The 72,089-nt window shown below is 37.4% G+C and overlaps 2 protein-coding genes and 2 non-coding genes across 5 annotated transcripts in view; 2 read left to right on the plus strand and 2 right to left on the minus strand.

Moving 5' to 3' along the window:
- The window catches only part of LOC113289252, a 9,185-nt gene extending 1,184 nt beyond the window's left edge, over nucleotides 1-8,001 (plus strand). The window contains exons 2-11 of one of the 2 annotated variants that reach the window (XM_026538457.1): nucleotides 103-182; nucleotides 329-1,237; nucleotides 1,314-1,434; nucleotides 1,545-1,721; nucleotides 1,909-2,715; nucleotides 2,899-4,155; nucleotides 4,249-5,554; nucleotides 6,306-6,487; nucleotides 6,899-6,958; nucleotides 7,320-8,001. In XM_026538457.1, the coding sequence (XP_026394242.1) occupies nucleotides 103-182; nucleotides 329-1,237; nucleotides 1,314-1,434; nucleotides 1,545-1,721; nucleotides 1,909-2,715; nucleotides 2,899-4,155; nucleotides 4,249-5,554; nucleotides 6,306-6,487; nucleotides 6,899-6,958; nucleotides 7,320-7,723 (5,303 nt within the window). In that variant the 3' untranslated portion in view covers nucleotides 7,724-8,001. The other variant, XM_026538458.1, reaches the window with a different exon arrangement.
- Nucleotides 8,002-8,773: 772 nt separating this feature from the next.
- On the plus strand, nucleotides 8,774-11,012 carry LOC113286163. The gene is made up of 3 exons (XM_026534860.1): nucleotides 8,774-8,804; nucleotides 9,791-10,411; nucleotides 10,490-11,012. The coding sequence occupies exons 2-3, from the start codon at nucleotides 9,807-9,809 to the stop codon at nucleotides 10,860-10,862; spliced, it is 978 nt and encodes a 325-aa protein (XP_026390645.1). The 5' UTR covers nucleotides 8,774-8,804; nucleotides 9,791-9,806; the 3' UTR covers nucleotides 10,863-11,012.
- A 6,798-nt stretch (nucleotides 11,013-17,810) lies between these two features.
- TRNAP-AGG lies at nucleotides 17,811-17,882 on the minus strand. Its single transcript has one exon. It is a non-coding gene; the product is annotated as a tRNA-Pro (tRNA).
- A 285-nt stretch (nucleotides 17,883-18,167) lies between these two features.
- TRNAH-AUG lies at nucleotides 18,168-18,240 on the minus strand. Its single transcript has one exon. It is a non-coding gene; the product is annotated as a tRNA-His (tRNA).
- Nucleotides 18,241-72,089: the final 53,849 nt, after the last annotated feature.

A 72,089-nucleotide genomic window follows, 5' to 3' on the forward strand; every position in this document is an offset into this window, starting at 1 on the left:
TCTGAAATTTTAGCTTCTTCCTTTACATATCAGTTCCTTTGAACTGGAAGGTATCCAATTGATGAGAACTATGATATGAAGGTTCCTTTTTTCTGTCTTCAGATATGCAAGGATCTGATAATCCTATTCCTCTTTCACCACAGTGGCTTCTGGCGAAGCCCGGGGAGAGCAAATCTGGAATGGTAAGCTTATCTCTGGATGGTTTTATGATGGCCAACTCATATGTAATGGTATTTTCAGATATTGAATGCAGGTTTGACATGGTTATTATTCTTCTGGAAAGAAGTAACTAACTGTTATCATATTTTTTCTGATACGTGCTACACAGGATTCCCATCTCAGCCCGTATCCAGGTTATGGTGGTCGCTCAGATATATCAAAATCATCTGGTGACGAAATTTTTGAGGCAGATAAGAAAAGGGATGTTTTCAGACCAACAGTGCATGATCTGGAATCTGGTCGTCGTGACCGCTGGCGCGATGAAGAAAGAGACACCGGTTCTGCTATTCGCAGGGATCGGTGGAGGGAGGGGGACAAGGAGCTTACGGATCCCCGCAAGACTGACCGGTGGGTGGACAATTCCTCTAACAGGAGTGTTGGAGAAGTTCGCCGACCCCCATCCGAACGCTGGGCTGATTCGAGTAATCGAGATACCAACTATGATCAGCGTCGTGAGAACAAATGGAACACACGTTGGGGGCCAGATGAGAAGGAATCAGAAAGTTGGCGTGAGAAGCTCGATGTTGGTCGAGATGGTGAGGTCCCTCGTGACAAAGGATTACCCTATCTATCTCCTCACGGAAAGGACGAAAGGGAGGGGGATCACTACCGGCCATGGCGATCTACTGCTTCTCAAAGCCGGGGAAAAGGAGAGTCTCCTCATCCAGTAACCCAAATTCCAACCAAACAGACTTCATTTGGTTATGGTAGGAGCCGAGGGGAAAATGCTCCTCCAACCTTTTCTATTGGTCGTGGAAGGGGTGGGTCCGCTGGGAATTCTATGCAGAGCGTTTCTTCTCAGTCCTATTCATCAGGTTCTGTCTTGGAGAGGGGTGAAAGTGGGCATGGCGATCCTTCTCCTTTAAAATATAGTAGGACAAAATTGCTTGATCTTTTCAGGACAACTGATTTGAGATCCCATAAGAAGCCGTTGGATGGGTTTGCAGAGATTCCTTCTCTGACACAGGAAGATTCATTAGAGCCTCTTGCTCTATCTGAACCCACTCCAGAAGAATCGGTAATCTATCTTCCAGAGAATCTTGTGATGCTATTTTACTCAAAGGAGTGTTCTAACAGCAGTATTGGTTGTGTAGGTTATTCTGAACGGAATTTTAAAAGGAGACATAGTAAGTAGTGGCCTGCCCCAGAGTTCGAAAGATGGATCTGTTGGTAGGAATACTTCAGATGGGGTGCAATCAAGGCGAAACAAGTTTGGTATGGCCTTTCGTGATACCTTTTGAGTACCCAAATGAGTGTGTACATGCATAAAGTTAGAAAGTCTGGAGAGTTTTATTTGCTCAACTAGGGTTTATCTGATTGTGCAGATGATTTGCCACCTCACTCTGACGATTATAAGGATGAAAGTGCTGACAATTCTAAAGGTGGTCTCTTTTCTCGGAGCCCTTCAAAAGAGAAGTACGTGCATCCTCATGGTTCTGACATGAAGTTTGAAGCATCTCAAAACCCCCACAGCCACCGTGATAGCAAATATGTCGCAGAAGGTACTGATCACATGATCTCCATTTCTTGTACAAACACAGTAGTGTAGACGATAAACACGTTCAAGGCTTATGAATTTGTTGATCAATAAGCTGAATCTGATTTTTGAAACTTTTCGACTTTCAGACTTTTTTGGTGAAGCATACATTTTTTGTCCTGATTTGCTAATTTAAGGTTCTCTTTGGGCAGCTGTGAGGTCAGATGGCTTTCTCCGGAAGAAAGCTGATGAAGCGGGAGTCATCAGGGAAGTGGGTGCACAAGGTTCTGCCCATCCTGTTACTCCTTGGAGATCTCAGTCTCACGGGGAGCACTCACATGGTCAATTGCATGAGTGGAGAGGTCTTCCAAATGAGAGTAGGTCAAGAACAGATATGGACAGGTCGCGCTCGCAGAAAGACCGGGATCCTGAAAGGGAGAGTAGTGCTGCAGTTTCGTCATACTACAGAGCTGAGCCAAATTGGCGAAGTACTGAGGGGTTCCACTCAGAAACATCTCGTGATCCTATTATTAGAAGACAACCGTCCGGGGTGTTGGATAGGGAGCAGGAAGCCAGAAAGTTCTTACCGCAGACTTCGCCGGAAGATCTATCTCTGTTTTACAAAGACCCACAAGGTCAAATTCAAGGTCCTTTCTCCGGCAGTGATCTTATTGGGTGGTTTGAAGCTGGCTTTTTTGGCATAGACTTGGAGGTTCGTGTAGCAGGTGCTCCACCTGATACACCCTTCTCATCACTTGGGGATGTGATGCCCCATTTAAGGGCAAAAGCCAGGCCACCACCTGGTTTTGCCGCTCCTAAACAAAGTGACATATCAGAGCCATTAAATGTGTCTAAGTTTAGTAGCATGGGAATGCATCATGCAGCTCCAAGCGAGATTGACATCCTAAAGACTGACCCAAGAAGTAGACAAGGTTCCATGGCTGAAGCTGATAATAGATACTTGGAATCACTTATGTCTGGAAATACAAGCAGTTCCGCACTAGATAAGTTTTCTGAAGGTTGGTTGTTTCAGGCACATAAGTGCTCTCTGGTTTATATTACATTGTCCTTAGCTGTAAAACTTTCCGTCTCATGATTTACAGCTCCTGTTACAGTCTTCTGCTACTTTTCTGATGATGTTTCCAAATGATCATTCCTTAATAACTTGTATCTTACTATAGACTTTTTTTCTGGAACTGTAGGTTTGCAAGGGTATATTGGTAATAATTCTGGTGGGATGCCTTCAATGGGAGGGGATAGTGGACGTGATCTCAATTATCTCCTGGCCCAGAAAATGGCATTGGAACGACAGAGGTCAATTCCAAGTCCTCACTCCTATTGGCCAGGGAGAGATGCTGCGCCCATGGTTCCAAACGCAGATATTGTCCCTGAAACTCCTCCACATGCAAAACTCTTACAATCAGTTGACAGTCCGCGCCAGATTCCCCTTCCTCAAAATATGGACTTGATGTCTTTGCTACAAGGCGTGGCTGACAAGTCCCCTGTTGCCAATAATGGAGTTAGTGGTTGGTCAAACTTTCCTGTTCAAGGTGGCATACACCATGAGAAAACAGACTTGCATCAGAATCAGCATTTCCCTCCACTGTCTCCTTATGGACATCAACAGCAACAGAGGCTGCAGCCTCAGAATCTACCCTCATCAACTAGTATGGTTGGTCAAAATGTAGATCATCCTTCAGGCGTTGCAACCAAGGAGAACCTGCTGTCTTCTGTTCTTTCTCAAGACCCTCAAATGTTATCTATGTTGCAAGATCAGTACCTATTATCTCAACTTCAATTGCATTCCCAGGCATCCGTTCCCCAACAACTTTCAGTACTTGACAAACTCTTGCTGCTCAAGCAGCAGCAGCAAAAACAGGAGCAGCAGCAGCAGTTATTACGGCAGCAACAGTTGCTTTCACAGGTTCTCTCTGAGCGGCAATCTCACCAGCACTTCGGTGATCCATCTTATGCGCATATTCAGGCTGCTGCTGTAGCAGCAGGGAGTGGTCCTCTTGATCACCATGTGCTTCGTCCCCCGCATGAATTTATGATGAATTCACAGGCATCTATTCCGAATTCGCAAGGTGGCCTTACTAGTAACAGTTTGACCGGGCCTCCTCAAATTTCTAATGATGTTGGACTTAGCGTCAGTTCTGGAGTCTCTCCATTATCAAACCTGCCACATCATATCTTTGAAGGCCAAATTCCTAGAAATGGTTGGGTTACTGCTCAGCCTGAACACATTGGTCACAATCAAAACAAAGATGTGTTACCAGCAGTGGCACATGGTACACCTTCGCAGGAGGCAACAGAGAAATCTCTGGATGATTTCCATGTTCTGCAGAAGAACGGTCTTGTTTCGAGTAACTATGATGCTGTAGTTCCGGGCCACATATCACAAGATATTTCCAAGGGTGGTGATTCAGTTTCAAGTTTATCTTCAGCATGTCCAGAAGGTGATGTTGCTTCTGCATTTTCTTTGGTGTCCGTGTTAAGTAGAATATTTATACATGAAAAACTGAATCACGTAGGTTCTTCACTTTTTGCAGGTGTTGAGCCATCTGAAGTTGAGCCCCACACTGTGAGAGAAGAAAAAAGTGTGGAAGTACGTGAGGTGAAGAAAACATCAGACAAGAAGTCCAGGAAGCAAAAGAATTCTAAGGCGCAACAATCTGCGGACCAGGCTAAAGGCGGCGCATCTGCGGCATCTTCGCAGCAACAACCTAAGCTTTCTGAAGGTGGTAATCTGGATTCGTATGCAGGTGATGCAGCAGAAGCAGCACTTCATGGGGAATCTTACGGGAAGACAGAGGATATCAAATCTGGAAGCTCATTTCAGAGAAGCAGTTTGGGTAATGAAATAGAAACTGTTGAAGGTTGGGGTGGTTCAGAGTCATTGCAAAATGCAGAAACACATTCAGTTCAACGAGCTTGGAAACCTGCACCTGGTTTTAAACCAAAGTCGCTCTTGGAAATTCAACAAGAGGAGCAATGGAGGGCACAAAAAGAAATTGCTACTTCTGAGCCTGTATCCTCCTCCGTTAATTCAAATTTCTCGAGTCCTTGGGGTGTGGTTGTACCTACTTTGGAGCCAAACCCTACCAGAGATAACTATCATGATGCAGGGAATGAGATGTTTATGCCAGGTAAATCTTCTGGAAGTTTTCCACCGCAAAAGAACAAGAAGAGCCAGTTACATGATTTATTGGCAGAAGAAGTTCTTGCCAAGTCCTATGAGAGAGTTGTAGAAGAGCCTCCGCTACCAGTTATGACCAATCAAGTGGATTCATCGGTTGACGATTCCAATTTTATTGAAGCAAAAGACACCAAAAAGAGTCGTAAAAAGTCCGCAAAGGGAAAGGGTACTGGGAGTAAGGCTACACCTGCAGTTGTTTCATCTGATGTTCATGTTGCATCAAGCCCCGTGGAGAAAGGAAAGAACACTCGTCAAGTGCAGCAGGAGAAGGAGGTTTTACCTGCACCCCCATCAGGTCCTTCTTTAGGAGATTTCGTTTTATGGAAAGGGGAACCAGCAAACCCTTCGCCTGCTCCAGCTTGGTCTACTGAGCCAGGGAAGCTGTCAAAACCAACATCCTTAAGGGACATCCAAAAGGAGCAAGAGAAAAGAGGGCCTTCTGTCCAGCAGCATCAGGTGCAGGTTCCAACCCCCCAAAAAGTCCAAGCTACCAAGAACACTCGTGGAAGTGGTGCTTCATGGCCTATTGCCGGAACCTCCCCATCTAAATCAACGTCTTCTATCCACATCAATTCTGCTGCTAATGCTCAGTCAAAATCTATGGCAGATGATGATTTATTCTGGGGCCCTCTTGATCAACCAAAACAAGAATTGAATCAGTACGTTCAAAATCTACCTCATACTTTCTTTTTGTTACTGTTACGTGTTAAATTTCCATATAATTGTTTTTAAATTTCATAATCCACATCACACTAGTTTTCCCTTTTGAATTGTTAGAACCTTCTCAACTAGAAATGCCCGTTTTTCGACTACATTAATTGTTGCATCTAGTGATTCTTTTGACGAAGACAACCATTGAGGACTCTATATATACTGTTCGATAATCTTCTTATACTTGCATCATTCTTCTTGGGTTCGTACTTCAAATTTTGAGTCTCGAGATGATTATCTCGGCAGCCTATGTCAGCATTGCTCTAGATATTTGTGTATGTATTTTTTGTGTTTTGTAATATGTATTCTGTTGGTTCCAACTTTATCACGGTTTAAATGCAGTAGTCATAGCAAATTAGCAATGTCCTTTGAGAAACAAATATAGCAGCCATATACTTGGGATATGAAAGGGAAAAGTGAAGTGAAGAATACAAATGCATTGTTTGGTCATACAGGCTAGTTGATTACTACAGGAAAACTTAGCTCTTATCAACTATGGTTGCGTTAGCCTGAAGAACTTATCTAGTAGCATCTCGCACAATGTGGTTTTAGTACTCCCCAAAAGTCCCCGAAGGAGTATAATGAAAAGAAACACTGGAGATGCATGAGAAGGAACATTGTGAAACTGAATGTTTGGTGTTCTGTCTTACACTTCAATTTATCCTCAGGATTTAAATCAAGTTCTTGGCTTCTGTGCAGGTTTGATTTTCCAGCTGTAAACACAAGCAACTGGGGATCCAAAAGCAGCACAGTGAAGGGTACACAAGGAGGAGTGGCAAGTCGGCAGAAGTCCACAGGCAACAAGCCTGTTGATTATACTCTTTCATCCTCCCCAGCTGCCCAGTCCTCACTGAAAGAGAGGAGGGATGCCAAGCATTCGGGTATGGCTATTGCAATCTTTTGGGATCTTTGCGTTTTTCACGTTTTGGTGCCCATTTGATTTCATGTGTTGTTGGTTTTTTCTTTTTGGATGCAACGTATGAATAGGTAGTTTTGGTGTTCGAAGCAGCAATCCTAAAAGTACTCAATTCAGTTGCATTTTTGGTCCTTTGTATTTCTGGAAAGAGGACTGAATCCAGGAGAGTAACCAAAATTCAAGTGGATGAAGGAGTTTTTAAATGTTGGGCTTGAAAGTGAATTTAAATCAAATGACCGCAGTACCCACCACGTGTCCAACAATATCTATCTCTAGTTGACACCACAATTATTTTGTTAAAAAGAAATGCAGTCATCTTTTAATGTCTATTTTCGCATAGCATCTCATCTCTCCGTTTTGGTTCTATTTTTCCCAGAGGCTATGGACTTCAGAGATTGGTGTGAGAACGAGGCGTTTAGGCTTATCGGCTCTACAGGTACATTTGATATTTTAACACCACAAGAACGAAGACATGAAATTTCTTGTATTACCAGTAATGTTATTATGAGTAATTTATTAACCTTGCTTTTGAAAATGAATTTGTTTGAAGTGGAACTCTTTTGAAAAAATGAAATAATTGCAGTACCCCTTTCTGACGACTAATGGTATCAGCTGGGGCATAAACTGTCAATTATAGTTTACTTGTAATACTTCTGCATCTAAAGACTAAACATTATGTGTCTCATGGCCATTAAATATTTATTTGCTGTAATAATTTTTGACTTCTATATGAATTATTGTTCCTCACCGTTGCCCACTTTCTCTAATTTAATTTGGATGACTCCTTGTTTCCCCAGACACAAGCTTCCTGGAATTTTGTCTGAAGCAATCAACTTCAGAGGCTGTGACACTTTTGATAGAGAATCTTGGATCGTATGATCCTGATCATAAGTTCATCGACAAGTTCCTAAACTACAAGGAAATGCTGTCAGCTGACGTACTTGAGATTGCCTTTCAAGCTCGCAGTGACCGCAAGTCTGCTGGGACTTTTGTAGGAGAAGTAAAAAATAAGAACAATATAGGCCGCAACGGGGACTTGGGCCTCGCAGGTACCGTTGGAGCAGCTTCAGAAGGATTAACACAGGGAGGAGGCAAGAAGAAAGGAAAGAAAGGGAAAAAGGTCAGCGCAGCATCACTTTTGGCATTCAACGTAAAGAGTAACCGTATCATGATGGGTGAGATTCAAACCATCGATGATTGATGTGTGAGAGAGATTGATAGATAGAGAGGAACAGTTGTAAATACAATTTCTGGAGAACTGACCATCTGTACATGTTCTTTTTTTCTCTTAGGATTTAATTTCAATTTTGACTCACCATCTAAAGTAGTAGATTATCAGCTCAAAAGCAGTTTTGTGGAGTTATACTGGAAAAGTAGATTACTTTGCCTTCCTTGTCAGATGTTGGTTACTTAGTTGAAAAACGTAGCATGTTATATTTTAATCCTAAATGAAGGTAAACAGATAAATTTTTGAGGTAATTTCTTGTTTCTTTTGGGTGCTTTATCTGCATATCATTTTTTCTCCATAATAAAAAATTTTGGTTGGACGAAGCTCATTAGAATAAGTTCTGTATACGAGTGTACAAGGACAAAGAAATTGAATATTCATGCTTCTCCTTCCTTGAGGACTACAGGAATCTGCTGTCTTAGATTGCGGGTTGAATTCCATGGACTAGAAGGGGCTGGTCTTTTTGGTCATGTCCATCCCGCTTGACAGACGAACATATTTTTGATCCGTGCAAGTGCGGGATTCGTCGTAGCTAATAGCTAGTGTGGCTAAATAACTTGCACCTTCTAGTGCACCTATTGGCCAATGTTCACGACTAGCTTATGTATGCATTTGGTATATGGGCAATGGATTTGTTTTTTCTATTAGTGAGAAGCATTTATTCGTTGGATTTCTTTCCATGTGTGGAGACAGCAAAGCAAATCCTCGAGTCTAGGGGTTTAGATTTCAGTATTTATGTTCTTGTTTCTTTGTACCATTTCTTTAGTAAATTTCATTTACTACTCCACGCCCAAACTCTTAATGACAGTTTCTGATGATTTACTTTTACTTTTTCCGTTTCGTAAACATACATTCTTATTGGTCTCACTAAGTCAATAGAAACCCTATCAAGTGATTTGAACAACCCACATTGGTAATTTCGACATTGATTAGTATCCCTCTTGGTCTCAGTATTTGTGCTTCACTTCTCTATAAATACTTCAACGCTACTGTGTGTCTCTACCACTTATCTGGAGGATACAAAGAGTAGAGAGTTTAGAGTACCAAAACTAAGGTACCAATAGCAACATCTGCTAGTATAGCGGTAGCTCCATTTTATTTGATTGTAGTATGAAAGGCTTGAACTCAATAGAAGTATCCATATATTCTTTTGTTTTAGCTGTTGCTTTTCTTCTGTTCCATTTGCCATTTGTGGTTGTTTTCTAGCGGCTTAGCTTATTTGTTGGTAGAGTTCAGTTTCTACTTTCTAGTTCGATTGTGGATGCTTTATATGTCTGAACGAACTGATTATGTTTCTGCTACCTCCATGGTACATGACCTATATTATGTTATGTTTACCATGGAGGATAATCAGATAAATCTAACGGTAAGTCGGTAATACCGTTGAGCGCCTCAGTCTTCGAGTATCTCATACTTTAATTTGCATTTATAAGCTCTTTCAATCCTTAATCTGTATACCTTTATACGAAATCATCCAGCACAATCTTTTTCTCCGAAAGGCTCTCGGGCTTTAATTTGATTTTATGAGCATTACTGAACCTTTTTGTATTGCATCATTGAGACAGCTACACTTTTCTTATTAGTCTGTTACTTCCACAACTCATTTTGTGCTTTTAGCTGCAGATGCTCTCTAGTTATGGTCATTAGAGATCTCACGCCAATAGCAGAAATACGATGTTTTACATTTTTTCCCCTCTTTTATTTTTATTTTTATTTGGGGATAGTTCTTTGGGCATCTAGTATTTTAGATTAAAATTTAAAATGGTAGTTATTGTAACATGTCCCTCCCCCATTACAAGTTACAAGTGGTAATTGCCCTCCCTGCATGTTGTGATTTATTTTTCTCCTGCATTTGATTGTCAGATTGTCGATGTTCTATTTTAGGAAATTTCAATTGTATACAGACAGACCTTTCACCTACCCCCAGCAGGGTAGTATATATGTACTAACATTTAATTTTGTCCGATATTTTCTATGTTAGAAGAATAAATACTACCTTTTCGAGTATTCGTTATTCTCACTCGAATGTTCAAAATGCAGATCCCCCAATTTAACCATGGCAAGTCGTAATGGAGAACAGCCTGCTTTCTCTGTGTTTTCTCAAAACTTGGTACCATTGAGATTTTTCTTGCAAAGCAACGATGGGCATGTGATAGAGATTGAGGAGAGCATTGGTATGCAGTTTGACGCTATAAAGCGGCTAGTACAAGGAGGTCAGATCACATTAACTTATGACTGTCGACGGGTGGTAGCTCTGAATTCAAGTAGATTCATTCTGGATATCGTCATCCAGTACACCAGAAACTATGCCCAGTTACAGGATAGGATTAAAAGGATTGGCTGTGGCTATATCACCCTTATAAGGGCTAGGAATGAACGCGATTTAGATTTCATAAAATGGGTGACTGACAAAAGAACCTTTGGTCTCAATAAGCCCCAATCTGTCCAGATGCTTGGGGAAGTTGCAGCTGCAGCAGGCGATTTGGGAATGCAGCGTTTACTGGATGTGAGTTGCGGAGCTCTGTCTATGCTCATACAAGACTACACCGAGGAAGATATCTATGCTCTGCTGGGAGTCAGAATAAAGAAAACTGGTCCCAAGATGGAAGCTGATACCATTGCTGAACATATTGGCCATGCTCGTGATCTCCAACGCATGAGGTAAATATTTTTTTATCAAACTTTTGGGTAGAATTTTTCGATTAATATTCTTATTAATCTTCATCTTTGTATACACAGTTACGGTAGCCATCCAAATTACATGGGGGGAGCTACACATCCTGCAACTCCTTTAATGCCTCATATGGGAACAAATGTTATGCAAAGCCAACCAAATCACATGGGAGGAGTTGCACATCCTCAGATGGGGACGAACAGTTTGCAAAATCCTGGAGGGTCGTTTTACTGGGTGGGTGATCAGGGAGTCGTCATGGAAGGAGTGAATCTTCAACGGAGGATTCCAGAAAATGGCACCAAGAATGTCAATTTCAGTAAAACTCCAGAATATTTTTCGAATGTTAACCAACTTTCGCTGACTTTTGGTCAGCTCAATCTTGGGCGTGATGGGGATCCTCTTTTCACAGACATGGAAATGCTCAGGATGATCAGCTGATCCATGGGCGGAAGAATTATTACCCTCATAATAATTAGGAGTTGTTTGAATGGATTTGTTATTGTTGGCTCTTGTCGACAGAATTTATCAAATAAATTTCAGTGTCAACTTTTATTTCCTTTGTCCAACTGAGTTGATATTTTATGAAAATGAGCATTCCTATTAAACATCAAAATCTATTCAAATATGATGACTTGGATCCAGCTTTACTCATTCAACATGAATTGCGCGTGGCTCACATTAATGGCCAATTAGTTAATGTTAAAGATTTCATTTATGGTAAGCAAAGGTAATATATAGTCATTCTCGAACTGACGTCACACACGCTTGTGTGCGTTCAGGCGATTTTGGCAAAATAATGAAGGAGTTATGGGGAAAATGTGCGTTTGATACAAATACGATCAACATGAGTCACTTCCACAAAGATAAAACGCCAAAAAAAACATGGATTTAGTATTGTCATTTCCCATTACCGGATACCTATCAATCTAAACCTCCTTCAAAATATCAGTATTTTTTTTTAATTAGTTGATATAATATTTTTCTTAATTATAATCATAGACAACAGAAGAAGATGGTAAGAAACTAGTTGGAATCCTAGCAACAAGCTGGGTTCCAACACCTTTCTAAATAACTATCCCTAATCTACGAAAAAAGAATTACATTTCCTTGCATTAACATCAAATCTAGACAAATAATTGTGCAAATCAAAAAAATAAACAGAAAAATCCCGAAATTATGAAAAGTATCCGAAACAAAGACTTAAAACTAAGTAATTCCTAACCCGAATCCCGTAATCTGAATCTTGTAATCAGAATCCCGTAACCAGAGTCTCTATCGGTCCATCCAAACGTAACAGTAGAACAATAACATTCGCCTTTACGGGAGAACTTGAATCGTTGAAGCTTGATTCACAGCTCTTCAAAATATTTTTTTAAATATTAACCACCTAATGGAAATCTCTTCCCATAGAAAAGATCCCATAAGTTACATTATAATTCTCATCCTCATTAGCTGGTAGAAATAAATCTCTCCGGAGAACACGACACAACTTCATTTCCCACCGGAAAGGACAAAGATCAACGCTACTCATACGGATAATTATTCCGCCCATGGATCAACTGATCATCCTCAGCATTTCCATATCTGTGAATAAAGGATCACCATCACACCCAAGATTGAGCTGACCAAAAGTTAGCGAAAGTTGGTTAACATCCGAAACATATTCCAGAGTTTTACTGACATTGAAATTTTTGGTGCCATTTTCTGGAATCCTTCGTTGAGAATTCATTCCTCCCATGTTATTTGGTTGGCTTTGCATAACATTTGTTCCCATATGAGGAATTAAAGGAGTTGCACATCCTCAGATGGGAGCGAACATTTTGCAAGATCCTGGAGGGGGTTTTACTGGGTGGTGATCAGGGAGTCGTCATGGAAGGAGTGAATCTTCAACGGAGGATTCCGGAAAATGGCACCTAGAATGTCGATGTCAGTAAAACTCCGGAATATGTTTCGAATGTTAACCAACTTTCGCTGATTTTCGGTCAGCTCAATCTTGGGCGTGACGGAGATCCCTTGTTTACTGATATGGAGATGCTGAGGATGATCAACTGATCTATTGGCGGAGTAATTTTTACCCTAATAATTAGGATTTGTTTGATTGGATTTGTTCTTGTTAGCTCTTGTCGACAGAATTTATCAAGTAAATGTCAGTGTGAGCTTTTATTTCCTTTATATAAGTGAGTTGATATTTTGTGAAAATGAACGTTCCTATTAAACATCAAAATGTATTTAAATACGATGACTTGGATCCATTCATTTAACATGAATTGCGCATGGCTCACATTAATGGCCGATTAGTTAATGTTAAAGATTTCATTTATGGTAAACAAAGATAAGATTATCTAGTTATTGTCAAACTGACGTCACACACGCACACGCTTGTGTGCGTTCATGAGATTTTGGCAAAATAATGGAGTTATGGGGAAAATGTACGTATGATACAAATCCGATCAAAATGAGTCAAATCCACGGAGATGCTATTGTGGATTATAAAATCCTGGATCCGACTTATTGAAAAACTATTTGTTATTAGTACTTTTGAAGTGGCGTTAAAAAAGAGCGCGTGATTGGGATATGGAAACTAATCGAGGGATATATCTATATGAAAAAATAGGGATCCTAATATCAAATTTGGGTCACCCTTCATGTAATTAGTTTTTTAATTCCTAATCTAGTCCTCACTAATCACGTTTAATGGTTAATAATAATTAGTAAAATCTTAAGTATTTCGGGGATAGATTAGTGTGTACTTTTATTTGAATTTGTGTGAGGGAGGTGAGAGTAGAAGGAGGGAAAAATATTTTTGGGTGGAAATTTTTTTGTGAAAATGGAAGATGATTGTGAGGAGAGAATTGCAGCTGCTGAATCTTTAACTCAACTACAACAACAATCATATCTTCAATCTTCGGTTAATGATAACAACTCACAATTGGAGTTATATGATGAACCAACACCTTTGGATCATGATTTTCGTGAGCATGAAGTGTTTTATGAAGAACCAACCCAAGAAAATAAACATGTTCAACATACAAGCAACCCCAACACACAGGTAATGCTTCAAAGAGGTCGAAAATTTGATTTTTTTTTTGAAACCGTCATTTTTCTCTGAAAAAGCTTGGTGCCGGCATACACGTAGTATGAATACCACGCTAGAACACCCATATCCGGCATGGTATTCATACTATTTGCATGCCGGCACCAAATATCCCCCATTTTGAATCAACTGCCGGCGTGGTCTTCAACCAAAAATACATGCCGGCACGCAGTAAACTTTTTACCTACCACCGAATATTCCCTGGAATATTCAAACCGACATGGTTCTCTCCTAACTTTCCATGCCGGTACCACAAGAAAAACATCCAGGAGTTGAATATTTTTGAACTTAAGTACCGGCGTGGTATAAAAGTTATCGAGAACGCCGACACAAAATCCCGGCATGGTTTGAAAATTAAGTACCATGCCGGAAACGTCTACCGGCTTGGGACCTTACCTATTCAAGAATTCCGGTACCACTAAAAAGACATCCAGAAATTAGTCACTTTAGTAGTAGTTTTCCGGCTTGGTGTTAAATTTATCGACCATGCCGGCGCCATGTTCCGGCTTTAATCCTTGTGGATCGTGCATGCCGGTATTATCTTTTCCGGCATTAGTATTCATGAAAGTACAATGCTGGTAGTTTTTAAAATTAGGTCCTCTTTTTCAAGTTTATTTACGAAATGCCGGAACATTATTCTTGAAGGCCGGCACTTGTTTCCGACTTTGGTTAGTTTGGCGGAAGTGTCGTCGAGCATGCCGGAACTAGTATAGTAATTTATTTTTTTTGTGAACTAATTCAATTTTCTTTTCATTCATTCCTTATATTGTTCCCTACATTGATCCAACAAATTCCAAATCGCTTGGTCCGGATACGTCCGAATACTATAAAATACCTCAGGTATGTTACTAAACAATACTTTTTCACCTAGTCTTTAAAACTTTATGTGGGGATTGCTTGTAATGAACCTTATAATCTTCCATTGTTTTCCTCATGTAGGGAACAAAATCTCCAGAGGAAGCAATTTCTTGTGCAAAAGAGGCGGCACTTAAACACATGTGTGTGTTGGTGAGGAATACTCAACGTTCAGATTATCGTTTTGAGTTGGTTTGCGAGAGAAGTGGGAAATACAATAAGAAGGATAGCCATAAGAGAAAGGGTTATGTATATCCAAAGAAGACTAATAGGGTATACGAGACTCGTACGAGGAAGGATGATTGTGCCTCTAGAATGTTCCGAGCATCATCATGGATCAAGGTCATCTCACCAAAGGGGAAGTGCATGGTATCTGATTCACCGTGATACCTTTCGACGAAGCAATTGACTGTCACAATATCCGGGTTCACATAATTTTCAACCAAAGGATATAGATCAGAATCCTTAACTATTTCTTGAACCTCTTCATTCTCCTTAGACAAATCCCAATTAGCCGCGGCTTGGTTTCGGCAAACACGCACATCTTTTGTATGATCCTACAATTAGGAGATAATACGATTAAGAGATTTTGTATAAATACAAAACAATACATATGCACGAGATAGAAATTCTTACATAGGTTTGACATATAGTACGATCCCACGAGTCCTTGTAGCCAAATAGATACCCCGGATCAAGAGAAGCTGCGCCCCAAATTTTACCACGATCAAGGTCGGGTATCATGTCGTCAACATGAGGAAGGTACGAACCTTTAACTTTAACTTTTCCTTTGCCTTGTGTGGGTTGTTGACTTGGAACACCTTCTTCCACTACTCCTTGGATTTGGTTTTCTAATTGAGTTGGATCAATCTCATTATCTTCCTCCTCACTTTCCTCTTTATCTTGCTCATCTTCCTTCTCAACTGCTCCGGTAGATTCACGGATTACGAGTTTACTATGGTCACAACCACTCTCCCAAACTTCACCTCTTGTATCATCCCACAATCGGATTTGCGACGTTGGTCTTTCCCTCGAGGAGGAAGAGACTGAGGAGTATCAAGACCATCCTTCCTTCTTTTCTTAGTGACAGCATCTTTAGCTTTTCCTTTGTTAGCCTCCTTTGCTTTAGCTTCCTTTGCTTTAGATCTATTTCAAAAGAAGCAAAAAATAAATATAAGACAACTAACTTTCATTTATAATACCGGAATAGATACACCACCTTACGGTATAGAATCATCACTATCGGCATCCTGAAAAAATATCGAACGTGTCGGGAGCTAATACCGGAATTGTAAATTCAAACGATTACATGCCGGGAGTAACTACCGGCATTGACAAATAAATTTTTAGAATGCCGGTACACCATAGGAAATTCCTAGATAAGAAAATACCAGTACCGACAACTACGTAAAATAAAAACAAATGCCGGAACACAGTACCGGCATTGAATTTTTTTTGTCGAGGACGCCGGTAGTAGTTCTAAAGTTTCTGGATACCAAAACTCAAGTACCGGCATGGAATCCAACCTAAAATGTACGCCGGTACAAATAACAAAATCCTAGGGTTTTCTGTTTATTAGAAGCTTACTACCGGTGTACTCGTAAAAGTTAAAATCAATGGCGGTACTAGGTTCAAAAGTGGTGTTCATCCTAAATACAATGCTGAAACTAAGTTCCGGTGCGGTCTTCAACCTAAATTAGATGTCGTAACTGACTACCGGTGTGGTCTTCATCTTAGATTGAATGCCGGTATCCTATTTCCGGTGTGGTATTCATACCAAATTGAGTGCCGGAACTACTGAAACTCAACTGTTTCAGTTAGGGTTTCGCGATTTTGACCTAAACCCATAGCTACAAATCGACTGAAACACTAATTAAACAGTTTTAAATGACTTACCTTCTCACAGAAGCCATATTTCTGAGTAGTTGATCGTCCGATAACTCTTCTTCTTCGTGTTCTTGCTCTTGAGCAATCAAAGCAAGCCTTTTCTTTAATTTCTGTTGAGCAATCGATTTTGATTTCGATTGGGCATATGATTTATTTCTTGGAGGCATTCTTATTGGTTGGTTTTAATCAACGAAGAAATTTTTGAATTAACGATTAATCGACGATGAAGAAGATGAAGAAATTTTTTTTCCTTCGAAACCTAACCCTAACTGAGAATGCCGGAACTGATAGAGAAATGGGGGATATTTGATTTTAAGTTTTAGTTGAAAGGGTATAACAGTCTTTTCATAATATTTTTTTAATTAATCTAAGGGTGTTTTAGTATTTTCGGCTCAAAAAACACCCCTTAGCAGACACCTTTGGTTGGGGGAAGTAATTCATATCCCCAAATTAGTTTCCATATCCTCCAATTGCGCGTTCTTAAAAAACCAAAAAAACATGGATTTAGTATAGTCATTTTTCTTTTCGTCGAAGCATAGTAATGACGCAATACTATTAGTGTCCTTGTTGACAGGAGCCTGGGAGGGAAAGAATGATCGATATTCGAGAGGAGGGAACTGAAATCACAAAGGAGAAATTTACTCTTTTAAAGGGTGCTTAATATGTGTATCGTGATAATTAAACATAATTAAAAATTAAACAATCTATCCTGGTTTTGTATAGATAATTTGTTAGGGGAAAAACACTTTTTACCGGAGGGGGAACCAATTTTCCAGGCGGATTTTTTAAGGCTTCTCTTAAATATAATCCGTATATTTATTAACCATAACCCAAAAAGTTTAAGACAAAATGAAAAGCGAGAAGTTAAAATGAAAAACCAAACAAATTTTAATTTTTCATTTGTTAAACTTAAATCTTACTCTTACTCAAAATCAAAATAAATCTAACTTTTTTCTTAATCATACTTAAAATTAATTATCATTGTTCTTTTAGTATTCACACAAATTGAACAATTTTATATAAACCCTAATCCTTATTTTCCCTCAAAAAAAAATAAACTCTAATTTTAATTTTCTCTACAATATTTTTTTCTTAATCATGATTACTCTAAAATTGATCGGGGTGTATATTCTAATTGTTCTCTTTAAAAAATTCCACAACAACATCAATACTGAGGTTTTGTTCTTTTCCTATGATCATTCTCCTGAAACTCCATAAACATCTAGAATACAAACACAAGGTTTGGACAAGTTAGGCATGACAAAAAGTGGCCAAGATTTGTCTAAGGAGAAGATAAATCTATGTTCATGGTATATTCAAATTATAAATCTATGGTCATGGTTTATTCAAATTAAACATTATAAGTGTTACAATTAATTCCTCATAACGAATGATTTATTAATTTTTCATTTCATCATAAATATTTCATTTATTAACATATTTCCATCAATAAATTAAAGTAACAAGTATTAATTATTTCTAAAACAAAGAAAATTATGGTTTGTAAATTAAAGTGTTTGTCTTTGGTTTGTACAAAGACAAACACTTATGGGGCAATCCGAGAATTGAACTCGTGACCTCTCGCACCCTAAGCGAGAATCATACCACTAGACCAATTGCCCGTTGGTAAAAATTATTTCAATATACAAAACAAGGTTTGGACAAGTTATGCATGATAAAGAGTGACCAAGATTTGTCTAGGGAGAAGATAAATCTATGGTCATGGTTTATTCAAATTATAAATCTATGGTGTTACAATTAATTCCTCGTAATGATTGATTTATTAATTTTTCATTTCATCATAAATATTTCTTTAATTAACATATTTCCATCAATTAATTAAAGTCAAAAGTATTAATTATTTCTAAAACAAAGAAAATTATGGTTTGTAGAAAGACAAACACTTATGCAACAATCCGAGAATTGAACTCGGGACCTCTGGCACCATAAGCGAGAATCATACCACTAGACCAATTGTCCGTTGGTAAAAATTATTTCAATATACAATAGTGGTGGTAGTAGTAATGGGTGGTGAAAGCAATGGCGAGTGGTGGAGGTGGTAACAATGGTGGTGGTGGAAGAAATTGTGGAGGTGGGTGGTTTTAGTGGTGGTGGGTGTTTATTTTTATTTATTTTACTGAAGCAAAAAAAAGAAAAAAATTGACGGATAACATTGTATTGTGAAAGATGTAATTGGTTATTTTTGACACGATTAATAAAGGTAGGTACTAAATGACACCAAACCATATATAACAAAATGATTATGAACATTGGATCAAATGGTGCCCCTGCTATCTTTGGTAACCGATCATGTGAATCATTGTTTTTAGTATTATTAAAATAAAATTAATTGCAATACAAAAGAGAATATAGCAAAAAAAAAACGTTAGAGTATAAATTAATTAACGACCAAAGTTTGTTCAACTTTATACATGACATTTGTGATTAATCGCCCAACATCCTTTGAGGGATGCAGTGGTTTTGTGGTTCTGACGGGCATTCACGATTAGTAATATACTATGTTAATATTTTGCCGCTACAAAACGGGTAACAATACAAATTATAAGATGCGGTTGATCGTCTTAATGCTAAAATAAACTCAATTAAAATATAAGATTCGCCTTTCAATAGATAAATCTATGGTTGTATTGAGATCCCGTAAGTAGTGCTCAACTTGGCGCTTGACTTTCTGAATGATTTTGAATACAATGAAGCGCTCCCTCTCGGTTTCTCCAAGGAAAACCAAAACCTTCTCAAAAAAAAAAAATCAATCGAACAACAATTAGACGGAGCGCCATCACTATCACTGTAAATTTCTATGAACTGCTATATATCCAATGAACTTTCCACATATTAATTTGGTGATTTATTCCTATCGTAATTCTTGATAAGACATGCTATTAAAACTCTAATGGCGATTTTTGAAGGTATTTTCATATTATGAAATTCTCTTATAAGTGTTGTTTTATGCAAGTATTGGTTCAACTTGGGTTCTTCTATGTTTTTGTATTAAGTTGATGATTTTTTGAATTTGAATACATGTTTAGATAACATAATATGATACCTAAAAGGTATTCTCTTTGTAACACCGGTGTTATTCTCTTCTTTTTACCCATTGGCACTCTATAATGATCCCGGATTTGTAGACATTATTTGACCAATGTTGGGGTATTTGTTTAATCTCAAGACTGGTTAAACCTTATGTATTTTTTACAAACTGAAGGTGATAGAAGTTTGTGTAGGATTTTTCTCCGAAACGAATGATATTTCTTCAAAAGGTCAGTTGAATTTATATCGACACAGACATCAATATGACTATATATGTTATTAGCGTTCCAAATTACTTGAGTAACACTACATGTGAGAACACCACTCATGCACTACTTAGCATAGTTGATGCATAAATTTTGTGCTATCATTTTATGTTATCAATATGATTGAGGAATGATCTTGCACATGTTCTGATTTACTTTTAGAAGTTTATTTTTCATCTCACACATGTATATCTCAGTCTTTCAATATCCAAGAGTTCTCCAATTTTATAAAACTCTCACATTTGCACAAAATGAATAGTCTATAGTAGGGAACATATAATGGGTCTTTGCTTCACGCCGTAGAGCCTTAGTTATCAATAATTTTGGAACCCATGAGTTCATAAATGTCATGGAATTGGGTTGGCAGGTTAGGCATATTTATTGTTATAGAAAATATTTTCTTTGAAATTTAAAATTACGGTTGGATGAAATAGTAAACGAGATAATATCTATTTTATTTTATTTTAAATTTTCATGTTGGGACGACATTGTTACTCTGGCTGAATACTAAATATAAATAACATGCTTAAGAAAAACAAAAAGGTAACTGATCATTTTCCTGGACAAAACCTTTTTGAATATCAAAACTATTTCCCATGGAAAAAAATAAAATAAGCCGAACGCCAACAATGTCGAATTAGAGAAAAAGGCATCCCGCGCCGTTACGGAAGGGGTTAATCCCTAGTAATCTACAAAACAAAATCTCTAAGATGATGTATTTTTCTTCTCAATCATGATTACACTAAAATTGATTGAGGATATTGATTATTCTTCAAAAATATTGACCATGTCAATATCTTACATAAATTTAGATATTAGTTTCTTTTTGTTTTGTTGATGTTGATATAGGGATTTAATGATTATCTTATTATTTTAGGCTATATATAATAATTATATATAATTTTGTGGGCTATGTAGAATAATTATAAAGGTCTATTTGGTTAGTTTAAGCAGTTATTTTAAATGGGTTATGGTTAATAAATATGCGGGCTACATTTAAAAGAACTGTTGGGTTTAAAAAAAGACTTTCCCCTATCGATAATTATTTTTTATTTAAATTTTACATGTCGCTCTTACTCTGCCAAAAATTAGTGTTTGCGTGAGTAATTATTTCATGTTTTTTTCATGCTTCAAAAAAAATAATCATGTTTTTGGAAATATTCGGTGAGATTCCATTTTCCACTGTTACCTGATCACTACTATTTTGTGAGACGGGCAATAACACTGTTCAGGATGTGAAAGCAAATGTTGACTAGATTCATACGTGAGAGTTCACTGTAAGTAGGATCTTTGTTAGAAATGTTAATTGTATTTTCCAACAACATGGTAAATAGACAAATATTTATATAAAGATGGCGATAATTTTAGAAAGCGCGCAACAATTTAGAGTCAAAAATAGTAAACGTTTCATCAAGAAGGCTCCATCTTAGATCAAGATCACCATTATCATGTGATAATTTCTTCATATGCTTTGTATTTATATTTTACATGTGAAAGTGTTCCTTCGACATTTCCATAGGTTTCCGCTCAAACGACTGGTGTAAATTTTTTGGAAACCTAATAACACAAAGCATACAAACACTATAATATCAAGGTCTAATATGAAAACGTGATATTATTGATAACGTGATATTATTGACAACCAACATAATAATCTTTTTCACATTGGGGAAAAATGAACCAAGTAATTGAGTGACACCTTTAAGTGTACACAATTTTCGTTAGGGCTATTGTGTTTTTGGTACTTAGATTTTGTCAAAATTTTAAGTTTGGTCTAACTTTTTTCCAGCTTAGTATTTGGTACTTGGAAATCACGTTGTCTTCCATTGACTTGTTAACTCTAATTTTAATCTAAGTATATACACGCATTTACAATTTTACCCTTCATACTTTAGAAATTGACCCTAAATATTACTTTTATTCTCTTTTCGCAGCCTCCTCTCTTCTTCTGCAACTTAACTCTCTCTAAAATATTTGCACCCCAAAAGTTAGACCAATTTCATCTATGGAAATCGAAAGTAACAATTCCAAATTTCCCTAAATTCCATAATGATTCATGAGTCTTGAAAAGAAAATCCCAATTTCCTCCATTTTTTTCCTAACTCAGAAAAACCCTATCGGTTTATGTAACGATTTCGATTCCTTTGTCACTGATTTTTGGTTAGAGTTAGGATTAATGTTTCAATCTTCTGTATCAGAACTCATATCTCTCTATTCAGTTCAATGAAGAATCATAATCCTAATCAGAATAAGTGTTGTTTCGTTTTTAGATATATAACCTCAATCATCATCAATAAATTTAGCTCATGCCGTTGAATTTGATCGTGAGCGATGTAGATTAAAGAATGATCAGAGTGCTTGAAGAATCAGGAGAAGTGGGTTTGTATTCAAATCCAAGTTGACAGAATAGACGATAAGTATGTATGAAGCGAAGTGATAAAATATTTGAGGTTGATTTTTGGCGAGAAGTCATTAACGAAATGGTTGTTGCGATGGATCCTTGGGAAATGAATTCGATTGATATTTTTTGTCTAGACATAATTCTACTGCTCATAATCGTCAGGTAAAACTTTTTTTATCAGATTGATTTGATTTGGGTTTTTAATTTGAGCATGAGTTAGAGAGTACGGAGCAGGTGGAATTTGCCTTGGTTTGGGTCTTTCCATTGACGGAATGCAGGGAAAAAACAAGTATTATTGTCGTTGTACTAGATGACCGCGCGCGGTGCGGGAGCCGACAGGAAAAAAACGATATTATCATGATTTATATGGGATGATATCAGCTCTACTAGGGGTTGATACCAGCTCATCAATCCAATGGTCAGGATCGCCAGGATCTTTTTGTCCTATATGGACTAGTATCAGCCCTTAGTAGAGCTGGTATCAGCCTATATGGACTAGTATCATCTGATTAAATAAAAGTAGAATTGGGTAGATCAAATATGATGGTGGTGGTGGTTGTTGTGGTAATGGAGAGATACGGTGGTGGTGGAGGTGACAAGACGGTATGACAGATAAAGTGATGGAGAAGATGGTTTCCGTAACATAATATCTTTAGTCAATATTTGTAAAATAGAAGGATATAACAGTAAACTTGTATATTAATTAGATTTTTAAAAAATATTTTTAATAATTACTAAACAGAAGTCAAAAGTTAACTGATTTAACTAGGGTCAACGTCTTTTCTAGGTACCAAACACGAAGCTGGACAAAAGTTAGACCAAACTCAAAAGTTGGACAAAACCTAAGTACCAAAAACAAAATAACCCTTTTCGTTAACTGGTTAATCTTCAAAACTTGTACAAGAAAGAGATGGATGTCAATATACCCGATGAAAAGTTAGGGTAATGGTGATATAAAAAAATCAAAATAATTATTGATAAGGGGAAAGATATTTTTCAAATCCACACCGAAGACGATTTTCCCTATCGTAAAAGTAGCTTTCCTGCTAAAAATTATTTTTATATAATCCGAAACTTTTACCTTCATCCCAGCAATGTGAATAACAAATAACCTTAAGTTATTGGAGTTGCACCATATATCTATCTACAAAACAATGAGAGAGGTCGAACATAAGTATTGAAATGACGAGGGTCCGAGTACAACATAATTTTTTCGTATCAACCTACTACAAACACACTTTGTATACTCTTACAACAATGATAAATGCTAAAATATTATATCAACAAGGTATAACTTGGTATATAGTATAAGTTCGTGACCGAATCAACTATGAGATCGAATACCAAGTGGATTAAATTACAAGTGTATTTACTTTAAAACATTATAATGCGGAATTAAAGTAAATTATACTAACACAAAAGATTTCTCTTAACGAGGCAAATGCTTGGTAGAAAACCCCAGTGACCTAGTCCAGGTACTCTCAGAATTAATCCTATATACAAATTGACTACCGCAATTTCGTGTAGTTGAGACCAAGTAAACAACCCCTAGTTACTCATCTTCCTTCAGTATCCCAGCACATACAACCAATCTCGCGTGTGAATCCCAAGATAGATTCCACTATCTTGAGTCTTTTCACCTGATCTGAAGACTTCAGTTCTGAACTCCTTTGAATCGAAACCCAAAACATCAAAGGGCTAAATCTGTTGTAGTAACTGATTCACTTATTAATCTCCCGAATCTGACAATGATCGGAGATAAAATATAATGTACATGATCTTTCATTTAGTAATATAAACTCCTTAGGTCAAAGATTAAACCAGTACAAATATTGTATAAATAATCTATTACATTGAACAAGCTTTATCCAAGCAACCTTAAAAGGAGAAACAACTAGATAGTTTGTTCTATCTTTCCAACAAGTATTAAAGTTTATTCAGATAAAATATTCGTTTGGATCCCTGCAAATTAAGTGTGCAAGAAGAATACAAAGATCAAAATACCAAAAAGAAAATTTTTCATGTCTTCAATGTTCAAAGTAACCGCTGTACAAACAACTTAATTCATACTATTGATCAATACACACATAACGAAGTATGTTAACAATGTATGAAGGACCAGAAAATTACGCCTTTGGCGCGTTGCTCCCAGGCCTTAACTTCCCCGATGTGCTATGATGAAGCTGCGATCCGGACCTTAAAGCTAGCAAATGCACGTTCATTTGCCATTGCAAGCATGCTCGTGGAGCATGATGCAATTAATTTAGCTTCCACACCGTTCCAACTCACCCTTGATCCGCAAAGGGTTTATTAAGAAAATAAAAACTTTCCTAAAACGGCAAAAACGGCCTTTTGAGGCCCTAAATGATGGAATTTGGCTAAATTCTGGTGACCATGTGGATCTTAGATCAACATGTCTTGATCTATGGGACGTTTCCCATCAAAATGGACTCCTCCTGAGCTAAATTACGACACTCGGATTTTTAGCCTTTGTCGAACACCTTGATAGGAAGTATGAGCATCCACTGGCTGGCATGCAACTTGACTCATCAAGTCTGGCCGCAATCATCTCTTGCATCGAGCTACCGATCTTAAATGATATGAGGGGCCAAAGTGACGCAATCATCTCTAAATTAGATGATATGAGCGACAACGTGTTGTACTGGCAATGTTGTAACTCATTGCGGCTGTATACGTACCCTTCCCCACTCTAAAGGAATCAAGCACAGACTGTAGTTCATCCACGAAGGGACATAAGCTTAAGCCAACTCGTTTGCATGGCCGTGGCCAAACAATAATGGTAATGGCCTAGTCCGTATAGGCCGTTCCGTCAAAATGCATTCAAGTATTGAATACTTGGTATGTGCCATGGCATAGTGATGCCCATGTTTAACACGCTCCATTCTTAAGGCTACGCATCTATATATGAGGCCTACGCATCATTTATACTCTTTCAGCTAAGTTAGAAAGCTTACTTGGTACATAGCCCGCATATGTTCCTTCAACCAGCTATCGCTCCCTATATATGTTTAAAAGACATTTTTACAACTTAGATTGGGGGAGAAAAAATGATACATCAACTCCCCAGGATGTGATGGATGCACCTCACCACTCTGGCCAACAGCGATGGACGGCCGTGATGGCTGTACATTCAATTCTGGCTCACAGGTCAGTTCTAATGTCCGAATATGACGTCTGAACATTTTTTGAGCCAAGTCCCGTGAAGGGCCGTGATGGATGTACTTCCGACTTTGGACCATATGCCCTTCCAATGTCCAGCCGTGATGGCTGTACATTTCTAAGGCTATCTTACTTGGTGCATGGTCCGCATGTGCACCTTCAACAAAGTACCCCTCCCTATATATGTCTTAATGGAATTTCTACAAGTATGGAAAGGGGAGCATATTGACATGCTTGCTTCACTATTCATGGCCGTTTCCAGAAATTTATGAATGACCGACCAAGATGGTTGCTCACTGCCAATGCCAACTCCGATGTCCAACCATGTTGGCTGTCCGCTGCCAACCCGACGCAACCCGATGTCCAACCGTGATGGTTGTCCGCTGCCAACCCGATGTCCAGCCATGTTGGTTTTCGGCTGCCAACCTTATGTCCATCTATGTTGGTTGCACATTGTCAACGCATTGGCCCTAGGAAAATGTTCCTTTTCCTACACAACAGAAGCTTTGGATGAAGCTTCATCTCAGGCCACGACGCATCTTTTAACATGAACCATGCTAAAAACACAGAGTGTTACATTATTCACTCCTTTAAAGAATTTCATCCCCGAAATTCAAAACCAAAACTATTATGGACAATCTCTTCGGTTTGGATTTCCTGAGAAAAAGTCCCATACCAAATGCTCAGAAATCACGAGTTTCTTCAAGTTATCATGAACAACAATTTAGACCTCCTGAGCAACCGTCCCATACCGCCTGCCCAGTAATCAAAAAATATTCCACAACATCACCAAGAATCTCAATTGACCAGTTGCCAAAAGGATATCTCGACAAGGTATCCTAAATGTGCATGCCATACTACACACTCAGAAGTCCCTAAAGTTCACAAAGTTGGTGCCAACAATTTGTGGTACTGTGTGGAACATCTTCCAGTTGCCCACCGTCCCTGACGGTCATCCAGGTTGCCACTCGTAAGTGGGATACTAGTCGGGCCTGACAACGCACACCAGTGGCCAGTTTCCAACGTGTGGGGATGATCACTCCCATTGTATACTCACCGTCCCTGACGGTCTTCCGGATATCCACTCGTAAGTGGAGTGCCACTTAGGCCAGGAAAACTCTCAGTACTTAAACAAGCTCAACTCGATTCACATAGTAAGTTACAAACTCCTTTCCGCGCAAAAGTTGTCCTACTCTCCAACTTTAAGTTTCCATTAAGGAAAGTACTCGCTTGACAATCCATTCCCGCACAGTCCCTAAAGTTATCTCGGAACTTGCTCTGATACCAACTGTGACGAACCGGAAAATTAGGCCTTTGGCGCGTTTCCCTGCAGGCCGTAACTTCCCCGATGCGCCATGATGAAGCTACGATCCGGGCCTTAAATCTATGCAAATGCACGTTCATTTTCCCTTGCAAGCATGCTCGTGGAGCATGATGCAGCTATTTTAGCTTCCACACCGTTCTAACTCACCCTTGATCCGCAAAGGGTTTATTAAGAAAATAAAGACTTTCCTAGAAAGGCAAAACAACCTTTTGAGGCCCTAAACGATGGAATTTGGCTAAATTCTGGTGACCATGTGGATCAATAGATCGACATGTCTTGATCTTTTGGACGTTTCCCATCAAAATGGACTCCTCTTGAGCTAAATTACGACACTCGAATTTTTAGCCTATGTCGAACGCCTTGATAGGAAGTATGAGCATCCACTGGATGGCATGCAACTTGCCTCATCAAGTCTGGCCGCAATCATCTCTTGCATCTAGCTACCGAGTTTAGATGATATGAAGGGCCAAAGTGCCGCAATCATCTCTAAATTAGATGATATGAGCGACAACGTACTAGACCGGAAATGTTGCAACTCATTGCGTCTGACTAGATACCCTTCCCTACTCTAAAGGTATCAAGCACAGACCGTAGTTCATCTACGAAGGGACATAAGCTTAATCCATCTCGTTTGCATGGTCGTGGCCAAGCAATAATGGTAATGACGTAGTCCGTATAGGTCGTTCCGTCAAAATGCATCCAAGTATTGAATACTTGGTCTGTGCCATGGCATAGTGATGCCCATGCTTAACACGCTCCATTGGTAAGACTACGCATCTATAAATGATTCCTAAGCATCATTTATACTCTTTCGGCTAAGCTATAAATCTTACTTGGTACATAGTCCGCCTATGCACCTTCAACCAACTATCCCTCCCGATATATGTTTAAAAGATATTTTTACAACTTAGATTGGGAGAGGATAAATCATTCATCAACTCCCCAGGCTGTGATGGCTGCACCTCACCACTCTGGACAACATCGATGTACGGCCGTGATGGTTGTACATTTCATTCTGGCTCACTTGTCAGTTCTAATGTCCGGCCATGACGACTGAACATTTCCTGAGCCAAGTACCGTGAAGGGACGTGATGGATGTACTTCCGAATTTGGCCCATAGGCCCTTCCAATGTCTAACCGTGATGGCTGTACATTTCTAAGGCTATCTTACTTGGTCCATGGTCCGTATGTGCACCTTCAACCAAGTACCCCTCCTTACATATGTCTTAATGGAATTTCTACAAGTATGGAAAGGGGAGAATATTGACATGCTTTCTTCACTATTCATGGACGTTGCCAGGAATTTATGAATGATCGGCCAAGATGGTTTCTCACTACCAATGCCAACTCCGATGTCCTGCTATGTTGGCTGTCCACTGCCAACGCGATGTCCAACCATGTTGGCTGTCCGCTTCCAAACCGATGTCCAGCCATGTTGGATGTCCGCTGCCAACCCGATATCCAGCCTTGATGGCTGTCCGCTGCCAACCCGATATCCAACCATGTTGGCTGTCCGCTGCTAACCCGATGTCCAGCCATGCTGGCTGCACATTGTCAACGCATTGGACCTAGGCCAGTGTTCCTTTTCCTACGCAACGGAAGCTTTGGATGAAGCTTCATCTCAGGCCACCGCGCATCTTTTAGCATGCGCCATTCTAAAAAAACAGGGTGTTACATAATGGATGATCAATTGTTCTTTGTATAGGTCGTGAATCACAAGATATGTAATAGTTAATCCTCAAACAAACTTGAATGACCTTGTATCAGAAGAGAATGACCATGGAATAAACAAGCTTGATAGATCAAGGATAACTATACTGTTAGTCAATCAAAAAAATAATCAAAAACTAAAATAACAATATGATTTATTTTCCCACCAACGGTACTACTAAAAGTTTTTTGATTCCAAAGAAATATTTTCAAAGAAGGCAACACAATGGATTTCAACTAATTAGATTACTCTCTGCTATCAACGAGTTGGCTTCTTACAGAAACAGGTCGGCAGCGTATCAAGGATGAGTTTGTAAGAATACAAGCACCACTATTTATAGTGTTGAAAACGCGGGGGTGGGGGGTGGGTGGGTATCAAAATACACCACCACTTTTTTTCTTATGCAATATGTATGGATAAAATCAATACAACTCCGAGAGTTAAACTCAATCAAGGAATAATATATAGAGTTATCTCTCTCTTGCGATTAGAACATTTACAGAAACAAGTCTGTGAACCTAATCACAAAGAGATTACTTGGACGGTACCAAAGACCAATGTTCAAGAATCAATCTAGTCGTATCCAACAAACTAGGTCGGATGTATCTACTAAGATTGATCAACGTACAACTTGTGATATTTCAATTATAAAGATAAACAATATAATGCGGAAAATGAAATAACACAGACACCAGAATTTTTATTAACGAGGAAACCGCAAATGCAGAAAACCCCGGGACCTCTTCCAGATTGAACACCAAACTGTATTAAGTCCCTACAGACACTAGCCTACTACCAATTAACTTCGGTCTAAAATTTTTTTGAGCCCTAAAAGGTATCCCACTGATTAAAGTACATTCACGCTCCTTAAGCCTCTTGAATCCCAGCAGGACTTCGCGCAATCAATTTCCATAGATGACATCACACCAACTAAGAGTTGTTTCAACTTAATTGAAGACTTTAAACCAAATATGCCTCCCATAAATTAAACCTATATAATTGATTTCCTTTTACAATCAAATGACTTGATCAAAGGTGTGGAAATCGATAGCAATAGACAAAGTCTAGATAACCTCAAAATCCGGACTTATGCAACCTAAAGTGCGGCCTAGATTATTATTCACCTCACAAGTATAAAACCCGTGGAATCAATAAAGTTTGAGACGAATAGAACTTTGATGATTTCTATCTATCTTGATCGATGGATCAAGCTCTACAAACAATCAACATCAAGATACTCAAGTTATCAAGGAAAGATAACTGGACCTGGCTTCACGAATCCCTATGAAGACTTTGTAAACGCTAAACCCAAAAAGGGTTTCTAGAGAGGACGACTCTAGATACAACTAGGACACACCAAAAAGTAGTATCGGGATTCAAAGATCCTATCTTGAGGTTCCCCTTTTAAACATAGGTTGCTTTAAATTTAAGCTAAGATAGCTTTAGAACCAAGCAAACAGTATCCACCATTAGATGAATCTTTGAACCTGATTTACATAAGCAAGATATACACTCTGTTTAGGTGAAACTGTAACCGAACCATGTACAAAGACTATGTTCAACATGGTTAGCAAAAACTAGTCGGTTTAAACTTAAAAGCTTAATCTTCATTTTCATTAACACGTATGACATTAACTCGAGTCACAAACATGTGATCAAATAAGTCTAGTGTTTTTAGAGAATTAATCAAATGTTAATTATCTCATATAAATAATTAAACACACTTGAAAATATAATCGACATGGTTCGTAGGTGTACAAGGTACAAATACCATTGCCGTTCGTGAGTCGGCTCAGTCTCAGTACACATACCGGTTTGGAACTTTAAACCAAAACCCAAGTTTCAGAGTTCACATAAATTTTTAGGTTTACGTACCGATTTGGAAACCTTAAGACTGTCGCTGGTTTCGGAGTTCACATAACTAAATTGGTTTACGTACCGATTTTTAAACGCTACCGAGTTAAGGAACACATAACTTTTTTAGTTTGCATACCGGTTTGGATACTCAACCCCGGTTCCGTAACCACAGTTCAAGAATGGGTTGCATACTAATATGCATACCGATCCGGTTCACGAGTTAAACATATTTTCATATGATGTACATAAGAATATGCGATCACAAATCTGTAAGTTGATATATATAGTTATTTCGCTACGTGTACAAGTACATGTAATACAAATTCAGACGTATAACAGTTTTTCCAGTTTGTAAGACTGATACCACTGTATCCGAATCTATAGTAACATCAATGACACATATCACTGTTCCAGGCTATTTACGATTGATAAACTTGAATCATGATTTTGATTCCGAATAATAAATTGTCCTTAAACGAAATTCATCAAGCATGAACAAATGTTCATTAAGATTAGTCATTATATTTCGAGAAGTCCACTAACATGATAATTAGTTCTCGGCTCGAAATTCTTGTCTATGCATACTAGTCTAATTAGTTATGCGACATCGTCTCAGATGATAGAAAAGTGGATATAACTTGAGATATAGGTGGTTCAGTCTTCACTTACCTTTTGTTGATGAAGTTTTCCAAAAGCTTCGGTTGATCTTCGCCTTCAAAGGGTAGAACACAATGATGACTGTCGTGATCCTCTGTTTCTCAACTAAATTTTTATCCTAGTACGAGACTTAAATAATTGAAGATTATAAATCGACATATAGTTTTGAAAACTGAATTTGACAACAAGCTTGAGATATCAACACTTGTGAGTTCGAATGAGCAACGCTCTAACAAGTATTATGACCAAGTCAATTCTGGAAATTTCTAAATATATGCAATGAATGTTATTTTCGAATTTGAAAAATACCAATTGTATTCCAACTAATAAACCGAAATCATTCTTAGTTGACAACTAATATTATCTAGCATACTTTCATATACTTTAGTAATATAGTAACTAGAGATATGTAAACCTCTAGGATATGGTAAGCATATTCCGGGATCTTACCTTGAGTATCAAAGCAAAATACTTGAACATTAAGGTATATGAGCTCAACGGATGTTCAACTTATTATATCAACATCATGTGAATGTTCCAAGTACAATCCATGTATATATCGATGTTTTCAAAAACCCGAAGATAACATCGAAAATGTATAACCGGACTTGTACTTTTTCAGGATCGGTCTTTACCACGGATCGATCTGGGATATATCCTAAACTTAGGATTGCTACTAGGATCGGTCCTGAATCCACTTTCAACTACGAAACAATGTTTCACAAGAAATAGATTGTATTTTTGATATTACTTTCAATCGTAATCCTACGGGTTGAGTTCATCATAAAGTTCATTACACTAAATAATAACGAATTACCAATTAGTGTAATGCCGATTCACGAAGTCCATAGATAAACTATACTTCGTAACACCATATACTCAAGCTGCATGAAACAATTAGTATATATTTTATTGATACCTTGATGATAACATAATGACCAAGTCTCTAATACTAGAAACCAGTAAACAAACTTTACTTTGTACGTCCCCCCCCCCAAACCAAAAATAAATAAATAAATACTAACTTTAAAGAACAAAGATAGAAATTGAGCAAGTCAAGTCTGTTTTTACTAACTTCGAACTGAAGGATAATGTGTTCGTTGATGCCGATACGTCTTCAGGTTCTTCATGAGTAACAAAGACGAGCCTCAACATTTTTATGTTCCTATTCTAACCTAACGAAGTTGACTTTAATAATCAAATCAAGTAGCTTCAATTTTTGGAACTAAACTTGACGCACCAAAACTTTGTGGGTTGAACCGAGCAAGGCTCTAAAAAGAATTATGATACTTCTCTTTATGTACAAGTAAAACTTTTGCACACACATTTTTTGAATTGGTATAACCAATCTGGCCGCTGCATGTGAATCCCTTAACAGAGAACACTTTCAAGAGTTGCTTCACAATCCTCCATGATTACTTTTGTAAACCAATTCTTCCAGGAAGTCTTTCAATTCAGGGGGATAGTCGACAATATTTCCATATTGAATACCAAAGTCAGAATAAGAAAGAAAATAATACAGAATCAAGCTGTTTGATTACCACTCACTACCAAATCACAAATCATAGATTAAATGATTAAGTTCAGAGCCAAGGCTCCTCCATTTAGATATAAGATACCAAGATAAACAAGATAATCACATATATGAAACTCCTTTATCAAGATCAATTAAGGTTTACTATTACAAAGTAATCCACTCAAATACAAAAAAAAAAAAAACAGTTTGTCGATCCACAAGGATTACATGTATCGAAATAAATTACTTATTTATCCCAGATAATCAAGTCTCACAGAAAATCAAACCAAGATCAAATATCAAAGTCTTCAATCTTCTTAACTTTAAACGCAATATACACTTGATTCCGCTATATGATTTGTCGGAATTAACGTTCGCAAATTAATAGTTTCATCGTCACTTGAATCTGTTATAGTATGATCTTCAAAATTCTCGATTGCCCTTATATAACAATAGAAGGACCATAAAATAATTAAGAACTTATATTGGAAATAACTATTCGATAGTTCAAAAATAAGTAATAAACAACAAAGACTAGATAACCATCCATTCAGACAAATTCCAATTATTAGAATTAGTTCATATGTAAAAAATGTCCTGTTTATAGATTAATTAATCATCCTAAGCATCTTCATGTCAGTGAATAATGGACCATTATCACGCCTAAGATTAAAATGACCGAATAATTAGGATGATCGGTCAATCCATAAGAAGAACACTTTTTACCTATCAACTAATCTTAGTAATTAGGATTTTTATGAATGGACTGTTATTGCTGGATTTTGTTAACAGAATGTCAAAAATAAACTTCAGTAATATCTATATCCTTTGTCTGTTCACCATCTCTCATTCTTGAGCTTCTAATTTTGGTTGAGAAGAAATTTTTTTACTTCTTTTATGCAAGTGATTTAATATTTTATGAAAATGATCTAGCGGTGGTATTAACTTTAAAACCTATCATGTTATATAAAAAATATATGGATCTCAGATGCAATATGTGAAGACAAAAAAGGAAAAAGAAAAAAAGAAACAATATATATATATATTCAAATATGGGGATTTGTGATCCAGCTTTATTCATCTGAACGTGAAATGCATGGCTCACATCAAATGCCAATTAATTACAAATTTCAACCCTCCAAAAAAAAGTTAAAGATTTCACACAAATGTAATATCAATACAAAGTGGCATTACACACGCTACTTGTATGCATTAAACATGATTTTGACAAAAATATGTAGGAGTTTTGGGATAAATATATGCATATTACAAATACAATCAAAACGAGCCACTCCCACAAAGTTGCCGTTATGGAATATAAATTTCCTGGATCCAAATTTTTGAAGATTATATTCTATTAGTACTTTTAAGTGGCATAAAAAAAGTCCATCATACGTGGATTCAGTGTTGTCATTTCCATTACTACCTATTATTCTAAATCATCAAATATTAGTGTGCTTAATGTTATATATGTAGCGAATTAGAGTCATGGTGATAGTAGCCTAGCAGGGAAGGAATGCATTTGAGGACGATTTAGAGGAGGAGAGAATTTTACTCTTTTAAAGGTTGCTCAAAATGCCTATCCTGACATTAAACTAATTTAAAAATTAATGAAACCCTCGAGGTTTCATATAAACCCTAATTTCTTATCTTTATGATAGCAATTGGAAGATCAAATAACAGTAAGCTAATGGTTTTCCTCCATGAATTGAGTGAAGAATGCAAAAGAGATAGAACACAAGTATCGTAATATTATTCGTTTATAGTAAATAGCCACTATTATAATCTTTATACATCAGCACAGTTTTTGCACAAACATTTTCTAAATTAGTATAAGGTTGAGAGGAAATTAATATGCATAAGCATCAAAGATAGGTATATCAATCTACTATTAATTTGTTTTCAAATTTCCAACTACTATAATAAAGTTTTTAATCGCTATTTGAATATGGTAATGTTTTTTGTAGTTTATTATTTTGATAATGACTAAATACAACCCACATTTAATTTAAAAATAGTATTTTTTTCTTAAAGTCTAAATATTGTAAACCTGATTATTGTGGGAACGAATACTTACCTTTATCATATTCTCTCTGACCTAGTTATTATTTTATTTTTCAATCTCTCTCCCCCCACCCCCCATAGTTTCAAAATATATAACGTAGGAGAATCCCAAATGTATGACTTACATAAAAATCTAAATCTAAATAGAAACCACAATTAAAATTGTTAGATTGGTTGAATCCACCAAGCATTGGTATATATGTCAAGTTTGGTTGTCAAATTTATTTCTAAAACTCGGAGTCGCTTGAGTCGATTACTAAAGTCAACTTTGTTAGGTTATACTAGGAACATAGAATGTTCAGACATGCTATGGTTACTCATGAAGTCCCGAAGATTATCAAAGGTAATGACTAATGAAGATATCATCCTTCAGTTAGAGGTTAGTAACTACAAATTTGACTTGTTCCATTTTAATTTTTCAAGTGTTTATTCATCGAAAACATAACATGCAAATCTAAGTTTGTTATAAAGACTTTAGTATTCGTGATCAATATACTATGATCAAAGTAAATTAGGGGATAATATACAATAGTTGTTTCTACAACTTAAGTGTATGGAGTTACAGACGTTGTGTTATTGACATTGCACTAATTGGTAACTTGTTATTATTTAGTGTGTTGAAATTCTGGGTGAATCCAAAACTTTGGAATTATGTTTGGAAGTAGAGATGGTGAATTTTGGATAAAGGGAAAAAGTGTAATTTCAACCCTATAGACAGATTTCAACTCTCACGGGAGAGATTAAGCCCTTGGTCCTCAAGGAATCCTTAGCCACAATTTAAAGTATACGTCCACGCGAGACACTGCTGGTCGTGATGCTGTTATTCCCAGCGCACATCCTCAACGAGATACTGCTGGTCACGTAGGTTCTGTAGAGCGTAAAACGTCCCCGACAGACTTATGAACCAGAACATCCATAATTCCAGCATGTTTTCGCGAGACGCAACTGATTGTGATGCCATGATTCCTAGTATACGTCCTCAACGAGATGCTGCTGGTCATGTAGGCTCTTTAGATGCGTAAATACGTCCCCGGCGGACTTATGACCCAGAGGGGAGATTTGTATATCTCCTGTAAGCACGACTCACCCTATTTGAGATCAAAGAATGATTCCTAGTACATCATCGTGAGATACACTGGTCATGTCTTCTCTAGGCTCTGACACGACTTACTGAGGTTTCCGGATAACTCCTAGGATATCCCCGCGAGATACGTTGGTTATTCTACCTCTGAGCCTTTTCGACATACTCCTAGAACATCCTTTCGAGATACACTGGTCTTGTTGGCTCATCATATGGACACACAGTTGATTACTAGCACATCTATGCAATATACGCTGGTTAAAAACAAGTGAGCCAAAGTCTCGCAGAGACATTAAATCGGGCGTACAAAGCGTTTTCTCTCTCTGTCTCTCTTTCTCTCTCCAGGTCGAGTCCCAGCTGACCGCAGAGTGATACAGATCCATTAAGAAAATATTCGAAGTGATTTTGATCCGTCCGCAAAAATCTCGGAGAGATTCAAATATCTTCAAAAAATCTCAGAGAGATTCAAATCTCTTCTCAAAATCTCTGATAGATTCACATGATAGGCACACGCCTTACCCAGTGCTCAAGCCTATTTCTCAGCCTCTCAAATACACTCACGGCTAGCATATTGAGCCTGAACTATACATGGCTATCCAAAAACGTGGATAAGCTCTCTTGAGCTCCGCATGCTCAACAAAGGAACCCACAAACAATAATACGGTTTTCACATGACATATGTAACCGGCCATGGAAAGAGGGAGATCAGCCTCAGCTCCTCTCACACTCTGCACACGATTTCTGAGGAGTTTCGTACCCTTTCATGTGATTCATCCTAGTCATTCTCAAAAATCATAGAATATCTCTCTATCCTGGCCAACTCGGAAAAAGAGAATATTTCTCTCAAAGACATCATCACAAAGGTTGATTCATCTTAAACAAATATGGGGATAACATTAGGGTTTTGGTCTGGCGGTCTACAACACGTGTAAGAAATAACTGGCTTATTTCTCACCGCAGAAGAGAGTAAAGGCGGTGGAATAATGAGATAAACTCAACCTAGTTTATCCCTATTCCTAAATAGACATGAGAATTTTTCCGCACGACATGGAAAGAAATCCTTATCTTCACCGACTTGAGATTACATAATTCATCTATAAATAGGTCCTCTATTTTCTAAGCTACGATCATCTTTCTCATAACCTCTCAGAGCAATAACTTGTTCTCTGATCTCTCTCTTCATCTGCTTCCCTCCCTAAGACCAGCCCTAATCCTTCTTTCCTGTGACTGAAGCAGCCTTTGAACAACGACTGTGCGTGGTTTAGGCGAAGACTGTTCGTGCTAACTCACTTTCAGAAACCCTAGAATCCCACTTCTAGCCTCTCTCAGATTTTAGGTAATTACAAGAAGTAATTTCAGAAACATAATTTTAGAAAATAGACTTGTGAAACTTGTTTCGTAGTTGAAAAGTGGGTTAAGGACAGATCCCTTATGGAAATGATGGATCCCAAGTCATGATCGATCCTGACTAAGTCTAACTTGTTATTATATTTTCGATAAGTTTGTTATTTTAAGGTTTCTGCTGACATCGAGATGTACACGAGTTAGACTGAGAATATTCGTAAGTGTTGACATGTGCAAAACTCTAATATCTTATTGTTCAAGTATATTTTTGATACTCAAGGAAAAATCCTAGAAACCGATTTTCAATATCTATTTTGGCATCGAATTATATGCTTAGATATCATACCAGAGGTTTGTAAATATATAGTTTCTATATTAGTCAAGTACACGAATTTTTGCTAGCTAATCTTAGTTATCATACTACAAGAGATATCAGTTTATGAGTTGGAATACAATTGTATTTGCTAATTTTGGAAATATACTTTTATTGCATATCTTAAGAATTTTCGAAATTGGTATATCAAACAATCCTTGGTCATAACTCTACAAATAGGGAGTCTTGTATCCTTACAAACTCATCCGTTGAACACACACCTCTGTTGATTCTATGGTGTTAAGGGTTAAGTGTAATCTAACTAGGTGAAACATCTTACGTTATCTTTCATCTAAAGTCTTCTTTGGGATCAAGAATCCTCTCGACTTACTATTGGTGGAAATTAGATTTATTGTTATTTAATTTCAGCGTTTAATTACTTTTTATCAAAATAAAGGCATGTCATTTTCTTCGATAGATCAAACTTGTTTATTCAATGGTCATTCTCTTCTGATATAAGGCCGCTCAATTTTGTTTAAGATCTACTATCACAGATATGAATGATTCTAGATATGTTGGGTAAAACTATTGATCAATCAACGTTATCTCCGTTTTGTATGTGTTGGCCAACAATGGATCAGGTTGGTTGCAGCGGGTACTTTGAAGAATATAATTGAAGATTGAAGACGTGAAGACTTTTCTTTTTGGTTATGATCTTTGTGTTACTTCTTGCAAACTTGATTATCTGTGATCCACAAGCTGGTTATCTTGATAGACATAAGACTTGTAAAAGGATATAACAAATTATCTGGTTGCATTAAGTTGCTTGGATAGAGATTGTGATTGATTATTTTTATAATCATTGTCCAAAAGAGTTTATTGATATAAACAGAACATTCTTTACTTTCACGACACCATTTTTAGCTATTAGAAAAGGTTTTTGCATGTTACGAATATGGGCTGTAGCGGGAATCGAGCATTTTGAAAAGGGGTATAACAATTTTTTTGTAACCGCACACTGCATATTACAAATTTGGATTTGCGATGTCGGTTGTAACAGGCACCAGCCGTTACAAACTATTTTGTAATTGGGACGTCGTAACAGCCTCAAGCCGTTACCACGTGTCATTTTTGTAACAAGCCATATCACGTTACTACGTGGTCCATTGAAACAATTAAGAGCGCTTACGAATATTTTTGTAGCAACAAAAAAATTATTGCCAGTCAACATTGACCTGGTAAAATTAGTCGATATTGATCAATTTTGACAGGTCAATGTTGACTGGAAGTAATTTTCCAGCCGGATAATATGTCAGAAGTCCAAATAACCTACATACACCTTTCATTCCATCTATCATCCACATTAAACAATAGTTTATCCAATCAATTCATATCACGTTCAATCAATTTATATCAAAAAAGGACATAATTTTTTTTTTCAAGTACCAATTATTTTTGTTAAGTAATAAATTCTAAGGGAATACATAAAAACTCACTAAGTTCCTAAGTTCAGTTCATAGAAACTTCTGAAGTTCACGAATTCTTCTAATATAAATCACTATAAGGAGATTTCTAACATAAATCACTATAAGGAGATTCTACATAGAAACTTACAAAACTTGCAGCTGCTAAGGGACCTAATACTGCTTTGTTCTTCAACCTTTCTGATCTCACAACAGAGCATCATTCAATTAACCTACCACCAAAGCACACCTTCATACTTAGATGTTGGAAGTAATCAATAGAGTAAGTTATCCACACACATAAAAACTAGAGGGCATAAGTAATGAAGTTACTGCAAGGAAGTAAGAGAAGTGGAGCAGACAACTTACATAAACGCTTTGCGAAGGATGAGTATCGATTGAGTGTACGATACCAAATGTATTTCACAAACAAAGATCAACCCCTAAGATATCCTTGCAGCATTCATCATCAAGTTCTCCATAATCCCCAACTTTAAGTTCATGATTCCCGCCCCATACTATACGAAACAAACCAAAAACATCAGAGAGATCACATGAGCAGGTGCTTAACATGGTATTTTTTACAAGACTAGTGATTTCGGACAAGGCTACATATAATTGACAAGTAAACAAAACTGAACATACCAAATTTGGGATAACAAATTCTGTTAAGTATCAAATTCACTTATCAGGATTTCAATATGATTTTTTCATTGCATTTATTGGGCCAAGAACTTAGGAAAATTAATAAACAAAAGGGTACCATGAAGATAATTACAAGAAGAAGAGATCCAAAAACACCTAAATGTAACTATTATGAGCAGCAGAAGTTATTGTCCAAAGCATTCAATCTATATAAATATAGTGCAACGTTGGTGTGATCCAGGCAATCAATGCAATTGATCCTGCAACAAACCAAAGTCCAGGGCTCTCTCGCTCGTGAAAAACCCAAAGTCCATTATAACATGAGCTTCATGAGCTTATACTAACAAAAATTCACAAATAAAGAAGATATTACAAGGAATTTATGCAAGCCAAGTGTATTACATGTCAAATTCCAGTAAATACAAGAACGATGAGAAGCTGGAGCGTAAAACTTAAATACTCCATAGGCTCGACTGTATAACATGAAAGATAATAAAACTAACCAGTTATTGTATGGACAATGGTCACGAGACTCCCAACAATGCAAAATCTGTCATTGATTTTAAACAAAATAAAAATATTATGAAAATGTATGAAGCAGGTTATCTACCAAGTATACAAGTGAATTCTTACTAAGTAATTAATCTAGCAACTACACAAGTTAATGCCAATCCACTGTAGTTCACTTCCTACCAACATAATATCTCGTAAGTATAAATTGAAGATCAAAATCCACAAATTTAAACTTAATAGTATAAGTATAACCAAGTGAAGTACTTTCCAAAGGTATGATATTTCCCCGGATAGATACTACTGCTTCAACTGACCTTATGTGAAGTCACCTGTATATTCACATATAACAGAACAAAAGCCACATGTATACAAATAAATGATGAACTAAAAGTAAAAATCCATTCATAAGCCGTTTTTTTCTTCACATATATAGAAATGCGTATCAGTCAGCACACATACAAATTTCGTACGGACAAAGAATCACTGTCCAACAGCTGTAATTCAGACCAAAGCATCCATTTGGGTTGAAGCCGTCAGTTGCTATCCCAAGAGTAACATTCCGTTCTTCCTTAGAAAACTCTGGAAAAAAATTATCCGCACAACACCAAGCTGAAGAATCAACGGGATGACGCATTATATTGATACTTTTATGTGCTTGAAAATGTCAAAGTATCGCCTGTATCCATGGTATACTATAAAACCTATCCATCCTTGCAATTGTTGTAAAATGTCTCAATGTCTTCTGCACAACTTGGGTAAATTTTCTCTCATTATTGAGAACTCTTACATACCGAGGTTTTTGACATACATGACACCTCAACAATGAACTCTTATTATTCTTCCAATAGAGTATATAGTCATTTACACATGCATCATAGGTTACATAATCCATCCCCGTATCTTGAATCATATATTTGATATCTGGAAACTTACATGGCAGAGTTTTTCCTTCGGGAATAAACTCATTCATCAATTCTAACACTGTAGTAACACCATTATCTGAAAATACATATTGAGTCTTTATGTTGTTCAACATTATCGCAGCGTATAATGCTGACTTTCCTTTAGGACATGAAGGACACAATGGTTCTGTAGCCCACTTAGCCGCTAATCTGTTTTTCTTACAACAGCTGGTGGTTCGAAAATTCTCATCCAAACCTGTTGTAACATTCTCATCCACACCTGATGTAACATTCTCATCCATACTTGCTCTAACATTCTCATCCACACCTGATGTGTCATTCTCATCAAACCTGTTGTAACATCATTATCAACTGTACATTCAGTTGTAGTGTTATCCTTATGTGTTGATTGTGCTGATTCTACTGAACTTTCTCCATGATGACGCCATGTTGTATACGTGAACAAACACCATTATTGAGAAAATGCAATGAAATCTCACCTAGTGAAACTAACCTTTTATCATACAATTATTGACGACCAGAACATGAAAAAAAGTGCTTCACCATTATTCTTGGCAAACTGTATAAATGACCACACACCTTGTCTGTATTCATTTGACTTACAGGTAAACTTCATCCATTTATTATTCACATCAGATGACATATTACTATTCAAAATAGACTTTACAAGATTAAACTAAGTAATTAGTCCTGGTGGTACCTGAACGATAACGACAGAAATCTCCTCTCAGAAAAGAGAGAATGAGCTATAAGTAGCTATAAATAACCTCTACGAATATTATCATCATGCTCACTAAGAATCAATCAAGATCAAAACTATACTTACAATAAGTTCGGTTCATATTGAAACTTATGAAACTTCCTAAGTTCACAAATTGAACAAACTAGTCCTAGTGGTACACCGAAGCCCTATCCAATAACGACAACAATCTCCTCAGAAAGAAGAGAGAATAAGCCACAGAATCACCACTAGGGCTATTACCATCATGCTCACTGAGAATCAATCAAGATAAAAAACCAGACTTATAAAACTTCCTAAGTTCAACTCATAGAAACTTAAAAAAATTTCTAAGTTCATGTAGCACCCGTATTTTTTAGCATGGCGCATGTTAAAGGATGCGCCATGACCCGAGATGAAGCTTCATCCAAATCTTCCGTTGAGTAGAAAAAGGAATATTGGCCCTTGGACAATGCGTTGGCAATGTTCAACCAACATTTGGAGATTAGGTTGGTAGCGGACAACCAACATGGCTGGACATCGGGTTGGCAGTGAATAGCCAACATGGCTGGACATTGGGTCGGCAGCGGATAACCAACATGGCTGGATATCGGGTCGGCAACGGACAACCAACATGGCTGGATATCGGGTCGGCAGTGGATAGCCAACATGGCTGAACATCGGAGTTGGCACTGGCAGTGGACAGCCATCTTGTCCGCTTATTCAGAAATATATGGAAACATCCATGAATAGTAAAATGGGTAGTTGATGAATGATTTTTGGTCTAAAATTCAAGTTGTAAATATGTCAAGCTAACATATATAGGGAGGGGTACTTGGTTGAACGTGCATATACGGACCATGCACCAAGTTAGATAGCCTTAGAGATGTATAGCCATCACAGCTAGACATTGGAGTGGCATATGGGCCAAAGACGGAAGTGCAACCATCACGGCCCTTCACGGGACCTGGCTTAGGAAATGTTCAACCGTTATGGCCGGACATTAGAACTGGCTTGTGAGCCAGAATTGAATGTACAACCATCATATCCGTACATCGTTGTTGGCCAGGGTGGTAAGGTGCATCCATCACGGCCTGGGGAGTTGATGAATGATTTTTTCTCCCCTAATCTAAGTTGTAAAAATGTAAAGTTAACATATATAGGGAGGGGTAGTTGGTTGATGGTGCATATGCGGACCATGCACCAAGTAAGCTTCATAGCTTAGCCGGAAGAGTATAAATGATGCCTAAGGCTCATTTATAGTTGCGTAGCCTCGCGAAGAGGGCATTTGATGCTTAGACATCGTTATGCCATATTACGGACCAAACATGCATCACTTGGATGTATTTTGACAGAACGACCTATACGGACTAGGCCATTACCATTATTGCTTGTCTACGGCCTCGCAAACAAGTTGGTTTAAGTTTTCTGTCCCTTCTAGGATGAACTACGGTCTGTGCTTGATCCCTTTAGAGTAGGGAAGGGTACGTAGGCAGCCGCAATGAGTTGCAGTATTGCCGGTCCACCACTGTGTCGCTCATATCATCTAATTGAGAGATGATTGCGACATTCTGGCCTCTCATATCATCTGGCTCGGTAACTCGATGCAAGAGATGATTGTGGCAAAACTTGATGAGGCTAGTTACATTCCATTCCTTGGATGCTCATACTTCCTATCAAGGCGTTCGACATAGGCTAAAAACTCGAGTGTCGTAATTTATCTCAAGAGGAGTCTATTTTGATGGGAAACGACCCAAAGATCAATACATGTGACTTATAGATCCACATGGTTATCAGAATTTAGCCAAATTCCATCGTTTAGGGCCTCAAAAAGAGGTTTTTGTCGTATTAAGAAAGTTTTTATTTTCTTGATAAACCCTCTGCGGAGTAAGGGTAAGTTGGAACGGTGTGGAAGCTAAGTTTGCCGCATCATGATCGTCAAGCATGCCTGCGAGGGCAAATGAGCGTGCATTTTCCTATCTTTAAGGCCCGAATCATAGCTTTATCATGGCGCATCGGGGAAGTTAAGACTTGTGGGGTGATGAGCGATTAATTCTTACATATTTACTACTCAAAATATATATTGTTGGTGCTTACTTTGGTATTTATTGTGTTTTTGTAGGTAAATGAATAAAATAGGCTCTTCCAAGAAAATCGGCTAAACCTAGGATTCCAAGAAGAAAATATGGACTACGGAGTACAGGGGTCGTGGATACTTTTGGATCTAAACGGGATACACCCAGTTTAAATTAGTGAAGGAGATGATGGGATGAAGTTGGTTTAAGAAATTAACATGCTCGGGCATTTTGGTCTCGTGGATTTTAGGATGAAGGACTTGGTGATTAGTTCTCGAAGGATTTAGGAGGTGGTGGGCCCGGGAAAGCGTATAAAATTGAAGCGAAATGAAACGGGCCTACAGTAATACCGCAAGTGCACGGTCGTCAGTTGTAGCTCGTGCAAGTACAGGTCGATCCACAGAGACTGGGTGTGTTTTGGAGTTTTCTAGCTATTTTGGGCTCTAAATTGCTATTGTTGGGCTTTGGGTACCAATGGATTTTGGTAACCAATGGGTTATGATTGTGCTTTGGGCCTTTGAGTTCTTTGGGAATGAACTGGGCTTTAGCTTTAGCCTATCAGTAAACTAGGCTTTGGAGAGAACTGTAGACTGGGCTCAATGATCTTGAAGTGCTCTTGGGCTCAGTGGTTTTGAAATGAATTAAACTGGGGTTTTGATGTGAGCTAAGCTTTGATTGAGTTGGGCTTTCACAGTGAACTGGGCCTGTCTTTAACCTTAAGAGTTTACAGTGGGCTTAAAGCAGAAGAGAAGTGACAGAGCTGAGAGCAAAGTGGGCAGTAACAAGAGAGCAGTGAACAAGAATGGTAAAGAAAGACAGTGAGCAAACAGAAAGTGACAGTGAGGAAGTAACAAAGTGAAACAATGTATGTACAAGGCCAACATGAGAGGGTATTTACAGGGCAGTTACAAGAGAGGACTGGTACTGTGGACAGCACAGGCAAAGGAAGAGAGGCACAACAGCAGCAGTAGGGTAATGCAGGCTGGGCAGGGAAGCAAAACAGGGAAGAACAAGGCAAAACAGGGCAATATATCAAAGGGAAAGTGGACAATGGCAATGGAGATAGTGTCATTATATACAATGTGGCAATATATACAATGATAAAACAACAGTGATCTACATGTGCATATTAACAATGGCATGGCAGTGATAAATCAAAGGAAATGGCCAAGGGCCAAAGGCAAAGGAAGAACAGGGCACAAAACAGTTATAAAAACAGCTATAAAAACAGTGATAAGAAGCCACAAAAACAGATAGATAACAAAGAAGAACATGAAAGATGCTAGGCAGTGGCTGTTTTTGGTTAAATCCTTGTCCCTAATGGAGCTAGGTGGAGGTTCTAGCCTTCCTATGTTCCAGGGCATACATAAATGGAATGGAAAGATAAAAAGCTTGCTCAACTGTTTACTCCTAGCATTGACTGTCTTTTGACAGCACAATCAATCACAAGCACAGTTGAGCACTAATTTCCTCCATTTCTCAATCAGCTCAATTTACATGAATTCTAACCTAAACTTCCACCACTAACAGTGAACAACAAGTGATAAGAAAGGCACAAAACAGCAAACAACAATGGAGATAAACAGTGAAGCAAAGACAATAAAATGACAGTGTAATAAACCAAGGCCTAAGCCAAGGGCAGTGATGTGAAGAAAACAGTGAAGTAGAAATAAGAAAACAATGAAGACAAGAAGATGATCACTAGGACGTTGAATCCACCATTAACCTAAGGGATATTCTAATCACAGCTAAAATACTTACCAAAGTACTAATTGTCTGATTAAAGTACAACTAGTCTAAGGGCTTAGCAACATTGGGCATGAGCTGCACATGATGAAGACTATCTCAGCATTCCAAACACAACATGAATGTCATAATTTGATCTGACTCCTTACTGGTTCATAGCTTCATCTAATCCTAGCATTTGAGATTCAGAACATACATAACAGAAACAGTACAGAACATTACATCAAATGGAGGAACTGAACAATACACAGAACATGGAAAAACATGGATAGCAAAACATGGATAGCAAAACATGAATTGAAACAAGATAAACTAAAACTGAATTTGGAATTAAAATTGAAAATTAAAATTAAATCTACAAATATAAAACAGGGAAGAAAAATCTACCCAAAAGGAACTGGCTAGTCCAGCCCTCATGGGGATACACTGGCTAGTCCAGAGATGCCCAATACAACACCCCAAAGCCTCTATTTATACCCAATTCCCCCAGTTTAGGGTTTTACACAATTCCCTCAAAAATTCCCAAAACAGTTGAAATTAGGGTTTGGTATTCTCACCTAATTCGCTGAAATCAATCCCAATTAACGTCGACCCATGCCTTGTAATCTCTTCCTGCTCCATTCCCATGCGCCAACTGCTACTCTAGACTCACCTATTTGACTGATTTCTCACCTAGGGTTTCAGAGAAAAGAATGGTGGGAAATCAGTGAAATAGAGGGCTAGAGAGAGGGGTATTAGGTGGTTTAGGTAATATAGGTGGTTGTGATGATGGTAGGGTGGTTGCATGGTGGTTGTAGCAGGTGAAGAAGGTGGTGGTGATGATGGTGGTGCGACAGGTGAAGGTGGTGGAGTTGCAGAGAGGGATGAGGTCGATGGAAAGAAGGGGAGGGGTTGTTTGTTTGGGTAGTATAGGGTTTGGTGTTAGAGTGTTGATCGGGGATATCAAGTTGGATGATCTTCGAAGCTAGGCCGTGGGATGTGGAGTTGATAGAACAATCTGACGGCGAGATGGAGTGGAGCTTGTAGCTACCGTCGGATGCATAGATACAACGAAACCGACGGCGCAAGATGGAGTTAGGTACTGTGGTGTTAAGCGGAAGTATTGAGATTTGATGCATAGTCAAATAAGCGACCGTAGGATTCAAATGCAATCTAATCTGAAGGCTTAGAATTTAGGCACTATGATGTTTGACAAGAACTTCAGATTTTGATGCACTATAGTGAAGCGACCATCGGATTCAGATGTAATCTAATCTGACGGCTGAAGATGGAGGCGGGTATGGATATAGAAAATGGGTTTGGGTAAGGGTTTTGGGCCTTGGGTATGCCAAGCCCATATCTTCTTTAAGAACAATTCTTCCTTCTTGAGCCCATTCCTAACTTTTTGGTCTTGTGCGCACCATTCTTTGCGGCTTCCTTGCGTAATTTCTTCCGATTTTTCACCACTCTTCAGCTCTTTTCCGCTCCGCAAGTCATCCAGACTTTATTTATTACCTAAAAATATAAAATTAAGTAAGAAAAACATTTATTCTTGAAAACAATGAAAATACAAAATATGGGATAAAATGTAGAATTAATGCACAAAGGATGAGTTAAATGCCAAGAAAAATATATAGAAATATACACTTTTTAGCACTCATCAGGAGGTATCACGTAAAATGAAAAAACCTACTCAATAATTAATGTACGAGGTATGTCGACATGGTGGAGGAAGAAAGGAAACTAAATATCTTTTTCAACTAAAGAAGATTGATTTTGAGCATAATATATACTTCACCAAATTAATACATGGCATCTGTTTTGGAATTGAGATAATGACAAAATGAGTACTTACCCCGTACATAAGATCAGTATGTGCTCATATAATATTTTCTTTCCCATGAAAAGAAAAGCAAGTGGTCGGACATGTGGCGAGTCTTTATTAGGTGATATTGTGTATTCTTAGACAAGTGGCACACTCCCATTGGACATGACATGTGGAAGAGAATTAAAAGAGGAAGGTTAGATTTTGTTGAAATCTATATATTGATGTCGAGAACAGGAAACCAGGGGAGTTATTGGAGAGCCGGTGAGCCGGTAGCCAGTTTCACAATTTTCTTTTATTTCTTCTATTAGTTTTCTTTATAATAATGAGGAACAAGAATCACATGCTGGGATTACGGAGGAAGCGTTGTTCCAATAATAAAGTGATATTTTCTTATTAATTCATTATTGCAATTTCTTTATGATTATTTGCATTGAACTATAATTGATTATAATATTTTTATTAATTTGTTGTGTTCTCTCTTGATGGTGCATGCTTAGCTTAGAGCTCTTGATGTTCCATACTTGCGATTAACAATTAATATTTTGGAAATCTAATATTGGCAATATCTTAGAATCAAATTGAACTTATGAATTGCATAAATATTGTTGTTAACTGAATCACTTAAAAATTGGTCAATGGTGGAATCCATAGTCTCAGTTCTTTTCATAATATTAAATCTTAAATCAATCTTCACAAGTCCGAGAGAACGACAACCTTCTTACCACTATATAAAATTCGATCACAGGGCAATGCGCCAAAAGCGTAATTTTCCGGTACGTCACAGTTGGTATCAGAGCAAGTTCCGAAATAACTCTAGGGACTGTGCGGAGTAGGCTCGTGAACGAGTAATTTTCCTTCAAAAAGGAAATAAAGTTGGAGTTTGTAACTGCTATGCCAGTTACTAAGCGAATCGAGTTGAGCTTGTTTGAGTGATGTGAGTTTGCATGGCCTAAGCGGCACCCCACTTAAAAGTGGATATCCGGAAGACCATCTGGGATGGTGGGTAGAAAATGGTACTGATCATCCCCACACGTTGGAAACTGGCCAACGGTGTGCGTTGTCAGGCCTGGCTAGCATCCCACTTACGAGTGGAAACCTGGATAACCGTCAGGGACGGTGGGCAATTGGATCTTATTACACACAGTACTAGATGTTGTTGACATCAACCTTGTGAACTCTAGGGACTCCTGAGTGTGTAGTATGATGCACATTTAGGATACCTTGTTGAGATGTCCTTTTGGCAACTAGACAATTGAGATTCTTGGTGACGTTGTGGACTCTTTTGGATTCATGGACAGGCGGTATGGGATGTTTGTTCAGAAGATCTAAATTGTTGTTCATGACAACTTGAAGAAACCCGTGATTTCTGAGCATCTGGTATGGGACTTTTGCTCAGGAAATCCAAACCGAAGAGATTGTCAATAATAGTTTTTCTTTTGAATTTCGGGGACGAAATTCTTTAAACGGGTGAATAATGTAACACCCCATGTTAAAGGATGCGCCATGACCCGAGATGAAGCTTCATCCAAAGCTTCCGTTGAGTAGAAAAAGGAACATTTGGCCAATGCGTTGGCAATGTTCAACCAAAATTTGGAGATTGGGTTGGCAGCGGACAACCAACATGGCTAGACATCGGGTTGGCAGTGAATAGCCAACATGGATGGACATCGGGTTGACAGTGGACATCCAACATGGATGGATATCGGGTTGGCAGTGGACAACCAACATGGCTGAACATCGGGATGGAAGTGGATAGCCAACATGGTTGAACATCAGAGTTGGCATTGACAGTGGAAAGCCATCTTGGCCGCTTGTTCAAAAATATATCGCAACGTCCATGAATAGTAAAATCGGGAGTTGATGAATGATTTTTGGTCCCCAAATCAAGTTGTAAAAATTTCAAGTTAACATATATAGGGAGGGATACTTGGTTAAAGGTGCATATACGGACCATGCACCAAGTGAGATAGCCTTAGAGATGTACAACCATCACGGCTAGACATTGGAGTGTCCTATGGGCCAAAGACGGAAGTACAACCATCACGACCCTTCACGGGACCTGGCTCAGGAAAAGTTCAGCCGTCATGGCCGGACATTAGAACTGGCCTGTGAGCCAGAATTGAATGTATAACCATCACGGTCGTACATCGTTGTTGTCCAGGGTGGTAAGGTGCCGCCATCACGGCCTGGAGAGTTGATGAATGATTTTTTCTCCCCTAATTTAAGTTGTAAAAATGTAAAGTTAACATATATAGGGAGGGGTAGTTGGTTGATGGTGCATATGCGGACCATGCACCAAGTAAGTTTCATAGCTTAGCCGGAAGAGTATAAATGATTCCTAAGGCTCATTTATAGTTGCGTAGCCTCGCGAAGAGGGCATTTGATGCTTAAACATCGTTATGCCATAGTACGGACCAAACATGCATCACTTGGATGTATTTTGATGGAACGGCCTATACGGACTAGGACATTACCATTATTTTTTGGCCACGGCCTCGCAAACAAGTTGGTTTAAGTTTTCTGTCCCTTTTAGGATGAACTACGGTCTGTGCTTGATCCCTTTAGATTAGGGAAGGGTACGTAGGCAGCCGCAATGAGTTGCAGCATTGCCGGTCCAGCACTTTGTCGCTCATGTCATCTAATTTGGAGATGATTGCGACATTCTGGCCTCTCATATCATCTGGCTCGGTAACTCGATGCAAGAGATGATTGTGGCCAAACTTGACGAGGCTAGTTGCATTCCATTCCTTGGATGCTCATACTTCCTATCAAGGCGTTCGACATAGGCTAAAAACCCTAGTATCGTAATTTAGCTCAAGAGGAGTCCATCTTGATGGGAAACGGCCCAAAGATCAAGACATGTGACTTATAGATCCACATGGTCATCAGAATTTTGCCAAATTCCATCGTTTAGGGCCTCAAAAGGCGTTTTTTGCCATATTAAGAAAGTTTTTATTTTCTTGATAAGCCCTCTGCGGAGTAAGGGTAAGTTGGAACAGTGTGGAAGCTAAGTTTGCCGTATCATGATCGTCAAGCATGCCTGCGAGGGCAAATGAGCATGCATTTGCCTAGATTTAAGGCCCGGATCATAGCTTCATCACGGCGCATCGAGGAAGTTTAGGCCTGCGGGGAAGCGCGCTGAAGGCGTAATTTTCCGGTACGTCACAGTTCAAAAATTAAACAAACTAATCTTAGTGGTACAGTGTTGCCAAATCCCTATCCAATAACTACAACATCTCCTCTCAAAAAAGAGAGAATAAGCCACAAAATCACCACTAGAACTATTATCATCATTGAAAAAGAGGGGGTCTAAAAACCTTACCCAATATTTCGCTTAACAATATGTATGGACTAACTCCAATATACTTTCAGGAGAATCAACTAGACAGTCAGACTCAATCTTCAGAAAAAGTATATCAAAAAGTTATATATCAATTTCTCGATTCAATTCGCAATCAAACAAATAGGAATTTGCGAGCATGTGATATTTCAATCAACAACCAAAGGTGCTCGATTCAACGCAAAAACTGTGATATTTCAATTATATAACAAAATATAGTGCGGAAAAGAAATAACACAGACACCAGAAGTTTTGTTAACGAGGAAACCGCAAATGCAGAAAACCCCCGGGACCTAGTCCAGATTTTAACACCAAATTGTATTAAGCCGCTACATACTCTAGCCTACTACAAGTTAACTTTGGTCTGGAATGTAGTTGAGCCCAAATCAATCTCACACTGATCAAGGTACAGTCGCGTTCCTTACGCCTCAAGAACCACGTCGGATTCTACGCACTTGATTCCCTTAGCTGATCTCACCCACAACTAAGAATTACTACGACCCAAAGTCGAAGACTTGATAAACAAATCTTTATCACACAGAAAATTTTATTGAATAGATAAATCTGTCTCCCACAGATAAACCTACGAGTTTTGTTCCGTATTTTGATAAATAAAGGTGAACATGAACCAATCGATATACCGGACTTATATTCCTGAAGAACATCCTAGAAATATCAATCACCTCACAATAATCTTAATCGATTAACGAAACAAGATATTTTGGAATCACAAACGATGAGACAAAGCTGTTTGTGACTACTTTTCAATCTTGCTTATTAGAGATATGAATCTAAATCCAATCTTATGGTTGTACTCAATCACGATAGAAAACAGCAAGATCAGATCACACAACTACAGGGAAAATAGTTGGGTCTGGTTTCACAATCCCAATGAAGTCTTCAAGTCGTTAACCTACAGGGTTTCGTGAAAAACCTAAGATTAAAGGAGAATCGACTCTATCTTATGCAACTAGTATCACACAGGAGGTGTGGGTATTAGGTTTCCTAGTTGCTAGAGTTATCCTTTATATAGTCTTCAAATCAGGGTTTGCAATCTAAGTTACCTTTGGTAACAAAGCATTCAATATTCACCGTCAGATGAAAACCTGATTAGATTCAAGCTAATATATTTCAACCGTTAGATCGAACTCAGCTTATTATACACAAATGAAATGTAACTTCATTTAGGTTTGGGCAACCGTACCTAAACGTGTACAGTTAGTCGGTTCAACAATAGTTAACCAATGGTTAGCCATATGAGCGCTTTCATATCAACCTTATTCATCTTCACCATAACTAGTTCAAATGACTCAAATGAAACTAGTTAGAGAGTTGTTCAATTGCTTAGATCTCATAGAAGTATACAAGGCACAATTGGAGCAAAATCGATTTTGATTCACTCGAATCAATTCATGAACATCATATCCACGGTTTGCAAAAGATTACATTCCTTATTATATAAATGTTTTAGTTCATGAACAAACCTATTTTAGAAAGTAACCTACTTAAGTATGCAAACGCGTACGCATACCTAAGTAGCCGGACCGAGTTTGGTTACGCCAGTACGCGTACGGGTACGCATACTAATTCACATTCCAAACTCCAGCAGAAATTCACAGAACCCAAAATTCCGCCAGTACGCGTACGGTACGCATACTTAGATTCCGGACTTCCAACAACCAACCAGTACGTGTACGAGTACGCATACTTAGTTTCCCGTTTTTGGATTTATACACAAATGTGAATACAAACTTTGCTTATATCCAAACATGGTTACTTGTTCTAAACTCTCATTTCAATCATTGAAACTTTCTTAGAGGATGGCAATAGTTGTTATCCATGAACTATTAGCATCAAAGCGATTTTCAAGTTATTGAAATAATCAATCATGACTTTCGTCAAGAGTAAAGATGAACTTGGTTAAGGCGACAGCTTACCAACACATATTTCGAGAAATAGATAAGTGAGTTAAACTCAGCTCGAAATAGAAAATGTGTATAATTGAAGTTTATATAGCAATACGACTTTTTGTCTCAAAATAGGAGATAGAATAGATAGACTTTTGAGTGATATATAAGTTCAAGTCTCCACATACCTTTTGTTGATGAAGTTCCACAAGTTCCCTTGAGTAGTTCTTCGTATTCATTCGATAAACGTCGTGGAGTCTAAATCTCAACTACACTTATTATCCTAATCCGAGACTTAGCTATAAGTAGACTAGAAATTAAGACTTATAGTTTTGGAAACTAAACTTGAAAAATAAGCTTGAGATAGCAACGGTTGCGAGTTCGACCGAGAAGTGCTCTAACAATCATGCTCAATAAGAATCAATCAAGATCAAAACCATACTTACAAAACTTCCTAAGTTCAGTTCATAAAAACTTACAAAATTTCCTAAGTTCGTAAAATAAACAAACTAGTCCTAGTGGTACAAGGTTACCGAAACCCTGTCCGATAAAGACAACAATCTCCTCCCAAACAAAAGAGAATAAGCTACAAAATCACCACTATGACTATTATCATCGTGCTCACTGAGAATCAATCAAGATCAAAAATAGACTTACAAAACTTCTTAAGTTCAGTTCTAGAAACTTACACAACTTCCTAAGTTCACAGGTTAAACAAACTAGTCTTGGGTTGCTGAAAGCCTGTCCAATAACGACAACAATCTCCTCTCAAATAAGAGAGAATAAGCTAAAAAATCACCACTAGGAATATTATCATATTATGTTATAAACAATCAAAATGGAAATTGAGCAAACACCCAAAATTTTGAACTGAAGAACAAATTAAACAAAGTACGTAGTCCTAGTGGTACAGGTTTGCCTTAGCCCTGTCCAATAACGACAACAATCTCCTCTCAAAGAAGAGAGAACGAGCTACAAAATCACCATTACGACTATTATCATGTTATGTTATAAACAATCAAAATGAAAATTAAACAAACACCCAAATATGAACATGTTAAATCAAAACAGTTTAACATAAAACAAATAGAATAAGATAGATCAAAATGGAAACCCTAGAACTTATTCCTAATTCTAAAAGACAAGGTAGAAACATATACATTCTAAGCTAAGATTAGATGATGAAATATGATAGACACATTTTTGTGTCTAATTTGATCTCAATACTATATATTGTTGGCACTCGATTTTGTAATAATTTTGTTATTTTTATGTATTTGTAGGTATTTTTTGGAAATAAACATTTTTGGAAAATTCTGCTCGAAAAGTTGATTTTGTCACCCGGAGGACAAGTGTTATTCGGACTCTCGCTTTTGGATAAGGGGTAACCTAATTACTAAGGGTCACCCCCAGGTCACCCCCAAGGCAGCTGCTATTCGCACACAAGTTCTGGTTAGGGGGAGGACATCTTCTTCCCAAATTCAAAAAAACAAAATTGGCGGGAAAAAATTGTTATCAACTGGCAGATTTAGGGTTGGAAGTTTGGACGGGATTAAAGGAGATTCAATGGCCCAAATTAAATGGGTTTGTTCCTAGGGCCTATATAGAGCTGGTATGGGTGTTGGATTCGGTCAAAATTGGTTAGATAACCGGTGGTAATCAAATCAGGGAAGATATTCTAAAATAAGAAAAATATTCTATTCTTGGAATTCTTGGATGGAAGAGACGTGCATGGGTTGATTTTATTGGCTGGAAACAATCCCTACAGCTCAAGGATGACGCGTGAGAAGAGATAAAACATGGAATAATCCGTAACAAATCAGAGAATTAAAGAAAAAAATATCGGGAATATTTTCATTCACTGCCGAGTAATGGGAAGATTTTTTGGATTAATGGAGGAGATTCAATGGTTCAATTACGTATAAATATGTTCCTAATGTTCTACAGAGAGGCTGTCGAGAGTTTGGGGAGGTTTGGAGGCGAGCAGAGAGGCGCAGGAGGAGTTGCAGAGAAGTTACCTGCTGCTGCTGCTGCCATTAACACGCCTGAAGAACACGAAGAACGGACTCTCAGAAGCAGTCGTTCTTCAACAGCAACATCGACTGTCCCCTGTGGGTCGTAGTTCTTCAACGACAACAGCACCTCATCTCTGTCGTTGATTCTGGACGCCTTCTGTGGGTCGCAGAGTTCTGTTTTAGAACATTTCTTATCTTTTCTTCATTGTAAAACACTTTTGAGCATCAATGAAATATTTTGAGAGCATTTTTACTATGATGAGATAAACCCCAACACTGGGACGACGGAGGAGGCCAAACTTCATACTTGGGGTAATTTTATTTAATTCTATATTTACTTTTTGCACCAATTTTAATTGAATTAAGATTTTAATTAATTATTTGTGATTTCATTTGATGGTTTATGCTTAGTCCTAGGGATTTTTGATATGCCATGCTTAAGAAATACAAGTAATATTTTATAAAATCTACTTTGGCAAAGAATAGAGTTAATCTTCATTTTGTTTTAAATTATAATTGCCTAGAATTAATTTCTGAACCACTTGAAAATGAAAAATGGCCGAATCTTTAGTCCCAGTACCTCTCTACCATGTTAATTTTTTTTGTATATAATTTTATAAATCTAAAAATCTCTTCACAATCTAGAACCTTTACTATATTACAACCACGAAAAATCTATAATCATGGCGCCGCCGACGCGGATTTGTGCTTAGGTAGAATTTTTAGGTTTATTTTTTTTTTTTTTTATTTGTTCCTTTTTACTTTGTCTTTTTGTCTTTGATTTACAGGTTCGAAGTGGAGCACTAAGGACTTGGAGAGGAAAAAGCTTAAAGCGAAAAGCGAAAAGAGAAGAAAAAAGGACAATTTTAGGATTTAATTTTTAATTTTTTTTTTTTAGAGTGTGTGAGGAAAACTGTAATTTTTTTTTATTATTTTTTTTGGACTTTATTCTGGACTTTGGACATTTTTTTAAAACCCTACGGAAGGGTTATATAATTAAAAAAAAAAAATTATATAAACTGTGTGCAGGGAAGGACGACGATTACTATATCGTCTCGGCCCCTCGGGTTCGCACACGGCATAGGAGTCGTGGCCCGAGTCGACGACAACGGTTCATCGCCCGTCTGGTACGGGAGGTAAGTCCAATCGAAACACCCGCGAATCTCCTGCAAGCGGGTTACTGTCTGCCTTAAGGTGATAATTGTTTGAGGACGAACCGGACTGTCTTTATTTTCCTAGTAAAGGGCAAGGCCTGGCCTAAACAAGATAAGGGTTCGGATTTCATCACCGTTCCCTTCTTGCCCGCCTTAGGAAAACGAAACCTAACGCGAACCCAAGCTTAAAATTTGGAATAGAACGAGACCGATAGGGTAACGAGCTTAATAGGAAACTCGTTCGAAAAATATTGGTTGCTCTTTAAGCACACTCCAAAGTTCATGATGGTTTCTGTGGGTTGAATGCGTGACTGCGCCGCCTTGTGATAGCGGTGAGGCCTTGGGTATCAAAGCTCCACTGAGCTTCCCTCGCCTCAATTCAACTTACTTTGACTCGGATTGATTCCAGAGGGGTTTGCTCAAATTGCAACGAATTCCCTTTCGAAAGATAGAAGCTGGTCTAGAAACAATCTAAGTGGAGCCATCATGCTTTTTGTTTGCTAGAAATCTTTAGGTTTGCTTTGGTGGAGTCGAGTCGGCCTTGTTTGTGATTGTATAGAATCCCTCTGTAGTTTATATTTCTTCGGTGATGAATCCTTTTGAGGAGACGCCACCTGCGATGACGTTGCGAGAATATATGTCTAGAAATTCTCGTTATCAAGAGACGTCTTCGGAAATGACTCTTGGTGAATATATGCGTGGGCAGCGATATATGGATACTCCAACTTTTATTGAGGAATCACCTCTAACGATCTATGAGAAATATTATAAACATAGACCATGTAGTTTGGAACAAAGATTGAGAATTCTTGAATTTCAAAAATTGTATCATGATGATGAGGATAGTGATGATGAAGAATCTGAAATATGTGGGAATAGTGATCAGGAATTTGTTACCCCAGTTGAGCCTTATAATGATTATATTATTTCTGGTTCAGATCCTAATAATTTTAAAAATTATTCACCTATTCAAAAGGACGAGGATTTGACTAGAGATACCCCCGTTTCAGACGATGTAGTATGTCCTGTTTACGAAACCGATGATGGTTTAGAGGAACCAGTTTATCTTGAGATCGAGTCAAACGATTTAGAAACAATAGTCTTAGATGAACTCGTAGAGATTAGCGAGGATGAACCTGACTTAGAAAAATCAATTGCCGACCTAGAAATTAGGGAGGTTATGACCAGTCTATCTAGAGACGCCGAAAACTCTAAGTTTGGGGGTGAGTATCATTCTCCATGTGCTTTAACTCTTAGTAAGGTCCCTCACTTGGGACTTGACATCAATGCCTCAACCATCTTACAAGATTATCTTCATAATCGTTTTCCAGAACCTAATGATATCCAACAAGAGTCTCAAATGTTAGAAACCCATCCTCTGGTTGATGTGGTTAACCCAGGCAATAATACCAAGATTGATTTTGTTTTCCCACCAAATAGTTTTCTTCCAATGTGGGAACATATAGATTCAAATGTGTCGAATATTAAGTTGTGAGACTAAACCTGAATGCCTTAGGAAATTAGAATCGACACATTTGCTTAAGAATGACCACTACTCTCTGTGGTTGTAAGTCAATCTGATTGACTTAGAGGATCCCATTATTAGGTTATTATTTATTTTTATTTGAGTTTTTCCAGACTCTAGGACCATAATTTGGATCCAACCTATGAGAACGCATCCAATGAAAATTTTTTAGACCCTTTCATAGACCTGAACCTGAACCACAATTAGCGATAGTTATCAGGAAACTAGGTAAGGGCATGCTAGTGTTGTTCATTTCGTTGGTTCACTGCAGTTTCCTTTTGTCAGCTCTTTTTGGTTTTAAAGACCCACAGTTATTCCGGCTACTTTTATACGGTTCGAGTTGACTAAACCTTTCCTACGTCTGGCTGAAGACTTTAAACTTAGCACTTCTTGGGAGGTAACCCAATATTCTTGCGACATGGTAATATCCTTCCTTATCTCTTTTGCTTCAAGTGGTAACAATTTCTCCTTGTTCATGCTTTTAGTTTCATCTTTAGAACATTGAGGACAATGTTAGATTTAAGTTTGGGGGTATGGGAGAAACTTTTTAGTTGCAATAAATAAACTCCAGAGCCTAGAAATTTATGCGTATTAAGGATAGCACTAACCAATCTAAGTGGATGGAAACATTTTTGTTTTAGGAGTTGAGGAACCAATCTGACTAGATGGAAACATCTATAGAGTCTATTCATAAAAGCACAGAGCTCAGGTGTTAGAAATAACATGATAGTTTCGCCATATCTTGTCGAGTCCTTTTCACTTTCTATTTTTAGTTTTCTTTTGTTTCAAGTGATTTGGTGGGGCACACGATTCAAGTTGTTACCTTTGCTAGGGTGAAATAGAGTGACTGAGTTACCTTTTTCAAAAAAAAAAAAAAAAAAAAAGACCGGACCAGTTAGACCAATCGGAATAAGTATTAACACTTGGATAGCAATATGCGTGTGTTCTCCCTGTTTCCGTCGCCTAAGCAAGCGTGGAATGCAGGACCCGTGGGAACTATCGTGTAATCTGCTGACAAGAAGCATGCTTGGATCCAAAAGATCTATTCATGCCGTTAAGTTAAAAAAAAAAAAAAAAATGGTTATTGTTATGTGTAGTCAACTGCTGGTTCCCTTGTATTTGCCAGTTTGTTGATCTAGATTTAAGTTATTGACCACTGGTTCCCTTGTATATGCCAGTGTGTTAATATTAGTCAGACCGGTATCTCAGTCATTTAGGTTAGGTTCACCTTGGCAGAGGCCTTCAGACAGATATGGGAAACACCGTTCACTTTTCAACCATCTACATTTTTCTTTTTCCATCTTCTTAATCTTTTCATGTGATTAGTCTGACTCCGAGTATGATGTCCATCGTGAAACTATCTTAGTAGAGCTCTGTCACTTATATGAATTTTAGTATGCTTGAGTGCAAACTCGTGTACAGCAATTGGAATTTCGCATCAGGGTTCTTCCTCTTAAAGTCAATAATTGTATGCCAACCAAGGAGGTTCTTTAGTGCTTTCCAAGGTTCTGCGTAGATAGCTGGGGTCTGGAGTATTGGTTTTTGTGGGTACACCTCTGATAAACCCACCCGAGATTAACTCGGTCACTTTTCAAGAATAAATTTTGCTCGAGGACTAGCAAATAATAAGTTTGGGGGTATTTGATAGACACATTTTTGTGTCTAATTTGATCTCAATACTATATATTGTTGGCACTCGATTTTGTACTAATTTTGTTATTTTATGTATTTGTAGGTATTTTTTGGAAATAAACATTTTTGGAAAATTCTGCTCGAAAAGTTGATTTTGTCACCCGGAGGACAAGTGTTATTCGGACTCTCGCTTTTGGATAAGGGGTAACCTAATTACTAAGGGGCACCCCCAGGTCACCCCAAGGCAGCTGCTATTCGCACCCAAGTTCTGGTTAGGGGGAGGACATCTTCTTCCCAAATTCAAAAAAACAAAATTGGCGGGAAAAAATTGTTATCAACTGGCAGATTTAGGGTTGGAAGTTTGGACGGGATTAAAGGAGATTCAATGGCCCAAATTAAATGGGTTTGTTCCTAGGGCCTAGATAGAGCTGGTATGGGTGTTGGATTCGGTCAAAATTGGTTAGATAACCGGTGGTAATCAAATCAGGGAAGATATTCTAAAATAAGAAAAATATTCTATTCTTGGAATTCTTGGATGGAAGAGACGTGCATGGGTTGATTTTATTGGCTGGAAACAATCCCTACAGCTCAAGGATGACGCGTGAGAAGAGATAAAACATGGAACAATCCGTAACAAATCAGAGAATTAAAGAAAAAAATATCGGGAATATTTTCATTCACTGCCGAGTAATGGGAAGATTTTTTGGATTAATGGAGGAGATTCAATGGTTCAATTACGTATAAATATGTTCCTAATGTGCTACAGAGAGGCTGTCGAGAGTTGGGAGAGAGAGGAGAGCACAGACGCAGAATCAAGAGTTGATCAAACTGCTGCTGCTGCTGCTGCTGATAACACCAAGAACACGAAGAACGGACTCGCAGAAGCAGTCGTTTAAACAGTGAAACATGACTCACATCGTGGGTGTTGGGTCGTAGCATTTCAGCGACAACAGCACTCAGCTTGTCGTTGATTTGGACGCCTTCTGTGGGTCGCAGATCCTGTTTTAGAACATTTACTTATCTTTTCTCTTCATTGTAAAACACTTTTGAGCATCAATGAAATATTTTGAGAGCATTTTTACTATGATGAGATAAACCCCAACACTGGGACGACGGAGGAGGCCAAACTTCATACTTGGGGTAATTTTATTTAATTCTATATTACTTTTTGCACCAATTTTAATTGAATTAAGATTTTAATTAATTATTTGTGATTTCATTTGATGGTTTATGCTTAGTCCTAGGGATTTTTGATATGCCATGCTTAAGAAATACAAGTAATATTTTATAAAATCTACTTTGGCAAAGAATAGAGTTAATCTTCATTTTGTTTTAAATTATAATTGCCTAGAATTAATTTCTGAACCACTTGAAAATGAAAAATGACCGAATCTTTAGTCCCAGTACCTCTTGCACCATTGTTAATATTTTTGTGTATATAATTTTTATTAAATCTAAAAAAATCTGCTTTCACAAGTCTGAAAAGAACCCTATTTTATAACCACTATTATTACAACCACGAAAAATCTATAATCAAAATACTGCAACCCTAAAACTTATTCTTAAACCTAACAGACAATGTAGAAACATATACATTCTAAGATGAGATTGAAGATCAGTTCTTCAAAGTTCCAACTCCGACGAATCCTAAAATGTAATCGAAAAATAAATCGTATTAGATGAAACCCTAAAATCTGATTAACATATGATGAAACCATAAAATCGAAAAAAACTAATGATGATGAAATACTTAAACAAAGATCAATTCTTCAAAGATGTGACTCTTCAGTACTTCAAAAATGTGAATCTTTAATTTAGAGGGAAGAGAAGAGAGACGGGAGGAGAAAAGAGAAGAGAAAAATGGAAATGAAAAATGAAAGAATAATTGAGAGAAGGAGACAAAAGTCTAAAGGGAGGAAATATCCTCCTGTATAATCAATCTTGGGTGGAAAAAATACCCAGTTGTTACCACCCTAGTGTCACCAAGCTTGTGAATGACACTCGAGAAAACTATGCTTATTACGATTCGTAACGCTCACTTTGGTTACGACTAATAAAAGAATTCGTAACAACTCCCGTTTGTTATGAAATTTCCGTAATGGGGATTCGTAACGTCTAGCTGGGCCGTTACGAATTTTAGTTGCTAATATAAAAAATGTTGTAATGTTTATTTTATGATCTAAAGATTATTTTAGGTGATTTGCAAGTGAGTTGATTACGAAAACAAATATAGTCCTTAGCTATTTCGGGTTACGATCCAAAGGAGTTGAGAGCATAAGTTTTCACCACGGTGAAGAAAATCAAGATAGTAGACTCTGTCTTAAGATTCACGTGCATTATCCAAATTGGTTGTAGGCGCAGGATACTATAGATCTGAGTAACAAAGGAGTGTTTACTTGGTCAGCAATATGAAGTTGCGGTTGTCAATTTGTATGACGTATTAATTATGAGTGAAAAAGCGGGGGTCTAACAACCTCACCCAATATTTCGCTTAGCAATATGTATGGAAAAACTCCAATATACTTTCTAGAGAATCAACTAGACAGTTAGACTCAATCAATATAAAAGTATATCAAAGAGTTTATATCTCAATCTCTCGATTTGATCTATACTCAAGCAAATAGAAATCTGCGAGTTTTTATCAAAGAGAGATGACTTGGATGGTACCAAAGACCAATATCCAAGTGTCAATCAATTTAAATCAACAACCAAAAGGTCGGATATTCTAATTGATTAAACAACTCACAACCTGTGATATTTCTATTATATAATAAAATATAATGCAGAATATAAATAACACAGACACCAGAATTTTGTTAACGAGGAAACCATAAATGCAGAAAAATCCTGGGACCTAGTACAGATTTAACACACACTATATTAAGCCGCTACAGACACTAGCCTACTCCAAACTAACTTCGGTCTGGACTGTAGTTGAACCCCAACCAATCTCACACTGATCCAAGGTACAGTTATGCTCCTACGTCTCTGATCCCAACATGATACTACGTACTTGATTCCCTTAGATGATCTCACCCACAACTAAGTGTTGATACGACTCAAAGTCAAAGACTTTAATAAACAAATCTGTATCACACAGAAAAGTCTATGATAATAGATAAATCCGTCTCCCACGAATATATCTATGAGTTTTGTTCCGTCTTTTGATAAATCAAGGTGAACAGGAACCAATTGATAATCCGGACTTGTATTCCCGAAGAACAACCTAGTATTATCAATCACCTCACAATAGTCTTAATCGATGCAGCGAAAAAAGATATTGTGGAATCACAAACGATGAGACGAAGATGTTTGTGATTACTTTTTATCTTGCCTATCGGAGATAAAAATCTCAAGCCAATTATCACAATTGTACTCGTACGATAGAAATAACAAGATCATATCACACAACTGCAAGAAAAGTAGTATCGGTCTGGCTTCACAATTCCAGTGAAGTCTTTAAGTTGTTAACCTGGTTTAGAAGAATAAACCAAAGTTTAAAGGAGAATCGACTCTACCTTAGCACAACTAGTATCACACAGAATGTGTGGGGATTAGGTTTCCCAGTTGCTAGAGTTCTCCCTTGTATAGTCTTTCAAATCAGGGTTTGCAATCAACGTTAGCTTAGTAACAAAGCATTTAATATTCACTATTAGATGAAACATGATTAGATTCAAGCTAATATTTATCAACCGTTAGATCGAAAACATAGCTTGTTATACACAAATGAAATGTACGTTCCTGGGCTTGTGTAGCCGTACCCAAACTTGTACAATAGTTGGTTCAACAATAGTTAACCAAATGGTTAGCCATATGATCACTTTCATATCAACCATATTCTTCTTCACCATAACTAGTTCAAATGACTCAAATAAACTAGTTAGAGAGTTGTTCAATTGCAAGGAAATCTTATGTACTACACAAGACACAATTGAAGCAAAAACGATTTTGTATAAATGAATCGGTGCATGAACTCTATAGCCACGTTTGCAATTGCATTCCTTAGTTTATAAAGATAAGTTCACGAAACATCGTTTTTAGACATAACCTACTCAAGTTCGGGGACTGGGTTCGCGGACTTAAGTTCCCGGATGGAGTTCACAAACTCCAGCAGAAATTCTCGGGTTTGAGAACTTTGCTAGTTCGCGGACTTAGCTCACGCACTACTCCGGTTCACTTGATCAACAAAGTTCGCAAACTTCAGTTCAAGCAATAAAGACTTATACATATATGTTTTTCCACAACAATGCTCATATCTTCCAAATGGTTATATAGTCTAAACACTCATTTCAATCATTGAAACATTCTCAGAGGACGTTATATAGTTGTTATTCACCAACCATTTCTCGTCAGAGCAATTTTCAAAGTGATTGAAACATAACATGACTTTCGTCACTAGGTAAAGATGAACTTGGCTAAAGCGAAAGCTTTACCAACACATATTTCGAGAAATAGATAGGCGAGGTAAACTCGGCTCGAAATACCAAATGTGTATAATCTAAGTGTATATAGCAAAATGACTTTTGTCTCAAGATAGGAGATAAATAGACTTTTGAGTGATAGATAAGTTCAAGTCTCCACATACCTTTTAGTCGATTAAGATCCACCATTACTTTGAGTAGTCCTTCGTCTTGTATGATGATTGCCATGGAGTTCTTGAGCTCAACTACACTTTCTATCCTAGTCCGAGACCTTAGCTATAGTAGACTAGAAATCAAGAATTATAGTTTTGATCACTAATATTGACAAATATGCTTGATATGGCAACTTATGCGAGTTCGACCGAGCAACGCTCTAACAATCTCCCTCTTTGTCAATTTTAGTGACAAAACTATCAATACGTATGGAATACAAAAAATATATAAATAAACTTTTGTATCTCCTATTCCACATGCCTAATCTTCAACATTACTTGAAATCTTCGTCGCTTCCAAATACTCCAATGACCCCAAAGGTTGTAAGTTTAGCATCACCGTTGAAAATCCGTAGCTATAACAACGAGAAAACAAGAGTTCTCAATCATTGTTATACAGTGTCGTAGTATCATTAGCGTCAAAGTTCAATTGTATCACAAATTTAACAATAATACTATGGTGATATGTTACTCCCCCTTAGTCAACACTCCATCTCACATGGAAACCACTCCCCCTTACATAATGATCCAAAAACCATATGTATTTGTAGTGTGAACTACATATTAATTCTCTCCCTTTTTGTCAATAAAATTGACAAAGGTACAAGAACGGGACCCTAATGAAATTTCCGAAAGAGACATTTCATGACCAAAAGAAAGCATATATCATCTTAGTTAGATGCAATCATAAAGCCGAAGCTAAATGCATTCATCAAGGAGTCTATGAAGATACAAGATAACCCCTAAAATATTCCACAACGCACTCCCCACAAAGATTTGGCAATTAAGTACAAGTTCAAAAGAACTCTCCTCCATTATATGTCATTACCGAAAGAACAACAAGAGCGGTTTTAATTTCAAAATGAAAAGAAGGATTTCTTTGGACATAACAAATTACATACAAGTATGAGTTTAAATCCAAAAAACTCAATTAAATTAATCATAAGAGAACCCATGATTTAATTAATTGGAAATGCTCAACACAAGTAAAGTTTTGGAGACTTAAAAACACTCAATTAGATTAATCACAAGAAAACTCACAATTAATCTAATCGAAATACACAACTAAACTAATCACAAAAGTAATCAATTTAATTAGTCATACTCGACATAAGAGAATCTATGGAGCAATGACTAAGTTAATCATGAAAATAATCAACCCAGTCAAAAACGCTCAAACATAAGGAAACTTACAGAGTCATAACTAAATAAACAAACAAGATGATTAATTTAGTTCAAAATGCCCGACATAAAGTATTTCACAGAACAATAACAAATCTAATCATAAAAATAATCAACTTGGTTGTTTAGTGCTCAACATAAGACACATTACGGAGCCTCACAGTAATACATAAAAAATGGATCAGGGAAGATCAATTACTGCGAAATACACAAGGATTCATTCTATTTTTCCATCACCATTTGCACAATGACATCCAATAGACATAATCCTTGAAAACAAAAGATTTTAACCTATCTTCCATCAAAAATTGACATAATAGGCTTAAGTTTTGGATTTGTCAAAAGTCAATTCATTCTTTCATCAATACATACATATCAACTCACGAACGACTTTACTTTTGAAAAAGTATGGGACAATCAAGTTCACGGACGTAAACACACATATCCCATAACAATATTGCAATATATAAAACCATAAAGATTAATACTGCAAAAATCATCTTCCAAACAAATTTAGAATTTAAACCAATAAATCTAAAAACATGAAGATGAAAACGTTGGACATAGCTATGTGTAATCACAATAATGGCTATTCCAAACTCTAGTTATTCTTCTAAGCAAAACAAGAAAAATAGAATATTTACTAGGAAAACTAAAATCAACAAGCTAAGAAAAACGGACTCCAGTGCCATGGCCGAACACGAACTACAAACACATAGACGGTTCAGAATCTTCACGAGTCTTGAGATCTTTGAGCTTGTGACTGACAGCATCCCTTGCACCTTCAGAGAAGAAATTCTCTTTTTGAAGATCATTGATGTGAGATTTTATGAGACCAAGGTGAGTGGTAACCTTTTCCAACTCAGTTTTCAACACATCAGGACTTTTCAAGGTATCAATGAGCTGCAGTTTAGATTCCTTAAAGTATTTAAGAAAATCATGAACCACTTCGACAGAGATCATCTCCTCTTTCTCAAAATCCTCATGTGTGTAGGCAAAGTAACATGAGGCATTGGGATGATCATCTCCAACAAGAGTTCTTTTCTTCCTCCCTCTGGGCTCAAAACCAATACCTTTATCAAGAAAACCTTTAGAAAAACCCCAAGCATGTGAAGAGGAAGACATTCTTGAAAACCCAAAATAACCACGAGTATGCAAACGTGACTCAAGGTTTTGGTATTTAAGGGTTTCTTAGGGAATAAGGTTGTTAGGGTTTACAAACTGTTGACCCGTGATGGTAACCGTGTACACATACGAACACAACATGACCCTCAAAGAATAAAAAAACAACAAAAAACTTTTGCTACATGAGAGACTCATACATGGCTCAATAAATTCCATGAACTTGATGAAGAAGTTTAGAGCACAAGTGTAGCAGGCAATAAGAATTGCACAGAGAGAAACAATACTAGACACACACATACTTTTTAGGCAATACCGTATGCAGACACTAGTTTAGCTATAAACGATAAGAAGATAGCTCAACTAATCAGAATACAAAAATTGCCATAGTATACCTGTTTTTTACACAACTTGCTCAACAAGAATTTTATGAGCAAGTTCTTATCCCTTGTGATTAATTAGCACAAGTATGAGCCTTCAGCTCATCAAATGTCCGTAGACTACGGTTGACTCTCTTTTTCCAAAATCTTGAGGAAAAACGATTGTGATGTGAAAAGTTATCATAAAATTTGCTATCATCAAAATAAGATGCATAGTTTTTATTTTTACCTGAAGTAGCTTGACTAGGGCAATTTGATAACTTGTTAATGAACTCTTTATATCCTTGAATTATCATTTTTAGATTGTCTTCGCATCTTTGCTTATTTCTTCTGGTTCTTTTTTTACATCGAGAACAACATCATTTCCCTTTCTATCATAAGAAGATTTATAAACTCTTCTTCGATGAAATGATTTAGGAAGACTATCTCTCTTTTGAATATTTGAGGAACATCTTGAACTGACCTTCCTGGTATAAAACACAGGGCGAGTACTAAAACCAATTGGTTTAGACATGCGAATGTCAGTTACACCATCAAGAATCAAATCTAAGGTGTGTTGAAGACGATCAATAGATTTTTCATTCAACTTGGATTTTCTCTCTCGTTCAACATGTCCTTTTGAATCACAAAAGAGACATACTTTCCGATCAAAAAGGAGATCAGGAGAAACAGTTTTACAACCATTTTTAGGAGACTTTTTTCTTCCATGTGGTGTAGAAGACACAATCACATCATTTCTTTCAGGAAGGGATTCTGATTTTACTTCTGGTTTAGGAACGTTTTCACTCATAACAGAAGTACTTGGTATATTAGACTTCTTAGAGCATCCTTGAATAGAGAGTTTACTCAGGCGATGTTCAATTTCCAAGGCATCCTTTTTCAGGCTAGCCAAGATTCACACGTGAAGAATGATCTTCAGTATTTTTTTTTGCATTTGCAGTCTCTTATTACACCAACAAGAACATTGACATGGTGTTTTAACCGATTAAATCTATCAGCTTGGATTCTAGCAAGATTTAGAATCAATCCACTCTCTTCAGCTGTTTCCCGTTCATTAATGGAGATGGTCTCTTTTGAAGGGTAATCGGAATCACACATGTCAGTGTTTGTCTGCCTTGTCAGAACACAAGGTTCATCTATATTCGAGATTGAATAACCTTTCTCTTTAATAGTATTAGACGAGACAGAACTTTTATTTTTAGTGACGCATTTATCATAGATAGTACTCTTGTCCATAGAGTCAGATCGCTACAAATACAGACTTATAAGGTCTTAAACATGTTTGCCTTCTATGATACCAATTGAAAAAGCGGGGGTCTAACAACCACACCCAATATTTCGCTAGCAATCTGTATGGACGAACTCCAATATACTTTCTATAGAATCAATTAGACAGTTAGACTTAATCAATAGAAAAGTATATCAAAGAGTTTATATCTCAATCTCTCAATTTGATCTATACTCAAGCAAATAGAAATCTGCGAGTCTTTATCAAAGAGAGATAACTTGGACGGCACCAAAGACCAATATCCAAGTGTCAATCAATTTAAATCAACAACCAAAAAGTAGGATATTCTAATTTATTGAACAACGCACAACCTGTGATATTTCAATTATATAACAAAATATAATGCGGAATAGAAATAACACAGACACCAGGATTTTGTTAACGAGGAAACCGCAAATGAAGAAAAACCCCGGGACCTAGTCCAAATTGAATACACACTGTATTAAGCCTCTACAGACACTAGCCTACTCCAAACTAACTTCGGCATGGACTGTAGTTGAACCCCAACCAATCTCACACTGATCCAAGGTACAATTATGCTCCTACGTCTCTGATCCCAGCATGATGCTACGTACTTGATTCCCTTAGCTGATCTCACCCACAACTAAGAGTTGTTACGACCCAAAGTCGAAGACTTTAATAAACAAATCTGTATCACACAGAAAAGTCTATGATAATAGATAAATCCGTATCCCACGAATATATCTATGAGTTTTGTTTTGTCTTTTGATAAATCAAGGTGAATATGAACCAATTGATAATCCAGACTTATATTCCCGAAGAACAACCTAGTCTTATCAATCACCTCACAATAGTCTTAATCGACGCAGCGAAAAAAGATATTGTGGAATCACAAACGATGAGACGAAGATGTTTGTGATTACTTTTTATCTTGCCTATCGGAGATAGCAATCTCAAGCCAATTATTACAATTGTACTCGTACGATAGAAACAACAAGATCAGGTCACACAACTACAAGAAAAGTAGTATCGGTCTGGCTTCACAATCCCAGTGAAGTCTTTAAGTCGTTAACCTGGTTTAGAAGAAGAAACCAAAGGTTAAAGGAGAATCGACTCTAGCTTAGAACAACTAGTATCACACAGAATGTGCGGGGATTATGTTTCCCAGTTGCTAGAGTTTTCCCTTATATAGTCTTTCAAATCAGGGTTTGCAATCAATGTTAGCTTAGTAACAAAGCATTCAATATTCACAGTTAGATGAAAACCTGATTAGATTCAAGCTAATATTTATCAACCGTTAGATCGAAAACATAGCTTGTTATACACATATGAAATGCACGTTCCTAGGCTTGTGTAACCGTACCCAAACTTGTACATTAGTTGGTTCAACAGTAGTTAACCAAATGGTTATCCATATGATCACTTTCATATCAACCATATTCTTCTTCACCATAACTAGTTCAAATGACTCAAATGAACTAGTTAGAGAGTTGTTCAATTGCAAGGAAATCTTATGTACTACACAACACACAATTGAAGCAAAAACGATTTGATTCACATGAATCGGCTCATGAACTCTATAGCTACGGTTTGCAATTGCATTCCTTAGTTTATAAAGATAAGTTCACTAAACATCGTTTTTAGACATAACCTACTCAAGTTCGCGGACTTAATTTCCCGAATGGAGTTCACAAACTCCAGCAGAAATTCTCGGGTTTGAGAACTTCGCCAGTTCGCGGACAGGGTTCGCGGACTTAGCTCACGCACTACTCCGGTTCACTTGATCGACAAAGTTCGCAAACTTCGGTTCAAGCAATAAGGATTTATACATATATGTGTTTCCACAACAATGCTCATATCCTCCAAATGGTTATATAGTCTAAACTCTCATTTCAATCATTGAAACATTCTCAGAGGATGTTATATAGTTTTTATTCACAAACCATTTCTCATCAGAGCAATTTTCAAAGTGATTTAAACATAACATGACTTTTTTCACTAGGTAAAGATGAACTTGGCTAAAGCGAAAGCTTTACCAACACATATTTCGAGAAATAGATAGGCGAGGTAAACTCGGCTCGAAATACCAAATGTGTATAACCTAAATCTATATAGCAAAATGACTTTTTTCTCAAGATAGGAGATAAATAGACTTTTGAGTGATAAATAAGTTCAAGTCTTCACATACCTTTTAGTCGATGAAGATCCACCAGTACCTTGAGTAGTCCTTCGTCTTGTATGATGATTGCCATGGAGTTCTTGAGCTCAACTATACTTTCTATCCTAGTCCGAGACCTTAGCTAAACTAGACTAAAAATCAAGACTTATAGTTTTGATCACTAACGTTGAAAAACATGCTTGAGATAGCAACGCATGCGAGTTCGACCGAGCAATGCTCTAACAATGAGAGTATTCAATACTAGACTAGGTCGCGAGGTTTTCCTGCCAGATAGTTTTTCTCGGTAAACAAAATCTTGTATATCCATTTTATTTACCTTACTTCCACATTATAGTTATGTTCATAGTTATATTAAAGTAAATACACTTTTATGACAATGAACTTGGTAATAATATCATAGTTAGTTCGTTTCGATCTCTACTATTACCAAGTACACCTTGTAAAATTACCTTTTGGATGTTATTATTTCGGTAAGACTATACAAGATGTGTCAACATAGACTGATATAAAAAGATTTTGGTGTACTCAGTACCCTCGTCATTTCATCATTGGGAAACATTAAAGAATTTGAAATGTAAAAAATTTTAATTACAATAAATCAGAACGTAAAAAGAATATTATTTTGTTTATCATGGAAAAATTTAAGAAGAATGTAAATTTTATGTGCTCTTTGATGTAGACAATAAATTTATTTTATGATAGTCTCCACGAGCACTATTTGTAGTCTCTTCAAGAGAAATATATATTATGTGAGTGGATCCTTTTATGAGGCATAAATAAGGAAGTTGGTCATGCTTTAAGCGTGTCTTAACTAACGTCTTGGTCACTGCGAGATGTATCATTCAACCTGCTACACCTTCTCGTGTTTGTATCCTCAACCAAGTAACAAACAATATTTTCCAAGAGCTACCACAGTTATGTGTTTTAATCATGAGTAATATCCAACACCTCAATTGCAACCAATATCTTGGTGTGAGAAAAATTAACTGAAATAGTTTCACGCCAATTTTTAGTGGCAACCAGACTCTCTTTGATCATGACGAAAAAACTAACTAGATAACCTATCTTGTTACCACTGTTGTCTTAATCCAACCTTTCGTCGGTGTCTATCATCTCATTGACATAATTAAAAAAGAAGACTAATATAATCGCTTTAGGTGCGATTTAAGGGTTTCCTTCTGAACCCCATGATTGGTTCCATAAAACTAAAGATAGTGTCCTAATGTTGATGCACTTTAGCGTGGTAGTCCTTGAAGGACTCAGATTTTATCTTGCTATGACTTATGATTAGTGATTATATTTGAATCCCTGAAGGATTCGCGTTGAAGATGATCGATCTGTCTTCCATGCACGTAGATTTATGGTCCAGAAGTACCATGTTAATGCATGCATTACCTCGTTCTTCACTTTTGTTTTGCAGGTTGCACTTTTAAAGACTAAAATTGATTATGAAGAAAAATATGAGTTTACAATAATCCTTTCATTGTTATTCCTAAAATTAAAGCGGCAAACTGAAATTAGTGTGCAATGGAAGGAAGATATGAATGCAAGGTATATAATATTGATGGTATATCTGACGCAGAATCTAGCAGTCAATCCTCCTTATAATGCGAATAATAAATCAGTTTTTATGAAAGTTGTATAATGTTTGCACCACTGACCGCTTTAAGAAGTTATACTTCTAGGGGAGTAATCTCGTAGAATCTTTCACTGGACCTAAATGCATTGTACTCTTTTTACTTCGCCAAGATTTTGTCTGTATGGGTTTTTCTTGTCAAGGTTTTAACGAGGCGAGGTGTATGCGTGTTCAACATTGATACCAGACTATTCTTTAATACACTTTTCCTTTCGTCAGGCTCTATCCCATGTGCCACGACGGGGTTTTTGACGAGACAATATGTCGATCGACATCGATACTATTATGAGCCTTGGGCGTTCAAGTTCTGTCCCTAGTGGTTTTCCTGGAACAAGTGTTCAGGTTTTTTCCCAAGCATTTTCCTAGAACAACTTTGACTAAATGAGAACATTTGAGGCAACCAACACCATTTCAAAGCTAAAATATTTTATTCCTTTTTCTATGACCAGTTTTTGTCCTATTCGATTTTTCTGATAAGGCTTTGAAGAGACAATGGGTCTTGGTATAAAGATTTTATCCCATTCAGTTTTACCGGCAAAGTAATCAAGAGATAATATTTTTGGAGCGCTGGATCATCTAAGGGGGAATGTTATGTATCGAGAAGGTTCCACTGTGGTGGATGACCACCTTTTTCCTCGACCGAGTCAATAACCATACTAAAGCCTAGATAAGATTACAATAAAAAAAGGATGTCCGAATGTAATCATAATACTGTTCCTCTTTCTCCTACCAGCAATATCATTGGGAGTGATGTCAGATGGACACAACCAGTAGACCCTTGCATCAAATTAACTTTAATGCTTCCCATCACCATGAATCTGGTATATCTGACATTTGAATAATACGTAGAACCGTTTCAGGTGATTCCAGAAGAGTAAGATAATGTCCAGGAAGATCTCTAGATACAAAGCAAGTTGATGGAAAAGCAACAACCGAAGCAGTATGACGGGAAATCATGAAAGGATTAAAACACCTTAATTTTAAAGGTGATAACATGAATATAGTTAATGCAATAAACGATAAATAGCACCATGTCAATTGGACAACTAAAACCAATCATTGGTATGAGAAATTGAAAAAATAAATAAAATATTAGAGAAATGGTGTTTCTTTGCATTGGAGACCCTTATTTAAAACACTATGCTCTTTCTTAACCGCTTGAGAGCTGGAAATGTTCTTTTTCCCCTAGATTAGGTGATAATGCAGCGCTGCTTATGCTAAAA

This window comes from Papaver somniferum, chromosome 6, assembly GCF_003573695.1.
Source record: "Papaver somniferum cultivar HN1 chromosome 6, ASM357369v1, whole genome shotgun sequence".
Lineage (NCBI taxonomy): Eukaryota > Viridiplantae > Streptophyta > Magnoliopsida > Ranunculales > Papaveraceae > Papaver > Papaver somniferum.

Excerpts from the sequence above, each read along its gene's own strand:
- LOC113286163 (XM_026534860.1), top strand. The coding sequence starts at position 9,807 with ATGGCAAGTCGTAATGGAGAACAGCCTGCTTTCTCTGTGTTTTCTCAA. Across the intron at positions 10,412-10,489 it reads CGTGATCTCCAACGCATGAG|TTACGGTAGCCATCCAAATT; the intron begins GTAAATATTTTT and ends TTGTATACACAG.